Raw genomic sequence first — 72,089 nt, 5'->3', positions numbered from 1 at the left:
AAATTCAAATGAGCCACAAATTGTAGGATTAATACTATGCAGGACCAGTGTGCAATGATTCCATTGCAGATGCTGATTCAGGTTATAATAGATATAGTTAAACATAATGAGATCAAAACTTTACACATCAGAAAACTAACAAAATAAATAAAGCTATATCATTTATTGGTCAATTAAATTAGGAAAAATCACAGTACATTTACTGAGTAGAAGATAAAAGAAACTAATACTTTTGCTTTTTGTTAACCCTACCTATAGAGCGATGTTATAGAATGACACCTAATTTCACAAAATGTGTAAGAAGAAAACACCAAATACGTGCAAGTATATAACCAAACCCAGAGGCTGTTCAAAAATTTAACAAGTAGAAATGACCAGTTCTCTTTAAATTGCACCTGTTAAGCCCTGTCTTATTTCAGGCATGCAGATACTGATCTCATACATGGTTTAGTTCATTCGTACACCCCTGTAGCCTTGTCATAAGAGTAGCTACTTGATCTGGATGGCTCTCTGCCCCCTTAGCGCACCATGGAGATCATCCAGCACTGCGTGCCAAGGGAGAGCAAGGGAAACAGTCTATCCCCTGAGGATTAATATAAGATATTCGTATATTTGTAAGTCACTAGAAAAACTGAAAGACAGGCAAACAAAATAGGATGGGGTCCCTTCAGCAAACTCTGCCTGAGTGGTCTCAGGAGGGTTTGCCCTCCTCAGGAGGACAAAGTGGTTCCACCACAGTAATTTGGTGCAAGACACTAGAAGCATCATGCTGCAGAGTGAGTCCCCATTCCTCCTTTTAGTCATTCCTCCTGCTTCAAGTTTCCTCCTTTCTTCTCCTTTTGCCCTGCCTACAGCCCAATGCTAAGTTTATGGTGCTCTTCACAAGCTGAGCCTGGCCCCAGCTGTATTACAACCGCTGCCCCTTGAGACAGGAGCACAGCCGCTCTAGAGAAGTTTCCAAGCAGCCATGATTCATGGATGCACAGCTCACCACTTCACTTCCCATGGCCATGGCTGCCCATGTGGCAGCCGGCACGGTCAGGTGTGTGTGGCTGTGGCCACGCTGCCAGGAGAGCCCGGGCACAGGGTGGCAGTGAGACCTGATCCAGAGCGCACCCTTGGGCTTCACTGGCAGGCAGGCTCTCCAGCTGAGTACCAAATCGCATTTTGGGAGAGTCCCCGAGGCAAACCTCAAGAAAAAGCATAGTAAGCATCATAATGCAGTATAGTTAAAATTGATAGGATTCAGTGTGCCAAGTCTGTTTGACAAAATGGCACTAAGAACAGAATACCAACAGACATACATTAATAAACAATATCTTAGAGATTTTAATCCTTTAAAATATTGTTTAATTCACTTAATATCGTTTTCCCAGTGTGAATCAGGAGTAGATTCCTTGAACTGCCTTCCATATCCTAAATATAAACAATAATAAATAAAAACAGTTTAAAGCCAGTTTAAGAGTGATTCCAAGTAGAAGGTTACAAGCCAGAAATAATGAGGTAAACAGGCTCTAGTTAAAGTTTAAAAGTAGGTATTTTTAAATGCTCTTTTTTTGAGAATTATCAGGCAGCATGGATATCATGAGGTTACTGTAGGGAAAAGAAACAAACCAACAAATCTTTCCACATTGCCAGAAGCAAACAATGCTTAGACTATTGTCAGTACAGTTTCTCCCTCATGGCTTGAACAACACTTGAAAATTATTATTAGATACAATCAAAACAGCCATTGTACACAACAAAAGGCAGGAGAAAACACATTGTTAAGGAAAAGCCAGTTAATGAATTTTATGACAAGGAGGCAAAAGGTAGCCTTCAGAGCATATTTAAGAGGAATATGACTTTTTTCTTTAATATGCACACAGACTTTTGAGATACATTAGCTTAGTGACAGCTATGAGTGAAGGATACATGGAATTCTTAACTCATGTGGGGAGAAAAAAATGTGTAAATGACTTTCACTGAAGGGACTTCCCTGAGCCTTGGGCCCAGAAATGGGCTGATTGTAAAATTAAGACCCACTGTTTGACATTAGTCAAGGTGACTTTTGTTCCTGTTCATCCATGTACAAGCCAGTTTAGTAGCAAAGACAAAGCAGAAGACATGGCATTTTTCACATGTTTTTGTTAGTTTTCAGTCATGCCTACATACACATAAAAAAGCTTTTTACTGTGTGGTTTCAAAATAAATGCATGCTATAGACACATGGCTTGAAAGGATAAAAAAGGAGCTAGAATATCTTGTTTCATCATATTAACCAATAAACTATTTAAGGAAATTATGAATGAGCTCGTTAAAACTGAGATCACACATATTTTTAGTCACTGAGAAGTAAATAATTGCAGTAAATCGTTTCCAAGTTATGTTTTCCTAAAAAATACAATTTCCAGTCTATAATGCAGTTCTTCTATTCCACATACTACACCTACTCTTTTGCTAGTAATACAGAAAAATAGTTTCTGTTGTCAGCAGTTCTATTTACCGTCAGTTAAAATCAGGATTAAAATAGGAAATATTTCCATTTCTTAGTGTCCTTTTGTTTTAATTACACATACGAAAGTTTAAAACTATATTTTCCTGAAACATAATCACTGTATTAGTGATTAGTAAGATTTAATACTTCTACCTTTGCATATTCAAGTTAACAGTGTCTTAATATTATCACAGTCATTGTGATAGACTTTTCCATAAGTTTTTTTTAGAACATTATCTGCCAAGAGAGACTGTATCTGAATGGTTAAGATTTCACTCTAAATAGCAACTGTGGAAATAAAACTATAAGCAAAGATAAAATACCATGGGAGGAAATCTTGATTTCTGATGGACATCCTCTGGTTACATTTTTATGTTTTCTGCTCCAAATTGCAAATGGAGATAAGTCAGTCAAACAAAGTTATATTTGTCCTTGCCCCTAAAGTTAGGATATATTTTTATATATTGGATTTATTTTATATTAATATGACCTGCAAAGACTTTCAGAACAAGATAGTATGTGGTTCACTGTAGCAGGCAGCATCTGTTCTGTCTCACAGAATGGCAGCTATCTCTGTAGACTGCCAAGTCATATAAATTTAATGGTGCAGTCTACAGAAAACAGGATCCTAATGGTTATGTATCTATAGACGTATACTCATGGTGCTAGAAAGGCTCAATCAATATCCTAGTTGGACTTTCTACATATTGAGGGGCTCTTAAGTTTCACACTGTAGCACACAATGCAGGAGTAAATAAAGAGCTAGTCATCTATATTACCTATGGCAATTTGTAACAAGTTTCAGAAACCACACTGGCAGAGCCTGCAGGGCATACAGGGAGGGACTGCCACAGCTTCTAGGACAGAAGAAAAGCATCAACCAGAATGGATGCCTCTCTCTAAACCTGTTGCTTCAAGCTCTACTTTCTTTCACGTGTCTGCTGCTTTCACATTAAAGTCCATGTGTTGTGGGCCTGCAATTGTAAAAAATGACTGAAATACAGACTGACTTCTGTAGCCTAACAAGCTGTAGTGGTTACGGACAGCAGTACTGGGGAGAAAACAGAGTCAGGCACTATAGGAAGAGAGAATAAGATGGCAGGTCTACGTTTCTGATGCTGTATTTTTTTGAGATTCTAATGGCTTTCATTAAGCTTAACCTTATTGGTGTCTGTAAAGGCTGAAATTAACATGTGCCAATCATAGTAAAGAGTAAAGACGAGTGGTGTCAACACAGAAGACTTCAGGGAAAATGCCTGACTTGAAGGTCAAGAGCTATACAGTGTAAATTCTGGTGTTATCACAGAAGATACTCCAGGTTTAGAGTGTAACCAAGAAACCTAGAGTCTTTTGAAGCTGACTTCAGAATGGACCACAGATACACATTCAAAAAATTTGCAGACATGGTTTTATGTGTGTGCCTGAGAGTATAAGCAGGTCTTTCACAAAGATCTCAATGTGCTGCGATTCATTAGAAATGCACAGCCTTCAAGACACTGAGTTGTCTTACCCTTTCTACTAACCTGTATTGCAGAAATACGACTTAGCAGAATGAGACATGGCTATTTGCTTTAAAATGTAGTAGAAGCGTGCTTTGAAATGCTATACTTGATGTGTGACATCAAGTCACAGACTTATGATTTGCAAAACTCAGCCTTCAGTGCTCAGTTTTTCATTGTGAGGCATAACTGGTGCACTCTGGATTTTATGGCTGTCCCTACCAGAGACAAGTATCTGTGTGCTTGAACTCAGAGATGAGCTATTAATTTATAGAGGTCCCTATATTAAATACATATGCTATATACAGTTTTCTGACACTAACAATGCCTTTTTCTTCTTCTGTTGCATTCATTTCCCTTTTTCATTAAACTTGCTTTCCAGATAGTTGGTCAAACTAATGTATTTGCACTTGGCTCATGCATTAATTTCTGCAAACTATATGACATTTTGCATACTGCACACCTTGTCATAAATTAGTACTTACTTCATAGTACGTACTACTGTATTTCTAAATACTCAAAGCAGTGCATCAGCTACTGGTGACTCACAAAATAACATTGACAGAAGGAAGCCATTCACAAATAGGGAAATAATGAAGATTTATTTTCAATCTAATGGGCATTAGGAAAAATATTTTAAAGTTCAGCAAATAGCTTGAATTTTAATATATAAGTTTACTAACACAACTAGAGCTGGCCATGAATTCTAAGATGGATAAGCAAATGTCACTGCGCTACAAGAAAAGTCACAACCTTCTTTATCTTCTTCCTTCCTTCATTCACTTTTATTTTATTAACACAAGAACAAGAGGTTTCTTTAGGTCTTGAAGTATTCTTATTTATTTCTCTTTGCTGAAGTTCAGTTCTGTAGCGATATAGTGAAAAACTAACTAGCTGGGGGTTCATACAGTCTCTGTCATTCCTTACGGTTGGTTGCTGCAATATGAAACAAAATGAGCAGCTCTTAATATATGCAGTGAGGAAGGTTAGATAGACTTCCTCAGCTCCTCAAATAAGAGACACAGTGCAACACTCCCAGGATACAAATTACCCCAGCATCACTGATCATCTGTGTGGGGTTGTGGGAAATCACTGTTTGCCCTCATCAGGAAAATAAATTTTCTAGAATCACATTGTGTTCCAATGGGAAAAATAAATAAATCAATAAAAGCCATTTTCCTATCACTCTGACTAATTTGACACCCTTTCATCATCAAGCAAATGTAAAATTACATTCATCCAGATAGTCTTTTGTCTAGGCACACAGTGCTAAAAGGCAAGAGTAGCAAGCAAAGATGTAAAGCCTTCAGCACACCAACAAAATGCCTTTTCTTCTCATCATAGTTGCAATGTGATCTGAAATATTATCAATGTTTGAATTTCTACTCTCCTGTCTGACATCCTGTGTGTTACACCACTGAAGTTTGCTGTTACTGTTTCCCATTTATTTGAATTCCTGTTGTTGAATGAACATAGCTCTTGCAGAAATCTGCAGTTGTGAGCCCAGAGGTACTCAGGTGGTTTCAAAGCAAATTATAAATATTTGTGAGGAGTGGTGCTCAATGCTTTAATTGTGGACTTTTCCTAGTAACAGTAAAAGTAACAAAACAGTAACAAAAATCCACTCAGTGCATCAGGTAGTAAAAGCTCTGCAATTTCACGTTTAAGTTGGGTGATATTCACATCCATTGTATAAGTTCACTTTTTTTTTTCCTTTTTTTTTTTTTTTTTTAACAACTCCAGGAATACATCCACATGCAACAGAAGTGCATTTAGACAGATGTAGCACGTGATGATACCAGTAAGCTTAGCATTTGTGCAGTTACAGTTCAGTTCAAAAAAAGTGTGAGTCAGTCCTTCCTGAGGGTAGAAGACTTGCTGCAAAGTTGGAGAATGCTACTTATATGGTCTTGTTAGTAACAGAATCAATTTTACAAGATGTTCCCTTCTATGTTCCCTTCTGGAACAGGTACAGGATGGGCCTTTGCTGGCTCTTCCCTAGATATCACTGGATCTGTTACAGTTGGATTAACCTTAAGATAGCAACCAACCTTGCAACTATAGAATCTTTGTATAAGTAGACCTTGTAACCATAGAATTCTTGTACTTAGTAACCAAGCCTTATTCTTAAAGTTGACATAGATTTATGATATATTCTTTTAAAGCAGGTAACTGTAACCGAGCCTTATTCTTAAAGTTGACATAGATTTATGATATATTCTTTTAAAGCTGGTACCTTAGAAATAACTGATAAACATGCGAATGTTACTTAACATCTCTTAGATAGACAGTTTGTGTTAGAATAGGTGTGGAATATGCTAATGGTTGTCAAGGGCTGTGATGAATATGTACGTGACTAACTTGTACAAATAAGGTATAGTCTGAATCAGCTGTTCGAAGCCAGCTTTGGGTGCGAACCCCTGGTTTCCCAGCGCTGAAATAAAGCACCGCATATAACTACGCCTGTGGTTATGTGTCCTTGATTGCTAACAGTCTGACTTCTTTGATGTCTGTTCTATGTTTTCCTACATTCTCTCTGATATATTGATCTGACATACTGCCTAGGCGTGAGATAAATTTGGCATGCCCTTGCTTCTCATCAGTACTGATGCTCTCGGTTTTCTTATGCTTGCTTTCCTGAAGGAATGGCTGTCCTCGGGAAAGATCTATTTCCTCCTTTTCTTTATTTCAACTTTGGAATAAAATCAAAACCTTGTTTTATACTGTGGGTTCTCCCATATAAATTTCTATCTATCTCAGAAGTCAATTACATCAGTTAATAACAAAGAATCTGTTAACATCATGTGATGTACGTGTGGGGTAATATATGAATGTCAAATCTTCATGCTGCAGGCCACAAGGGAAATTCTGCTTATGAAATATGTTTTGGGAACTGAAAAGGCCAGAGTATTTCTAGGCTGGAGTTTACTAGCCACTGAAGTACCCTTACCCCTGAAAATCAGGCAACACATCAGCTCAAATCAGAGTTGTGACTCAAATACATATGCCTTCAGGTTTAACATTTAAAGAAAACGAAAACTTAGACAATAGACTTTTCTTTCCCTGTGTCTTTCAAATGTCTGGAACAGCAAAAATCTATTGCAAAGACACCAAAAAGCCATTAATTACACTGAATGAACAGATACATGCTTTCATCATATCATGTGGGGAAAAAAAAAAAGACATTAACTTCTCGTTATTGTCCAAGATGTTACTTGCTAAGAAAGCCTACATTTTAAAGGGCCAGAATAGAAGATTGGGACTTGAAGCTGCGCTGAATTTCTGTTACATTGATAACATAAAAGTCCCCTTCCCACTCTTCTTACTGGAAGTCCCGTGAGTCTGGCAAATCCCCCCTCATGTGAATTTCCTTTCACTTTATACTACTGAATTTCATCTAACTCATGTTGTTTCTATTCTCAAGAGAAATCATTGCTGCTGAGTGGTGTTCCAGCCCTTTTCTATATTGAAAGAACTTCCCAGAATTGCCATGAGTAATTTTTATTAGCAGACACATCCTTTTTGTATTACAGATATTAATGAAAGAAGAAATGAGATCATGATGCAGTGGGCAAGGAGTATGGCAGGGAGATCAAAACCACTCTATAGCCCACAAACTAAAATGTATTCTTTGTTTTCAGCAGCAACAGCAAGGTTGAACATGAGGGCAAACACATGATTGCTAATGGAACTGAGGATCTCAAAAGTAGAATAACAGCTTCTGGAGAAGAAGCAAACCCTCAGTGATCTCAATAAAGTGCAACAGATACACATCCCAGAAGTGCAAGAAACCAAATAGATTGAGCTACAAGCTGAGTAGCAAGGATTTTTAGCAAATTTTCATTTTGGCAAATATCACATGACTGTGAACAGAAGGATCTTTATGGAAGGGGTAAAACTTAATGCACGCTATTGCTGTTCCACTACTCTGACCACAATAAAGCACTTGAACAGATATTCGAAGCAAGGAAAAGGTGGGGAAATGAGGTCTGTATTTTCTTTAATAGGAAATAATTGTCAAGACAGTGTATTAATATGACAGGACAAAACATCTGTCACAGAATAGCATGGAAAATGTTGGAATATATTTTAGGCATCTTGCAGAAGCTCTCTTGTACTTCTGCGGATGCCCAGGCCACCCAAATCAAACAGCTTCCACTGAGATGTAATAAAGTATAAGAAGGAAGTGCCCCAAAGACAATGCAACCTCAAATTGTATTTCCTACAAAATAGATTGCCCGGTAGTAGAGAAGAATAAATATAATCAGGATAGCAGAGCCATTTTGTAGCCTCTGTCACTTCATATGAGGAGGTTTTATCCCATCCACACTTGCCGAAGTGAATGGGAAATCTCACCCTCTGACTCTAAAAGAGCTTATATTACATCTGAAACTTATCCAATAAATAATTTCTATGTACTTTATAAGAACAACATTGTTAATTCAGCATCTGTATGTGAAATTCACACTTTTTCTGTGTGCTGTTACAGTGGAAGACAAAATATATGATGTAGTATGGATTTTGTTGTTTGTTACCATTAAACCTTGACCAAGTGAAATATTATCTGGGTTTGACAGTAAAGGTACATCAGCTGTGAACTAGAGATGAGCATTAAATATCACAATTTCTGTAACTTTCTAGCCCTCAATCAGCACTCTACAGCATCTGCCTTTAATATCTACAGCTACTGTATAGCTACCGCAGTATCTTGCCCTTGCTGAAATACATCTAGTTGCTCAGTGGAAATAAATCTGCACACCAAGGAGGCCTTGCTAGGCATATCCTGGGGACTTAATGCCTCAACTACAAAAATTACACTGATACTGTCCTTTAAAAATGATTGTCAGAAGATGCTGCAGAAGATCATCGTACTATTAATACAAAGTGCAAAAGCGTAATTTTTTAATCCTAATTGATAACAGAGCAAGTGATAAATTTTTGGGGTTTTAGCACTTGTTTGAGAATAGGGAACTGATATTTTACTTACGTGTGAAGGGAAAAAACAAGCAAAAGCCAGCAGGATTTTTTTTTTTTTTTTAAGATGTGTAAGTGTTTTGAAATGAATCTTCTTAATGTCATTCATTCTAAATTACATATATTTGGCTTAGCTATTTCTCTGCACTTCGCAGATGATGATTTTTACAAAAGGGATTTATCATTTTCTTACTAGTAGTATTTGAGTTTGTTTCTTTTCAGTTCAAGCTCAGGTTTAAAATAAAAGATACGGGTAAACCAAGTCACTTAGGCATACAGCGTGGTGCATTTCTTTGCCTTGCAACTGTAGGCAGCTGGGTCAAAGGCTCCTAATGAAACTCATCCAGATTGTTAATCTTCAGCAGTGTGGCCTGTAAAGCAAAGAGTGCAGAAAATCACACATAGTACAATCCCAATGCACTATTTGCAGAGGTGTTGGCAAGTAGAGATTTGGCAGAGGCTGAATGAAAGAAAAAAACCAAAAAAGCACTGACTGAAGGAATATGGGAGCTATCCTTGCATTTCTGAGCCAGAGAAGATGAGCAGTTGGAAACAGCTTCACCAGCGACACAGAGTCTGCGCTTATGGTGGGTAATAGGATTGAAAGATTAGTAATTTTGTCAATCTGCTCTGGGGAAACAGTGGTATGGGAGGTAGGTCTTCTGGCTCGTGTGCAGGGATTGAAGTGGGATCTATACAGTTTCAGCTGAATTACTCAAGAACAACACATTTCAAGAAAATTCATTACCATGGCCACTTCATTTATCTTGTTAAAAATTGCTGAAAGTAATGATTATAACACACAGGTTATGTTACACACCTCATAATGACCGTAACGTATTCGTTATATTAGGCACCTGGAAAAGAATTGTATGCCACTTATATTTCCTCTCTCAATAAATTTCTTAAAGTCTTGGTCTTGGCTGTTGGATGCAGGGAGAGGCAGGAACTACCAAAATACCAAACACTTGTTTAGCAGTTGTTGGCAAATTTCCATTCTGATCTTTTCCACTACCACTTAAACTATGCCTTCTGTGAATCAACAAAGAAGACAGGGAATTGTGTGGCTCTTGATATTCATCCTGGAAATGTACCCATAAAAAGGACTTTAGGCATTGAAAAAAATCCCTGGTATTACTGTATCAATTACTTCAACACATTTTCAGTGGTTTTAGACAGTTTATATTATACAGCTACCTTACCGGCCACATGATCCAAACACTTGTTTAATTCCTAACATTTTTTTTTTTTTGCTAGCCTGATGGGTGTTACTCAACCTATACCAACCAGTTTGAAAGTACTGATTTCACAAGCATGAACCTAAGCAGTTGCTTGAGTGTGGCTTACTTGGAGTCTCTGCTCCCATGCTTTGGGATTATTTATTTTATTTTATTTTACATTTGTGTCTGACCAAATGAGAAGAAAGGAACAAAGACAGGGCAGCATTGCTTGTTAGCTGAAAAAACCTTGCATTTTCCTTCTTGCAACTTTAAGAAGGCATCTTGAGCCCTTACAGCTTTGCTACATCCTAGGCTTCTACCACTCAGCAAGTAAGGCAGTGCTGTGGAGGGTAGTAAGAGGACACCTGCTGAGTGCACTGCTCCTGTCTCTAGAGTTGAATCCGGACTCCTAGAGCTAACGATGATTGGAATAATGCAGCAGTGGCTGATAACACGTTTAGGCCTAAGAGGCTGAAAAAAAAAAGGAAAAAAACCTCATTAATTTTGTGTGGGTAAAACTGAAATCAGCTGAGCTGTGACAGAAGCACAGAGAAGGGTTTGTCCGCAGAGGAACAGAGCTCAACAAAGGCAGAGGAAAAAGCAGGGAAAACTGTGGCTTGGGAACTGAAGTGGTGGAGCTGCAAGAGCACACAAAAAGCAGGATGAATATGAAAGATAATGGCCCCAGAGACCTGAAGTACTTGGCACTGAGTGTTGTCTTTGTAGGATAAGTCCTCTCCTACTCAGTCTGCCTCTGAAGGGCCCTCCTGTCAGGCTAAACAGAGAAGAAAGCCACAGGTGCATGAACCCTTTGCTGCTCTGCTGCAGTGATCTCCTGAAAGGTTCAGCCAAACCACACCAGCTTCGAGGGGTTTTGTGCTGAGAGCCATCCACAGCCACTAAACACAGAAACATGTGCCCGAAACTTTTCCTGCTAAGTTCTTTTGCAATGCCACTGTTTTGTAGACATTTAGAAAAGCTTATATTTAAGAGAGAGTGACTAGATTGTTTGAATGGTAAAGCTTTCTTCTGAGAGGGAGAAACCTTCACAGTTCCTGATTTCTCTGTGTGTATGACGGGGAGAGGTTTTTATTATCCTAAGTGCTCCTCTGAGGCAGGTGTATTTGGTTTTATGGAATTATACTAATTAGTCATATATTCTTCCAATACCAGCTACATTATTGCTGCAAAACTTAAACTGTAGTAGTGCTCAGGATGCATGCAAATAATATGAGAACAGAAAGGGAAAACAGTATTTTTCCTATACGTTACTCTCTATTTTAATAGAAAAAAACAATCAGTGCTACCATGTACAAGCCTAATATTTCCTAGGTAAAGCAGCACTCTTGTATCTACCTATTTTTGCTCAGTAAATGAACGTTGCCTGGGTAAGAGCCACACAACAGCTGTTCAGCAGTGCTGCAACACTGCCACCATGTGCTCTGTACTGGGATCTGCGTTTACGGTGGCAATACAATTGGTCTCATTTTCCTGTTATTTTAGACAAATAAGAAATAAAATAAAAAGAAAATAAGAGGAGGGGAGAGGAGAGGCAGGGAAAAAAAAAAGAGAAGAAGAAATTAGAAAAAATAAAAGGAAAAAAGAAAAAAGAGAATAAGAGAAGGGGGGGGGAGGGGAGGGGAGTGGGGGGAAGGGAAGGGAAGGGAAGGGAAGGGAAGGGAAGGGAAGGGAAGGGAAGGGAAGGGAAGGGAAGGGAAGGGAAGGGAAGGGAAGGGAAGGGAAGGGAAGGGAAGGGAAGGGAAGGGAAGGGAAGGGAAGGGAAGGGAAGGGAAGGGAAGGGAAATATTTTTACTGGTACACAAGCTGAATGAGTGCATCTGACAGAGCTCCTTGCATACTGATGTTGTATGGCCCAATTCTGTCACAATTCAAAATGCTAGTTATTAAATTTAAGATTTCTAATTAAATTAAATCTCTAAATAATGTAGAAAGCACTAGCTCAGAACACAGCAGTCCTGTGGTACAGCACTCACAACCAAGATTCTGCACCTCTGAAATTCATTTCTAGCACAGATTTGCCTTCACACTGCTGCAAGAAAGCTTCCTCTCCCATCCTGAGTCTTTTGCTAACCATAGTTACTAGCTTCCTTTTATAAACAAATCCCTCACAGTAGGCTCGTCCCTAAGAAGTCAGAAAGAACAGGAGTCTGATTCAGTTCCATGTGGGTAGAGACTCTGAGGTTTAGCTCACATTTATCCAAATTTTTGACCAGAGAAGGCATTTCAGGCTCTTCACCGAAACTGGCTTTTTGTTTACTCCATTTAGCCTCTCTTCTATATAAAAGGCCTTAATAGCTTTTATGTCACATGCTCTGCAATGAACGGACAATTGCGTCAACCCAGCAAGAGCATGCCTCACTAAGTGAGCAATATCCATTTTCAACAGGGCAAAAGTATCAATGAAGTCCCACTTAATTGTTCCATGATACAATTTAGCACTGCTATAGCATGTATTAAATTAATTAAAAGGCTTTCCTTCCCATCAAATGTAATCAAGGCAATTTGCTTCCAAACATAATCAAGAAACTATGCAAGAAAAGCTTAGCAATATGAGCTATTTTTTCATGTGGAAAGTTAATTGATTTTCTATGAATTTTCCCCTCTGGGATTCAAATGAAGCTTTACAAAAATTGTTGTTCATTTATGTGTAATTAGTCCACTTGAACTTTTAAAAGTTACCTGAAACTAGGCCAGCAAAGTACTTTTTTTTCCCCTTCTTCTAGAAAATTGTATAAGTCGTAATTTAAAACAGACACACACACACAAAACACAAAACAAAACAAAACAAACAAACAAAAACACTAGCTAGAGGTCACAGAAAACTCCAGAGTGCTTAAACCAATTATCATTAACAGATAAATTTTACTGTGATGTAATAATCAGTTTCCTCTTCTACTGAATACATCAACAAACACCTTTCTGAATGTTAATAAGATGGGAGTGGTTTGAAGAAACATACATTATTGTGTGATCAGTATTTGGCACCAAAGTAAAATTATGTCTGGAAAAGGAAGGTTAGAGAAGGTGAAATGAAAAGTAAAATTGAACACTCAGTTAAACCAACAAGCGATAATTGGCCAAGGCATTGGCATTCTCCCTTAGCCATTCCTTTGGGGAGGACAGGGCGAATCAGGGTTACACGGAGGAATGTTTGGAACAGAAAATAAATTTTAAAAATCCATTCTACTCCAAGGAGTCTATCTGTAAGTTGTAGCTCCCTGAACATGTCCCAGAGAACTGGAAGCATTATACATGAGCCCAGCAAAAAGAGACAACAGTGAGAGTGTGTGTGTTTGTTATGCTGATTCTGAAACAGTTACAGTGGGATGGGAGTATAGAGAGGAATTAAAAGTGATCAAAAGACAGACTATTTTTAAGTTGATTGAACTGAGTTTTGTTCCAAATTATTACAACTCCCTGATTTGGGTAGTACAAATGCTTCCCTAAAATATGGGCATAACTCAGTACACATCTATTCAAAGTGACAAGTGGCCACCCAAAGGATTTCAATGGCCTCTTCAGCTCTCAGTAAGGAGAAGGTTCCCTTTTCCTGTTGAAAAATATAGAAACACCATAGCCTGTTCCCTGCATATTGCATTATATTATATTGATTGCTGTATAGCGTGGCAGTTAAGACCAATAAAGGAAAGGAGAAAAATGTAAAAGAAGCATGCCCTGCAAATATGAATGTGTCAGTTGTTTTAGATTCTGGAAAACAAAATAACTTCATGTATTCCATAGTATGATCAAATACAATGTCATTTACTCAGGCAAAGAGATCAAGGCAAGATACCATGAAGTCATGACCCACAGATCTACATGCAGACACAGGTCTTCTCAAAGCCCTGATGTGTTTCTGATCCAACATTCCACTTCAAAATTCTCACCTCTAAATTTAGCTACTCTTTTAAGAGAAGGAAAAAAAGCCTGCTCTCCTATCTTACTGTGAAATTGTAATGCAACTAGACTGTTCAGAAAAGCAGAATATTTAAATAACACATAATTCCTTATTTTTGCAAATGCTGGCAGTGATGCTTCATTTATGGGTTGCCATAGCCTGTGTATAAGTCGAGAGTTTGTAGAGATGCTCTGGAACTAAAACAGTGAGACTGAACCTGCATCACTAAACTGAACCACCTTTTTTTCCATTATGAAAACTGGAGTCCCAAAATTATAAGCATCTTAACAAGTAAGACTTCAGACTTCAACCATTCATTCTCACGTATGTCAGTCTTAGAGGGAAGATATTCAAAACAAACTCCTGGCTGATGCAGTATTTTGTGCCCATAGCATATTCTCCAATATTTTTTTCATATATTTTTAAATTGACCTCAGCAAATCAGCTCCACCAACTTCCTTTGTGGTAGCTGCAGAGTCTAGTATCTCTGGATTTCAGCCAGATGTTTTTCTTAAATTTAATATTACTTAATTTTATGTCGATCTTAATTTCATCACTTCTGTTCAGAGCACTTCAAGCTATGTTTCTTCAGTATCATCTTTGAACGATGACTTTCATCTGTTTGTTCATGGCCAGTGAGTGAAAAGTATCAAAATAATATATATTTCAAAAACGAAATTTGGGTAAGTGTAGTACTACAAGCAGTACCAAATAAACACTCATTTGATCATTTGTGATCAGAGCCTAATCCTGCCAATTAGTATATCCTCTCAGTTGCAAGCACCTTATAAAACACACTCCATAATGAATAATATTACCCTTGGAATAGTATCCAATTTATTTTGGATAGCTTGTTTGCCAGCACATTCATATATGTGGGTTTAGGGTTGGGGTAGGGTGTTATTCAGCCAGCTCTTTTGACAACTAAGATTCTCATACAAATACCACATTCAGAACACAGACAATATTTGGCTGCTTAATCAACCTCCCTTCCCACTAGCTCCCTTCTTCCTGCTCTCAGTAGAAAGATAGCCACTGGGCCATTATTTTTTGGACAGTTTACTCTATTAATGTTCATGAACAGCAAATAAATCTGTGGAATTCAGGAAGTGTTTCACAACCCAAAACAAAGAGCCTTAAATGGATCACAATTTTGTTGTGGGAAATACTATTCAGATAGTGCAAGCTGTCAGTATTTTTGACAGTCTGGATTTTGGAATATGTTAGGTAACAGAATCCTTGATGGGCAGAAGAGCCAATGTGTAAGCATCTGACTTAAACAAAGGCATTTTGGAATTAAATTTTTATTCAGTAAGCAGGTTAACCACTACTTGTATTTTCCTGATTGTTTATTTTTGAAAGCTTTGCAAATGCTAAGCTTGTGCATGAAATGGTAACAGTGCTTTGATGTTTCCTGGCCCAGACACAAGCCTTCCATCTTTTTTACTTTAAAATTTCATCCACCAGGAAAGCAGCTAATTGGGTTAATCTAGTGTCTTGTCAAGTTTAGGAAAGCTAGTTGCAAATCTGACGTAGGAAAGACCAAAAAAAAAAAAGGAAAAGATAATGAAAAAATGCATTTCAACATTGCTCTCTCAAAGAACAAATGTGCAATCTGCAGCAAATTTAAATGTCAGAGTCAACACTTCCAAGTAATCAGTAGAATCTGTCCTCCAGCTAAGCTATTCCACGGAGCATAAGCAACATAATAAATGGTGCTTGCCTCTTTCTAATAATTATGTATATCATATTGTCTATTACTAGGTTTTACATGTATGGACAGAAAAGCAGATGCATTCAAGAAAACTTACTGAACTTAAGGCTTACTTGCACACACCTGCACTCCACAAACAGTGCCACCAGAGTCCTCAACCACAACAGCCACAGAAGAACAAAATCTGTTGTAACCTGATAGAATGCAGCTAAAGCCTTAATTTATGTTGCTAGTACTGCCACAAAATACACTGAAGAATCCCACACAATTTTTAATATCATTTTAATGGCTCAAGAGATAACTGTGTTGTAAATCCACATGAATTACAAAATGATTACACTAATTTTCCAGTTGGGCATTCAAAGGTTTTAAAGATTTGTATTAATTCAACAGAATATTTTAGTATGGTTCACCTCTATAAAAATATCACCTTCCACTTAGTTCTACTATCTTTAGAATCTTTTTATAGAATACCATTATCTTCCTATTATTCCAATTGTTATGTTCCATAGTTTCTTTTTATATGTAGGTCCCTGACTGCTTTGCTTTTGGAGTCCACATGGGTACTGAGTGGTTGCTTGAGAAATGTTTGGTTAGATATTTTTTAAGCAGAGAATCTACTTCCCCAAAGTCTGGGAATATTCAGATCAAAGAGAGTTTCTACAGCCTGGAAATTCAGAGTGAAGTTAGATTTAGGGATTTTGTTCAGATCTGTGTTTGTTTATTATTTTGAAAAGTTTACATGGATACTGAACAAGACACCACAGAATGAAATATATACGTAAAATATGTACATACATAAATTAATAAATACTTACATACATAAATAAATACATACATAAAATTATAGATTGTTGATCAGGGATTTTATTATCTGTCCTTTTTTGAAGTGCTGTAAATGAGACAAATATTTCTGCATTTTCACAAGGCATTAATATATATTTCCATTTTAACTGTGAGGCACTGCAATTTCAAATAAAGTAGCCTGTCTACAAAAATGACAGTACCTTTTAAGACTTGCTTTTCTCCTTTCAGACTTGTCATAAACAAGCACTAAAACTAACTGCAGTCTAACTCCATGGCATTTTACAGCTCACACACTTGCAACATTGGCTTACAGTACCTTGCCATCAAAACATTAGGTGTCACTTTCAACAGCCAGAAATCACAAATTTACTGAACACATGATCTTTTGAGATGTTCTACAACTTAAGACCATTTCAGAGAAAACTGTCTGTCTTGTTTTCCCAAGTATATGGGCAGACATTTAGCACCTGGAGAACTGCATGTGCCCAAGACAGGCAAAGGCAGCCTGGATGGGTGGGTGCATCCTCCCTCCCAGAAGAGCCCACGACACATGTGGCACCTCACACCCACCTGTGCTAACTGACACCTCGCCACAAGAAAGCACACTGTGGTGGGAATGCCCTTTGCTGTCACATGGGCTTGGCTCTGCTGTACAGGGAGCTCACCTCCTGAGGCCAGTAAGAACCCGTGTCACACATTTCCTCACTTACTGGGTGCTTGAACACGCAGAGGCTGAGCTGCAGTCTGTGAAGGAGGGTAGTAAGCTGCCTGTTCAGCACAGGCACAGTCAACAGGTTAGTTATCATTTTTCCACCACATGTCTTCAGGGGTATCACATTCACAACAGTTGGAACACAAATCTGTTGAAAAGAGAATAGCCACACTCAGCTAAACTATTCAGCGGGAGAGAGTGTGCATGGAGCCCTGGTACGAGACTGCTGCTTCAGCTTCTTTGGTCAGCCTAACTGAATTGTCTTGCTGTCTCTTTGCAGGGCTGTAAGAATTCGTACCTGGGTAGGACCAAGGTACTGCTTAGACTCCTGAGTAAAACCGAAGGTAGATGACAACAGGATAAAAATCAGCCTGCCATATCCAAGCAGACACTTTGATACCAAGTGGCTGTTTAGCCACACCATGAGGTATATGAAATTGAAGAATAAGTAGGAATTTGGTCCTATTTTTACATCTGCATTTAGTTTTGCATCACTGAGAGAGTCTGCCTTTTTAAGAAAGTGTATGTTTTTGCAAAGGAAGTCAGATCTTTTTAAAATAATTCCACGATAAAGCAAAGTCCATTTCCAATCTTTGACAAGATGCAGAGGGAGAAAAAACTTTAAAGGAGGTGGGAATCTTTGGTAATTATGGATGTAATCAAGTTTCATGATTTGAACAGGACTTGAAAATGTATGTGATATTTTTGTTAAAGCACAAAACACTACCAAAACTCCATAACTACTTGTGTAAAATTCATAACTGAAAGTTAAAAATATGTCTTTTACATTTCATTTGTATTGTCTTTGCATTTAAGTAGTTTCCTGTAATGATAATGGGTCACATATATAGCTTTATATTCAGTAAAGTTAAATTGGGAATATATTTGGCCTTGTATTTTTTCAGCTAAGACTGTAAATACCAGGGTCCTATCTGGTCTGTATGAATATACATTGTCTCATAGGAGTTCTGCCAGTTCATCACATCAGAAAATCAAGGCCAAAGGGTCTTTTGCATAAGAGCAGGGATTTGTTTCCAAGACAGTTTCCTCAAAACATTCTGAATTATCTGGTGAGTACTCGCCATACTAAAACTATTTTCTGTCAGTGGCACTGTCTGTACACAAGTGTACATAATAATACCTTTATTCATTAATAGAAATATATTTAGAACCATAATAATGCCTGAGTGAGATTTGTCTGCATCTCTTTTTATTGCTTAAATTTATATTGTATTCTTTCACAACCATTATCTCAGCAAATAACGACTCTTGCTTTTACACCCACAAGGAGTAACTCTGAGCATTAGTAATATCCAAGCTCGCACCTCAGCCAGCCAAGGAAACAATCCTTCAGGTTCTTGCCCCAGTGGAAGGACTACTATGTTTCCCATAAAACTCAAGGAGTTTCTCCCCATAACTCAGGATCCATAAAGACTGTGGAAAGAAGCAGTCAATATCCTTCTGCTAACACCCAAGTAAACAACAAATTTAATACATAAAAGCTCACTGGCTGATATACATGCATATCTCTATTGCACTTGAGACATAAATGAAGTCATAAATACAAAGGGATTAGAGAGATGCATCACACAGCCTTCACTTCCAACAAGTTCAACCAACATCAGAGATTTTGCATTTCAAAATCCTTGACAGTACAGTAGGGAGAAAATCCTATTCCCTACTGCAGCAGCCCCTAAGTCAGTTCCAAATAATACCTGAAATTCCCTGTTCTATGCATGAGTTTGCCTTTAGCTCTTTTGGGAAACAGGAAAAATGTTTAGAAAAGACCATAAATAGAAAAGGAGACTGTCCCTTACCAGCCCCTGCTGAAAATATTGAATATTAAAGAGAATACAAGCTACAAGAGGAGAAGATATGTATTATTCAGACTCCAAACAACCTTGCAAACACTGAAACAATCCCAGGTAACCAATTCCATGCACATGTACAAAATTTAACATGCACATAAAGTATGTTCTTAAAAATGACAACCTGGTAATGGAGAAGTGAAAAATATGCTTCCTCTGTGGGCAAGCCAATAAAATGTCATGTTGAGAAAATGTAGCCTGCATTCCCTAATCTCCACTGTGATATTCATCTCTGTTAACAAAGAGCAAAATCTACTCGTGAGTAGTGTAAATGTAAGTGAATTATCCCCATTTCTCTGAGTAAGATGGATGTCACTAAAGAGTTACAATTTTGTTGGGTATGCTGCAGCAAAGTGTTTCTTTATATCACAGTATCACAGTATCACAGTATGTTTGGGATTGGAAGGGACCTCAAAAGATCATCTAGTCCAATCCCCCTGCTGGAGCAGGAACGCCTAGGTGAGGTCGCACAGGAATGTGTCCAGGCGGGCTTTGAATGTCTCCAGGGAAGGAGACTCCACAACCTCCCTGGGTAGCCTGTTCCAGTGCTCTGTTACCCTCACTGAGAAGAAGTTCTTTCTCAAATTTAAGTGGAACCTCTTGTGTTCCAGCTTGATCCCATTGCCCCTTGTCCTATCATTGTTTGCCACTGAGAAGAGCCTGACTCCATCCTCATGGCACTCACCCTTTATATATTTATAAACATTAATAAGGTCACCCCTCAGTCTCCTCTTCTCCAAACTAAAGAGCCCCAGCTCCCTCAGCCTTTCTTCATAAGGGAGATGCTCCACTCCCTTAATCATCTTTGTTGCCCTACGCTGGACCCTCTCCAGCAGTTCCCTGTCCTTCTTGAACTGAGGGGCCCAGAACTGAACACAATATTCCAGATGGGGTCTCACCAGGGCGGAGTAGAGGGGAAGGAGGACCTCTCTCGATCTACTGACCACCCCCCTTGTAATACACCCAAGGATGCCATTAGCCTTCCTGGCCACAAGGGCACAGTGCTGGCTCATGGTCATCCTGTTGTCCACCAGGACCCCCAGGTCCCTTTCCCCTACACTGCTCTCTAATAGGTCATGCCCCAACCTATACTGGAACTTGGGATTGTTCCTGCCCAGATGCAGGACTCTACACTTTCCCTTGTTAAATTCCATCAGATTATCCCCCGCCCAACTCTCCAGCCTGTCCAGGTCCCGCTGGATGGCAGCACAGCCTTCTGGCGTGTCAGCCACTCCTCCCAGCTTAGTGTCATCAGCAAACTTGCTGATAGTACACTCAATTCCCTCGTCTAAATCATTAATGAATATATTGAATAATATTGGCCCCAGTACTGACCCCTGAGGCACTCCACTAGGTACTGGCCTCCAACTGGACTCCGCACCATTGACCACCACTCTCTGGCTTCTCTCTTTAAGCCAGTTTGCAACCCACCTCACTACTCTATTGTCGAGACCACACCTCCTCAATTTAGCTGTGAGGATGCTGTGAGGGACTGTGTCAAAGGCTTTACTGAAGTCAAGGTAGACCACATCCACCGCTCTGCCATCATCCATCCACCTTGTTACATTCTCATAAAAGGCTATGAGGTTGGTCAAGCATGCCTTACCCTTGGTAAAGCCATGCTGACTGCCCCTAATGACCCTCTTATCCCTGATGTGCCTTGAGATGGCACCAAGGATAAGCTGTTCCATTACTTTCCCAGGGACAGAGGTGAGGCTGACCGGTCTATAATTACCCGGGTCCTCCTTCTTGCCCTTTTTAAAGACTGGAGTGACATTTGCTTTCCTCCAATCCTCGGGCACCTCTCCCGTTTCCCATATCAAATGGAACTATATAATGACTTTACTGAATGACACTTATAGAGCAAAATAGGTACTCTGAACATTTGGTAAGGGAATCATTTGCCTATGAGACAAGGAACTGAATGGCTAGATGTATCCCTAATGGACAGGGGAAAACTGATAATGAAATGAATAGAAAATAGAGATTCCAGAGCTGATTTGGTCTGAAGATCATCATGAATCCCTGGATCCGTTTTCTCATTGACTCTACTGGCAACAGGATTTCAACAGGACTGATTCATAGTTTATGTCTCATACTTTTCTAATAAAACACAGAAAAAACCTGCTGAATTCATCATTCCACAAACCCACAAAAGTCCACCTTAATTTATGGTTGATTCTTTGCAGGATATCAAATCCTGTACACAGAGGTCTCTTAGACTGAAGCTTCCTTTATCTTTGCTATACATACATAAGTTAATAGGGTTGTCTCCCTTATTTTTCTGTTGAGGCTTTTAAAAGCTGATGTTGCTATATTTGTACAGCAGTTTGCAATTTCTTCCTCTCAGATTCACTCATGGAGCTCTTCCAGAACTTACTTCTTATCCCTCCCATTTATATACATTATCTGTGTATTCCAGAAGAAAACAAATTAATTAAATAGATCTACTCAGGAATTTTTATCTGAACAATTCACTGGAAAATTCCAGTTGCATCTGAAGCATTTAAATCAAAATATCTTGGGTTCAACAAAACACTTCATTGAATTCAAATGAATCCACATTAAAAAAAAAAAACAAAAAACAAAAAACAGGTCCCAAATGACAGCAGAGTCTGCTATCCAGTAAACTGCATCAAAAACTGCTTTAACTACAGCAAGGCATCCTTTTGATTGCACATGTTAAAAACAAACTTCTGGATGGAAGTTTATTTTTAACATCTGGACATGCTACCAGCAAGGTCCTATACAGACCAGTTTTTCTGTACAACATTTTTGCAGTTTTATATCTCTCTCCTTAAACATCTTGTCTAAGAACACTTTCTTTTCTGGTTTGTTTTGGGTTTTTTTTGTTTTTTTTTTTTTTTTTTTTGGTGAATCTCACTCTTAAATTATATCCCCCTAATTGAGGTAAATACCATTCCTCAAAACTAAAGCTATTCAGATTTCAGTGGTACATTATTATGGTCTACAAAACTACTGATCCAGAAAACTTCCTTTAGAGCATCAAAACACCTTTCTTTGCTTTTATTAATTCCTGACAATGGAACAGGCAATGAGCCACAGTGATTTCATTCGGAGCCTTCAAAAAACCTGTGGTTTGGTCTCTAGTCTATCGGCTCAGGCTCTCTTCCCATATTCATCATGTTAATCCTCCACTTCAGAAATAATGGAGGTAGGTCAAGGACAAAATGTTGCTCAAAAAACTATAGCTAATGCAGTTATACCAGAAAAAAAAAAATAATTCAGCGTTGTGATGTTACAACAAGCCTCATTAGCAAAGCTTCTACACTAAGCTGGAAAAAAATAAAAATTCTAAACACCTCATAGCAAGAGTACATACTACCTTGTGTGAGAGATGCACACTATTCTCTCCCAGCCATACTAGCTGACCTTTAAGCAACACCAGAGTCTACTGTATTTCAGCAATGCTGAGTGTAAGCCATAAGCTGCTATTTGGAATCATCTCCTGTAAAAAAAAAAAAAAAGTAAAATCTGACAGCCTGTCGAGGGTTAAGATTGCGGGGTGACAATCAAACCCTGGCAGATGTATTGTTAACCTCCTCTCCCCCCCACTTCCCCCTTTTGCCCCTCCCTCTCCCCCCTTCCCACTCAGGACAGGCGATCGGGAGGGAAAGAAGGACAGAGAGAAGAGAGTTGGAAAAGTTAAAGATGTTTTACTAATGCTACTTATAAGAATAGAGAAAATAATACAAAATATACAAAACCAATCTTGTAAGTCTCAGCAACTGCAGAGCCAGCACCCAAAGTCCTGGATTAGACTCTGTAGCCAACCGGAGCTGGATTCAGTCTCTCACTAGGCCTCCGTTCACAGGGACGACTAGCAAGGTCCTCTCCTAATGTCAGCCATGAGGAAAAAAGGGAAGGAAAAAGGGCAAAGGGAAAAAGGCAAAAAGGGCCGAGATCCTCGTGATCTCCCACTTTTATATGAAGTATTCACGTGAATGGAATGTTATACACCGTTGGTCAGTCTCTCGATCATCAGTTTTCTCGTTGCCCCTCTCGCGAGATGTCCATCCGTGCTTATCAATAAGTTTGCATTCCATTGCTAGGTTTAACCAAAACATGTGTTGGGTTCTCCAGGAAAATGCAGCTAATATGAAGGCTTTAGCTGACAGGCAAGAATTCACTAAAAGAGAAACTTTTTTTTTAACAAAACCAGGACATTCCACCCCTTATAATATGACATTCACTGAATACTTAAACCCTATCATTACAATCTATCAATACAATCCAATTAATCACTACTACTATATATATATATACATATGTACATATATACACAGGAGTAATTAATCAGTGGACCATCCTTTGAAAAGTTCATTAAGTTCATTTTGTCACAACAGTCTCCCAGGGCAGGAAAAAATGGTACAAGTGCATCTCCTGACCACTGTTTGTGGGTTAAGGACACCAACTTCGAAGAAGGTGTCGGGCGCCACTCGAAGAAGCTAGCTCTAGTTTCATCACCATTGTCTTGATCTGAAAGACACTTATTAAACATTGTTAGTGCGGCAATTCACATCATACAGCTCAGCATTGCATATTTTCACCTGAAATCAAATCCCCTTGTGGTACACACCAAACTTCTCCATCCTTAAGCATCACCCACCAGGTGCTGCCAGGTCCCTGGGCAAAAACAATCCCACGAATAGGTTTGCCTTTGCCTGAGGCAGGAGTAACCCAGACTGCCTTTCCTAAGATATTTTTCATGTGTACTACAGGGACTTTATCTCCTTCTACAGTCCGTAGAATTTCTGATTGGGCAGGCCCGGCTCGATTGGTTGATCCCCTAGTGTTGACCAACCAAGTGGCTTTTGCTAAATGTGAATCCCAGTTTTTAAAGGTTCCACCACCAAGTGCCTTTAGTGTAGTTTTTAACAAACCATTGCACCTTTCAATTTTCCCAGAGGCTGGTGCATGATATGGAATATGATATACCCACTCAATACCATGTTCTTTGGCCCAATTGTCTATAATACTGTTTTTGAAATGAGTACCATTGTCTGATTCAATTCTTTCTGGCGTACCGTGCCGCCAGAGGACTTGCTTCTCAAGGCCCAAGATAGTATTTCAGGCTGTAGCATGAGGTACGGCATATGTTTCCAACCATCCGGTGGTTGCTTCCACCATTGTAAGTACATAACGCTTACCTTGACGTGTTTGTGGAAGTGTAATATAATCAATCTGCCAAGCTTCTCCATACTTATACTTTAACCATCGCCCCCCATACCATACAGGTTTTAACCGTTTTGCTTGTTTGATTTCGGTGCAAGTTTCACATTCATGAATAACCTGTGAAATAGTGTCCATAGTTAAATCCACCCCTCGATCACGAGCCCATTTGTATGTTGCATCTCTACCTTGATGCCCTGAAGCATCATGGGCCCACCGAGCTAGGAAAAGTTCACCTTTATGTTGCCAGTCCAAGTCCACCTCAGCTACTTTAATCTTAGCAGCTTGATCTGCTTGTTGGTTGTTTAGATGTTCCTCGGTGGCTCGACTTTTAGGCACATGAGCATCTACATGACGAACTTTCACAGGCAGGCTCTCTAGCCGAGCAGCAATGTCTTGCCACAGTGTGGCAGCCCAAATGGGTTTACCTCTGCGCTGCCAGTTGCTTTTCTTCCATTGCTGTAGCCACCCCCACAAGGCATTTGCTACCATCCATGAGTCAGTATAGAGATAAAGTATTGGCCACTTCTCTCGTTCAGCAATGTCCAAAGCCAGCTGGATGGCTTTCACTTCTGCAAACTGACTGGATTCACCTTGTCCTTCAGTAGCTTCTGTAACTTGTCGTGTGGGACTCCACACAGCAGCTTTCCACCTTCGATGTTTTCCTACAAGACGACAGGATCCATCTGTGAACAGTGCATACTGCTTATCAGTCTCTGAAAGTGTATTATATGGTGGTGCTTCTTCAGCACGTTTTACTTCTTCCTCATCTGGAGACATCCCAAAGTCTTTGCTTTCTGGCCAGTCTGTAATAACTTCTAATATCCCTGGACGGTTGGGACTTCCAATTCGAGCTCGTTGCGTGATCAGTGCAATCCATTTACTCCATGTAACTTCGGTTGCATGATGTGGAGAGGGAATCGTCCCTTTGAACATCCAGCTCAGCACCGGCAGTCGAGGTGCCAGGAGGAGCTGTGCTTCAGTGCCGATCACTTCTGAAGCAGCTCGAACTCCTTCATATGCTGCTAGTATCTCCTTTTCAGTTGGAGTATAGTTGGCCTCAGATCCTTTGTATCCTCGACTCCAAAAACCTAAGGGTCGACCTCGGGTTTCTCCTGGTGCTTTCTGCCAGAGGCTCCAGGTAAGTCCATTATCTCCGGCTGCGGTGTAGAGCACATTTTTAACATCTAGTCCAGTTCGGACTGGTCCAAGGGCCACCGCATGAGTTATCTCACGCTTAATTTGTTCAAAGGCTTGGCGTTGTTCAGGGCCCCACTCAAATTGGTTCTTTTTACGAGTCACTCGATAGAGAGGGCTCACAATGTGGCTGTAGCCAGGAATATGCATTCTCCAAAAACCTACAACGCCCAAGAAAGTCTGTGTCTCCTTTTTATTAGTAGGTGGAGACATTGCTGCAATTTTATTGATCACATCCATTGGGATCTGACGACGGCCATCTTGCCATTTTATTCCTAAAAACTGGATCTCTCGTGCAGGTCCCTTGACCTTGCTTCGTTTTATGGCAAAACCAGCATCCAAAAGAATATGAATTATTCTCTCACCTTTCTCGGAGACTTCTTTCGCTGTGTCGCCCCATACGATGATGTCATCAATATACTGCAAGTGCTCTGGAGCTTCACCTTGCTCCAGCGTGGTCTGGATCAGTCCATGGCAGATGGTAGGACTGTGTTTCCACCCCTGGGGCAAGCGATTCCATGTATACCGGATGCCCCTCCAGGTGAAAGCAAACTGCGGCCTGCACTCTGCTGCTACAGGAATAGAGAAAAATGCATTAGCAATGTCAATTGTAGCATACCGCTTGGTTGCCTTTGACTCCAGTTCAAATTGCAGTTCTAGCATGTCAGGCACAGCAGCACTCAGTGGTGGTGTAACTTCATTCAGGCCACGATAGTCTACAGTTAGTCTCCACTCGTCACTAGACTTACGCACTGGCCAGATTGGGCTGTTAAAAGGTGAGCGAGTCTTACTGATCACACCCTGGCTTTCCAATTGACGGATCAGCTTCTGGATAGGAATCAAAGAGTCTCGATTGGTGCGATATTGCTGGCGATGCACCGTCATGGTAGCAATTGGCACCTGCTGATCGTCAACCCTCAGCAGTCCTACAACAGAAGGGTCATCTGAAAGACCAGGCAAATCAGACAGCTGTTCAGTTTTCTCAGTGTCCACAGCTGCTATACCAAATGCCCACCTATACCCTTTTGGGTCCTTAAAATACCCTCTCCTGAGGTAGTCTATGCCAAGGATGCACGGAGCATCTGGACCAGTCACAATGGGATGCTTTTGCCAGTTTTTTCCAGTTAGGCTCATTTCAGCCTCTACAACAGTCAGTTCCTGGGATCCCCCAGTCACTCCAACAATATTGATGGATTGCGTTCCTTTATAATTAGAAGGAATTATTGTGCACTGAGCACCAGTGTCCATTAAAGCTTTGTACTCCTGGGGTTGTGTTGTACCAGGCCATAGTATTTTTACAGTCCAATAAACTCTGTTATCCCTTTCCTCCACCTGGTTGGAGGCAGGGCACCTCTAATTCCTGTTTTGCACCGTCTCTGGGTGTGAATTAGAGGTTCCTTCAAGAGCATCAGAATCTCTTCTGCTCCTTTTGTAAACTGGAGCAGCCACCTTCCTAGGAGTTTTTCCTTTTATCTCACGTACTCGTTCTTGAAGTTCTGAGGTCAGCCTTCCATGCCACTTATTCATGTTTTCTCCCTGCTCATGTAGGAAGAACCACAGTGAACCTCTTTTTGTGGGCTGTCTCTGCCCTCTCTCTCGAGATTGGAAACGCCTTCTCCTAACAGCTGTGCAGGTCGTGAATGGTACGAGTCTTCTCTGAGCTCTTTGATTTCTTGCAACAGCTTTTCAAACCGGTCATCAGATTTTTCACACAGTTTCTCCACAGCGGAGACACAAGCCCGTAGAGAACCAGCAAGGCTGTCCTCAAAGTACCGGAGCTGCTCAATCACTTCATTAATTTCTTGTATACCTCTAGCTGACCAGATCATTCCTGCCAATGACTTAGCATATGCAGGTGGTGCACTTTGTACAAATCTGCGCCACATAGATTTTGTACAATTGATTCTATCTGGGTCTGTCCCCTCTTGGCTGTTTGGTCCTAGATAGATGATCTCTCGCACAGCTAATTCTCTCAGGAACTGGATACCTCTCTCCATAGTATTCCATTTCCCTAACGTGGATATACAATCTTCCTTGTAGGGAAATCTGACTTTCATAGCTGCCAGGAGTCGGGTCCAGAGAGTAGCGGCATTAGACTCTCTTGAAATTGCCCTATCAATGGTGGAATCTTTTGACAGAGATCCCAGCTGCCTGGCTTCACCACCTTCTAATTCAATTGTTTCTGCCCCATTGTCCCAGCATCGCAGCAGCCAGGTTAAAATATTCTCGCCTTCACGACGACTAAAGTCTTTTCGCAGATCTCTCAGCTCACCTGGAGAAAAGGACCGAGTGGTGGTCACTTCATCTCCACCCTGTCCTGATGATGCCTCTTGGGTTGATGTTGGCCCTGTGCCATCACCTGCTGCACGGGTAGTCTTTCTAGTGACTTTCTTACAACCAGCAACTGATGCTGATATGGGTTCACCATCATCTGATTCATTTCCAGAGTCTGAATGACTGTCACAGTGATTGCTGTGGTTACAGCAGCAACAGTGCCCAGTGTGTGAAGGGGGGGGGGCTGCCTTGTTAGCCTTGGAGGCTGGAGAGGTAACGTTATCTGCAGCGACCTTGGCAGAGGAGCTCTGCGGAGGAGCTGTAGCTTCAGCCTGTGAAGCTGCGGTTGCAGGGGCAGTGGCTGCAGCAGCAGCTTTGGCTGTTTTGCCTTTTCTCGAGCGGCTAGGAGTGCTTTTTACTAAAGCTTCCGAAGACGCACTGCAAATCTCAGGACTAAAAAGAGACACAAACCTCCTATTGAACCTCATTTCTCTTAACAGTAGCACAAACTGACACACATTCAGCAAACCAGATAACACCATCACAGTTCTATCAAAGCTCCAAGGATATTCAAAGTTCTCTAAAACATTTGCAAACTGTCCTAGCGAAAACACGAAAGTATTGTTAGTCAGCCTTTCTAAAGATTCGCTTGACCAATTAGCAAATATAGAGCCATTCTGCTCTTTAATCTCTCCTGGAGGTTTTTCAAGGTAAAGCAGAAGCGAGTAGAAATTCATTAGCGGCTGCAGTATAATGAAATAAACCAATGCCAAACCACACAGAATCATCATGACCGCTGTCCAGTTTCTTGTTGTTATATAATGAATACTTCGATTCAGAAAGAAACACCAACACAGATATGGGATCAGCGAGCACAATGTAGAAAATAACTGATACAACTTTTGCCATAACATCTTTAAATCAATGTAATTCACTTTGCCTTAATACCACTAAATAATATCCAAAGCAAACAGACGTGCGAGTATCACAACTCTATGAGTTGGCACCGTGCCAAGAAAATTGAAAGGTACGTCAGAGCAGTAGAAAAGCCAAAAATCTCCAAATTTACCCCTTTCTCTCGCCCCACGTTGGGCGCCAATTATCTGTCGAGGGTTAAGATTGCGGGGTGACAATCAAACCCTGGCAGATGTATTGTTAACCTCCTCTCCCCCCCACTTCCCCCTTTTGCCCCTCCCTCTCCCCCCTTCCCACTCAGGACAGGCGATCGGGAGGGAAAGAAGGACAGAGAGAAGAGAGTTGGAAAAGTTAAAGATGTTTTACTAATGCTACTTATAAGAATAGAGAAAATAATACAAAATATACAAAACCAATCTTGTAAGTCTCAGCAACTGCAGAGCCAGCACCCAAAGTCCTGGATTAGACTCTGTAGCCAACCGGAGCTGGATTCAGTCTCTCACTAGGCCTCAGTTCACAGGGACGACCAGCAAGGTCCTCTCCTAATGTCAGCCATGAGGAAAAAAGGGAAGGAAAAAGGGCAAAGGGAAAAAGGCAAAAAGGGCCGAGATCCTCGTGATCTCCCACTTTTATATGAAGTATTCACGTGAATGGAATGTTATACACCGTTGGTCAGTCTCTCGATCATCAGTTTTCTCGTTGCCCCTCTCGCGAGATGTCCATCCGTGCTTATCAATAAGTTTGCATTCCACTGCTAGGTTTAACCAAAACATGTGTTGGGTTCTCCAGGAAAATGCAGCTAATATGAAGGCTTTAGCTGACAGGCAAGAATTCACTAAAAGAGAAACTTTTTTTTTAACAAAACCAGGACACAGCCCTTCAATGCTAGTTCCTTTAAATTATGAGATCACTATTTTTTCCTCTGAGGAAGGCCTTTTGTAGCAGTTCATGTTTTAATTGTTAGGAGTTGCACCACATCAATTTCAATGAACTCAAAAAGGTCATTGGAAAGAGGAATAGATATTTCTCTGCAGAACTGAGATAACCCGAAGGACAGAAAAAACCCAGCATTCCCAGATTTATTCACTCATATAACTCTGTCTATGTAAGTGTTATAATTATAGGGAAAGAGAAAGATTGGTCAGCTGCAAAAAGCTCTCATTTACACTACTGAAAGATCTAGGTAAAAGGCAGCTTTAGGACTCACATTGTGCAAATCAGGAAATGAGTCAGTATCAAATATAACCCAGAGTAGCCACAGTGCTACTCTGAATTTCAACAGCTTGTTTTGGTCCTATGGGGCAATTACTCCAGCATATCTAGCTTGAGCCAATACAGGATTCACCCTGCTCAAGGATTTTTCTACAGAAGTGAATTTATGGCTGTCATTTGACATATTCTTCCAACTGCCTTGTACCACCTGGAAAACAACAAAGTAGCTGAGCATTGGGGCCTTAAAATATTAAAGGACACTGATCTATACAAAAAGCCTGTTGGGTTTAGGGACAAACACAGACATCCTTAGCCAACCTGAATGTCTAAGCAAATCCATGTACAGACATATATAAAGGACGGAAACACCTCCTCTGTGGATGAAGGGCTACTATACAAGCAACTCTGGGCAAGCACCGTCTTCCTATTCTGTGTTTTCATTAGGACTAGGAGGAGGTACAAGAAAAGACAAACTCAGGCTCCAAGACACCTTGAGAACAAACAAAAAAATCTCATTGATGCCACTACTCACCCCATAGATAAAAACACTAAATAGGGGTACTATGAAGGGCTAGGTTTAACCCCTAAAAATGTTATTTCAACCGCACTGCACAGAATGTCTTTGACTCACAGCTCATGCTGACTTGACATCTGTCCCCATTTTCTTCTCTTCAGATAATTCTATAATGGACTTCAGCTCAGCTTCAGAGAACTTAGGGGTCAGTACCACACTGTCATAATCAAATTCTTCATCAAATGAGAATGGTTGAACACCGTCCCATAGTAGCTGCAGTGAGGAAAAACAGATACAAAATTAATATTGCTGCAAGAGATAAGGAAGCTCAAAACATAAACGTCTAATTAATATTTAATTATTTTTTTACTCTAGCACTCTCAGCTGATTAAGCTCTTTTTAAGTAAAAGTATAAATTCGATTATTCAATTTGACCTAATTTAAGCCATTTAATATGCCTCATTTGTACTGTACTGTATCTGAATGAATATCATTAGCTAATTTTGCTCAAGGCAAGGAATCGAAAAACTTCCCTTGCATACATCTGTCACATTCCTGCCAATTGTAGCAGCAGGGCTGTGGAAATATGGACAAGTTATGTATGACTATGTTAGATTTCAAAGACAGATTCCATATCCTTAAAATTTTGGCTAGTATCACATAAAGCTTCAGTGTACATGCATCTGACACTAATGTAACACAGTTTCAGCAAAGGAAATGCCTGAAATTACCAAAATGACACATAATCATTTTTCAGACCCTAATAATTTATTTTCACCATCTCAGAGATATGAAATTGGCTGGTTTGGATTTCTTGCATGATGAACATAAGGGTCTTACTGCATTTGCCAATATTTGATTTGTTGACATAGTGTATAGCATTTATGTATTGCTTCTCGTTGCAATATCTTAGAATAAATGCTCTGCCTATGAAATAAAATAATGAAAACAAAGTTATATGGCAGGCTGCACATTGATAAGGAACTGCAGGGGGCCATGACACAAAAGGTTATGGTGAGCAGTTACATTGAATATTTCTAGTGCTAAACAGGAGACATATCCTTACAACCCAAACTGTACAGGAATGCTACCTATCCTTTCAGACATTAATATAAAATGTCTAGAAATTTCAACAATGACAAATAGCACAACTCCTCAAGGGTTCTGTATTTCAAAGATTTAAGTACTTCAGAACCAAATCAGCAAAATATTTCAGCACCTGCTTATTTTTTTCAAACTCCTCATGAATCCTCAATTAAGACAATGACTACTGACGCATTTGATGTTAAGAATACACTTATTTGTTTTGCTGAAAGGGAAGAACAACACTCAGCATCCTATGGTCACTACACAGCTTAGAAGGCACAGGATCCCACACAAATTCTGGCAGCATTTTGTAAGAAGCTGTACTGACACAGTTAATGCCATTTAATAAGTCAGAGAAGTGGTAGCTGGACTCCTCTACTGTGTCCAGGCACTTGACAGGCATGGCAGTGAGTATCTTGCAAGTATCTACGTCCTTTATTAATAAACTGTAATACTGGCTGATTGATGAGGAAATATTTTTTTTCTGGTTTTGCATAATTTTATTTTATTATTCACCTGTATTGTTTCATATTCTAGGGAATGGTTTACACTGGCTTCAATAGATGATGGAATATATAAATCATTCTAGATGCAGACCTGTAGACCATAAGCATTTATAAACAAGAAAAAAACAAACTTTGTAGACAGAGTTGGTCTAGAAAATGGTATTCATGCTGCATGCAAAGATTATTTTGCTTATGTCCACAGACTATCCCAGATAAGCCATCATTAACTTTTATAAGAGCACATTCAATAAATGTTTACATAAAATAAAGCCTACACACAAACTCTACTTCCCATTAAGGCTCGTGTCAATTCCTTGACCTCCTCGCCATAGTCATGTCCAGTTTCAGCTTTTCCACAGGCAAAGACTCCTAAAATTCCATGTCAGTAAGGGCACCAGCAACTGGGTAACAACCGATACTAGTATCCAGGGTGCAATACTTGTCTTTCCGTCGCAGAAATACGGAACACTCTTCTAAAATATGGTGCAAGGTGCAATTATTTTTCAGTTTGTTTGGTTGTAACAGTATTTGTTACCACATCTACAGGTAACTGAGCTAAGAAGAGTTTAAATTACAGTAAGCCTTCATAGGGATTCTAGAAAAACTAATCTATTCTTCCTTTGCCAACATAGTTACAGAAAGCATACACACATTCACTACGCCTTTGTGTCGACCTTCATGTCATCCCAGGAACATTTTATGCATGTGCAGGGAAATACTGGAAAAACTTCTGTTTAAAAATCTCAACCCCAAAATGCTAAGTGGAATTAGATGCCAAAGTAGAACATACCAAATTTCACTGTTTTTTTTCTTACACACTCATTGCACATTTGAAAACTGTATTCACATTGTAAATTTATCAGTGTGTTCCATCTCTCAAGTGAGTACTCAAAGCACTGGGGATCTTTTTTTTCTTCTTCTCCCAATAAGCCATTCACAGCAACCTTCCACACAGAGAAGCAATCTGAAACTTTTATACTGCAAACTGCAATTTTTATCTATTTCCAAAGGAAGAGATTTTGCAATAGAACCTGATCAAGTTATTATCTTGCCATATTTGCATAAGGAGCTGAGAGAAATATGTGAATTTCAGGTGTCTAATTTAACATCTAATTGAAATCTTTTTGAAAGCTCTCTGGGAATAGAATTTTGCTCTATTAGAAAACTGCCAGTTTGCTTAAGATTGCTCCTGTGACTTACTCTCTGAAGATAAAAAAATAATTTTAATTTACAGTTCATGCATGTCCAAATTAATGGGGAAAATAATGTAATGTTCATATTAATAACTGAAGGTTTTGCTAGAGGCTGTTTTACAAAGCAATGTTGTAAATAAAATACCTTAAAGTTCAGTCTATTAATAATTGGCAACTCAGTTCTTTTTATTAATCTGTGTGGAGCTACAATTAATTGAACAGCTTGTCTCTGTCCTTCTAAAACCTTTATTTCTGTGTAATTATGGCACTGATTTTCCTGTTCAAATTATGTAAAGGATGTACACACACTCACCCATGATTTTGTTGTATACTTAAGCAAAAAATTACTAGTTCAATAACAATTAAAGAAAAAAAAAAACAAAACACAAAAACACAGTGGGGAAAGGTACACATGCTATTAACTCATGTAAGTTTAATATATACTGGGGTACTTGGGAGAAAAAAAAAAAAGTTTGCATTGAATTTGGGGCACTGGATTGGGAGTTAGTAAATCTTGACCAGTTTTCCACTTCTGCTTCCTAATTCTGCACAAGTAACTCTATCTCTGTGTCTTAACTGGCCTCTGAGAAAAAGCAACTTTTGCATTTCCTTTCATTTAGTCAGTCCTGTCTTTAAGTTCTTCCTTGTTCTTGTTGTATTTACACACAGCACTTAGCAGAAACAAACCTCAGTTGAGACCTATTAGTAAAACCTTAAACCAAAGGAACTCAATGGAAGCTGTATTTTAGGTTATAAATGCCACCATTCCACAGATAAAGATAAAATGATAGGCATGGAAAATACTTTTCTGAATGCTCAAACTAAAGACAAACAATAGAGAATAGAAGGGTAGAATTCATCTTCCCTAATACCAGACATATAAAAATTAGACTTCTAGATTAAGGTAGTCAATTAGCCAAAAAAGACCCAGCCTGAGAGTCAGATGGAGATATATTACAAATATAGGCAAACGGCTACAGCAAGTGGGATGAATTACTTTCTGAAGGTGCTTAACTCCACCTTCTGATGACAGGACTAAATTAGACCAAGTTTAAAGCTGAAGCTAGGTGAGATGAACGCCACTTTGCATGCATGCCTATATTGAGTGGATGGAAAACATGCATTCAGTTGTGCTCACATGTATGCAGGGGGGGAATAAGAACAACCAAAGACCCCAGGAAGCAGACATTAAGATATACTGTTAATTAAAATAAAAAACAAAACGTATTTTGTGAAAGACAGTATTAGGCAGAAAAAAAGGACAGAATAAATATCTGGGTAGAAAAGGTGAATGTTCTGTGATAATGTACTTGAACCATGGAGTGAATGCTGTTTCAATTCACAGTGGCCTGTGGGAGGTCACATATGCTGCTTTGTCAATACTGAAATCCAGGAATATATTTATGTCTAAAACCCAGGAAGAAGGACGAAGCGACACTGGTGGACAACACAAATAATTGGCTCTTTTATTCACTGAGCCTCTTCCCAACAGCTTTTGACAGAGAAACTCTTTTGAGGAGACAACTTTTCTTTAACAATTAGCCAAGTTGTACACTGGCTCTTAGCAGACCTTCTTCTTTTAAACTTTCCTTAGCAATATGTTCAGAGATACACACCTTCCCCTAAAGTTCTTCACAAATATGTCCATAGCATAGACATTTGACATCCTACATTGCACTATGAAGCTTGTTTATATTTCATGGGATGTTTTGATGGACAGAGAACAGACTCATTTCAAAGTAGGGATGTCTCCAGGAGGGAAGACTTTGACCTGTTTAAGAAGCTGCTTGGCAGAGTCCCTTGGGAGGTAGTCCTAAAGGGCGAAGCAGTCCAGGAAGGCTGATTGCTCTTCAAGAAGGAAATCTTAGAGGTGCAGGAGCAGGCTGCCCCATGTGCCAAAAGATGAGCCAGCAGGGAAGACGAGTAGCCTGCCTGAACAGAGAGCTGGAATGCAGGGATAAAAGAAGAGTTTACGTCCTCTGAAAGAAGGGGCAGGCAGCTTAAGAGGACTACAAGGATGCCATGAAGTTATACAGGGAGATAATTAGAAGGGCCAAAGCCCAGCTAGAACTTACTCTAGCTATTGCCATAAAAGACAATAAAAGATGTTTGTACAAATACATGAGCAAGAAAAGCAGGGTTAAGGAAAATCTCCATCCTTTAGTGGATGTGAGATGTGGATGTGACAAAGGATGAGGAAAAGGTTGAGGTATTTAATGCCTTCTTTGACTCAGTCTTTAATAGTAAGATCAGTTGTTCTCAAGGTACCCAGCACCTGAGCTGGAAGACAGGGACAAGGAGCAGCATGAAGACCCAATAATCCAAGGGGAAATGGTGACTGACATGCTACACATAAATAAGTCTATGAGGCCAAGGGTTCTGGGGGAGCTGGTGGAGGTGCTTCACCAAGCCACTTTCAATTATTTATCAGGAGTCCTGATAAAGCAGGGAGGTCCCAGTTGACTGGAGATTAGTAAATGTGATGCCCATCTACAACGAGGGCCAGAAAGACGACCCAAGGATCTACAGGCCTGTCAGTCTGACCTCAGTGCTGGGGAAGATTATGTAACAGATCATCCTGAGTGCCATCACAAACAGTTCAACCAGGCAATCAAACCCAGTCAGCATGGGTTTATGAAAGGCAGGTCCTGCTTGACTAACCTGATCTCCATCTGTCACAAGGGGACCCGGTTAGTGAATGAAGGTTGTGGCTGTTGTCCACCTAGACTTTAGTAAAGCCATTGACACCATTTCCCACAGCATTCCCCTAGGATGCTTATGGTTTGGACAGGTGTACTCTTTGCTGAGTACAAAACTAGCTGGATGGCTCAGCCCAAAGAGTTGTGGTGAATGGAGTTAAATCCAGTTGGTTTCTTGTCATGAGTGGTGTTCCCCAGGGATCAGTATTGATGTCAGTTCCATTTAATCTGTTTATCAATTATGTGTATGAAGGGATTGAGTGTACCCTCATTAAGTTTGCAGATGACACCAAGATGTGTGGGAGTGTTATGCTGCTGGAGGGTAGGATCTGACCGGCTGGAACATTGGGCTGAGGCCAATTGCATGAGGTTCAACAAGGACAAGGGTCAGGTCCTGCACTTGGTTCATAGGAAGCCCATGCAACACTACAGGCTTGGAAAAGAGTGGCTCGAAAGCTGCCTGGAGGAAAAGGACCTGGAGGTGTTGGTCAACAGCCTGCTGAATATGAGCCAGCAGTGTGCCCAGGTGGCCACAAAAGCCAATAGCATCCTTGCTTGTATCAGAAATAGTATAGCCAGCAGGACTAGGAGAGATTGTCCCACTGTACTCAGCACTGGTGAGGCCACACCTTGAATACTGTGTTCAGTTTTGGGCCACCCACTACAAGAAAGACATTGAGGTGCTGGAGAGAGTTCAAAGAAGAGCAACAAAACTGGTGAAAGGTCTGGAGCACAAGTCTCATGAGGAGCGCCTGAGCGAATTGGGGTTGTTTATCCTGGAGAAAAGGAGGCTGAGGGGAGACCTGAAATTAGGTTACAGTAAGGTGGGTGTTGGTCTTTTTTCCCAAGTAACAAGTGATAAGATGAGAAGAAATGGCCTCAAGGTGCATCAGGCGAGGTTTAGATTGGATATTAGGAAATATTTTTTTCACTGAAAGGGTTGTCAGGCGTTGGAACAGGTTCCCCAGGGAAGTGATGGAATCGCCATCCCTGGAGGTATTTGAAAGACATGTATCTGGCACTTAGAGACATGGTTTAGTGGTGAACTTGGCACTGCTAGGTTTATGGTCGGACTTAATGATATAAAGGTCTTTTCCAAGCTACATGATTTTATTATTCTATTTCAGGGAAAATCTATTTCTAACCAAATCCCGCCATAAGCAATGCAAGACTTTATTTTCAAGGCAATGACAATTTGAAGCACTAAAGGATTTTAAAATGGACCTGTTCAGTCTTGACAGTTCTAAAAATCAGGTCACAGTTATATTATATAAATGAAGTCTCAACTATGCATATAGTTCAGGGGGATGACGGTCTTTATCTTGAGCAGCCTGGCACCAGCCAAATGGTTGTGAAAATCATGTCTTTGTCCTTAAAAAATGCAGCAACCCTTAACCAATGTAATAATACTCAGTTTCTCTTTCATAATCCAACTTCTCCTCAAATGGAAATGAATTTTGCATGCAGTGGGATCTTTATCTATTTTTCATGACTTATAGTTTAAAGAGTCATATGCAATCCTTTACAAACACTGCAGGCTGCTACAACCTCCCTTCTTCTTTGGTTTTATACAAAAGTTATGAAATGAGAAAACTACAAAACCTCATTCTAGTTTTGTGTGTGTGTACCAATTGATATATCTCAAGGCAAAAACCTTGAGTTATGTCAATTCTTAGGGAAAAGAGTATTTGCATTCAGAAAATGATGGGTGTTTAAGCTTGAAAGGTTATTGTAGAACATTTACTTTTTCTCTAAGCAGGCTTGTTCCTTATAGTAAAGAGTTTATTGCAAAGAACTAAACACAATTAAGCTCAGGAAAGGATGCACCATATGCACTGCCATAACATCAATGCTTCCCTGGTCACACGTCATTTATAAACTTGATTTGAGCTTCATGGGACATCAATAAGCATATAAAACTACACAAACTGGCCCATTTTAGCTAGAGGCTAACTTCAGCTTCTATTATAATGATTAGGCAGGGGAAAAGAGTTGTGAAGAATCCTCTGCAATAGAATCACCTCCAAAAGTTAATGTTCACACCGACTATTTTGATAGGAAGCTTAATGACTTAAAATGAGCCTGTGAGCAATCCACACCTTCTGTCCCAGTTTGAAAACACCCGAAATTTTTAGGGAAAATGGCAATTCTAAAGTAAAGCTTGTATTTTTTGTGTCTGGCTAAAAGACTCAGACTCCATAATACAAACTGCTCCACAACAGACCTAGACAACACAGATCTTCAGCAGCAACTTGCTACTACTAATTTCCAAGAGGACAAATCCCAATTCTTACCACAATATATTCTAAAACTTTCTTTTTTAACTTCACATGAAAGGGATCATTCACTCCCTCCTTGTTGCAAAAGATGGTTTCTATATTCAGCCAAATGAGAACTGCAGGATGTTGTAAGATCGTGAGATTGCTGGATAATTAACTGGTCTGTTACTCTTTACTTATAAGGTTTGTTAAAAGGTCAAGAAGTACAAGAGTTTACTTGAATATTCTCTGAGTTACACCAATTAAATATTAGAAAGCCCACATACAGTTTGAAATGTTGAAGCACACATTTTTTAAATGTAGGATTACACAGTAGCAGTGTGCAAGATAAAATAGTACCTTTCTGTTAGAATGTTTATCTCAATTCTTAATGCATTTAAGAATTCATTAACAATTTAAAAATTAGTAATCTGATTTGTTAACTCATAACAGTTCCACATACTCCATCTACATCTCTCTGTTCTTGTGGAAATAACACTAGAGGCCAAAAGATTAAAAAAAAAAACAACAAAACCACAATTCTGACCTCTTACCTCTTGGGCTTTGCTGTCCAAGGGCTGTGGAACTAACGAGGTTCTGAACTTCACTTGAATAGGCTTATCAAAAAAGGGTGTACAGGTAGTCACTGTCTGTTCCACCTCTCCTGGGAGAACTAATGACCCTGCTGAATAAAAAATAGCGAACTTTGCCCTTCCATTCAATGCACAAATTAGAAAAATCCTGCGTAAAATCTTGTAGTGCTCAGACATAGGCAGAAGCTTGTTAGTCAAATTGTGCTGTACTTACTCTTGCATGATATGTAATATAGGTAGCTATCTTTAAAACAGATCTACGCAGTCCTGAGCTAAAATCTAGATAACAAACTGTACTACTATGAGAGCCTTGAAGTGTGCCCCCCATCCTTTGCAAAACAAAGGACTCATTATTGGTGTATGTTATACCTTAAACAGTTGGTTTTTGCAACTTTTGCCAGGAAAAGTTAAATGGCTGCGAAGGCAGACACACTATCTTTTCACCTTAAGGTTCCGCAGAACAAAGGCATAAATTTTTGAGATAAAGAGAATTAACAGGGTTTCATTCCTGGGAAACTGGGATGATCAAGATGGGTCATCTAGCAGACAATCAGCTGCTAGGAAAAACCACAAACCACCAGCTACCCCTAATGGACAAAACAACTCACTTCTGGTCAGTACTACAACCATTCCTCAAATTTTTTGGCCACCAACTCATTCCTGGAACAATCTTCTTAATTAGCATGAAGAGCAAGCAGAGGGAGAAGACAAACTGCCCTCTCCTATCTCACATGCAAATGGATTGGGTTATAAAAGTTCCTCATTTGGGACACTTTAGTCTGTGTTTTGTCAGTGTGTTTTGTGTATGTGTGTGTGCGCTGCACGGCATTAACAAAGTTTTGCAACCACCACCAAGCCAGTTACAGAGAACAATACAGTGGTGAGATATTACCTTTTCTTCTCATATCTTAACCTATCTCTCTCTTTTTCCTCTCTCTCTCTTTCTAAGTTTATTCTGGGCACGTAAGAGTAATATCTTGTGAGTTTTGCTGTTAAAGTCTTGCTAAGTTTCTATGATACAGTTACAAACTTTTGCCAAGCCACTATTCACAGTAATCCCACTGAGTGGTGTCTAGTAAATTCGTGATTTAATTGAACCTCTTGGGTGATTGTAGTCACTTTGTGTAACTGCGCAGAGGATTCAAAAGTTAAACTTTGCACTCACTCCAGTTGAGTTGGGACGGGACAACTATACTAAGGAAAAATCTAACTCGGTTGAGAATAGACTGGTAGCTCTTCTTTGTGGAGGAGACTGAATTAAAAATCTGGATGTAGATGGTCCTAAACTCAGAGAACACCTAGGATTAGATCCATCTCTTTCATAAGAAAGAAGTAAGGTCCTGAGCAGGAATGTCTGCAGCAGGAGTTATAAGATACCAGACTGAATCCTGGTCTTGCCATTGATTAGCTGGGCAGTCTCATTCAATTCTCTTTTGCTAGAGTTTCACTACCTGTAAATTTGACATAAAGAATCTTTGCAAAGTGTCTTTACATGAACTCTCTCAAAACATTAAATAAAAATATCTGGTAGAAGTACAAATATTGCCCAGTACAGTAGCAGAAGACTCTTTTGTCTGAGCATATTTCATGGATGTTTGTCCCTCTCTGAGCTTTCCAAAAAGAGATACTTGAGAGGACTTCCATATATCTGGGACACAGGACCACGTAAGCTTTCCACACAGGCAGGATTTGGTCCACAGTTCACAAATGCACAGAATTTATGGATCACTTTTCCTTAGCATACTTAAGCAAAACGTTCATACTCAAACAGTGGGTTTGCTTTCTATCACAGCCTCAGAAGGACATGCCTTAGGTTTAGAAATATGTTTTAATATGAATCAAACTCAGCTGTGCTACATCTCAGATGTATTCATCTTGTCTCAGTAACATTTTTATGAACGAACTTAAGGGAACCATATGTCTTGCAATTTAGTCAAAGGATTACACAAATCTACCTACTATGTTTTTCTGGCTGATACACAAGTTTCTTTACAGCTTCATTCTACATTTTAGTAGTTTCATTTCTTCTTGAAATCTCAGAATATATTTTCAAAGCATTGTTTAAATGTTAGTGAATAGAACCAAGGGGTACATAGACGCAGGGTGAAAAGGAAGAAGCAGCAACTTCTCTCTACCTGCACACTTTTACCACAGTAGTGGAATTACAGGCCTCTCATTCTCCTGTAAATCTACATTTGAAAATAATGACTTCCCAGCTAAGCCTAAGCAAAAAATCCATAATCAAATTATTCATTTAGTTTTCTTCTGGAAATTGTGTGATATTACAAAGTCAGCAGGACTTTAGACTTGTAAAGTAGAATGTTCTTTTAAAAAGAGATTAATTCATTCCCTTGGATAACTGATTCCTGGATTTTGGAGTTTTGATTCATGATTCACGTATAAGTGGTTTCCAGTTTTCATCCCTATTCTGTTGGTTGCTTATACGTATCTCTAGTCATCTGTGCGCTTTCCGTACTTGTTCTCAGCATAGCATCTACTCTCACTCTGCATCACTTAAGTGAGAAAGCTTTCCGAGAAGTCCACAGGTATATATACTAAGTCTTGAAATGCTCTGCAACTGGTTTTTATGTGAACTTCCAGAACTTGGTCAAAATCATTTGTAGGACAGAAGGAAGATCTGAATATTCATTTAAAGGCAATGACTTCTTCTGTTATTGTTTCAAACTTGCACCCTAAATATATATCCTCACTGAAGGTAGGAAGGCCTGGACATCAGGAGGTCTGTATAACCTCCCAATAGAAGCACTGATTATTTCTGTACTATCAGCTCCCCCCTTGCCAATAGACCAATCTGTGGAGAGAAGACGAGGAGGAAGCACTATTCTGTAACAATCTGGCAATGGCTCAGAAAGACAACAAAAATTAGAACAGAAGGAAATTTATTCTTGCTTTTAGCAAGAAACACTTGTTATATTCAGAACATCAATTCCACTATTTTAAGGTTCATCACTAATGCAAACAAAATTTCAAATTCCCTTCAATGATTCCATAAGAACGTGGTAATCAACCTTTCTTTGCCAGTAGACATGCCAGAAATGAGCTTTGTCTCTCTATCCTGGCTGCGTGACAGCATATGAAAGTCTAATTGGTAAATGCTGCTTTCCTTGATAATGTTTAATCAAGAAACTCCTTCAGAGAGAAAAACTGGGGAGTTTTGACAGTCCTTCTTCTCAGTGGGAGCTCCCAAAGGAACTGCAGGCTATTCTAAGATCTAGCCAGTACCTCACAGCTGGTTCAGGCTGATGCTACAGCACTAGAGGAAGATGATCCTAATTACACTGCTAATTATATTCTCTGTGGAGGTGATTAATTAGCAACAGGAAAGCCTTGGATACTGCCAATGGCACCATAGATAAACTGAGCAGGTAATGATATCAAAAATCTGAGAAGAGATTTTGAAATGTACCTCTTCTCATACCATGAGGTATCAACTTCCTGGATGGAAGTGAGCTGGCAGTGAGCTTTGATGATTTTACTCAAGTCCAGCATACTTTAATGCAGGCATATTTGGAAACTGATCGATTCTCCTCTCTTTAGTTTTTGCTCATTGTGTACCACTGACATTAATTAAGAGTATAGAAAAAAGAATCTATTGTCACAAACCTGATTTGAACTTTCAAGACTGAAGAAGTTCTTGTCTTGTCTGATTCTTTAGCTTTACTGTAGCCAAATGATGCCCACCTACAGGTTTTACCACTTTCAGACACTACATTTCACAAAAATGCTGTTAATGAGGAGCTGAGGAAAGAGGTAGTGATAACGAAAGAAGCTTAAAAGCTAAATTTTGCTCTCTCCTCTGATTCTCAGGCTTTAGGCTTTTAGCCCCAAAGAGTTCCCTAGTGTGAAATCATCTCGAGGCAGTGTTAAATGGATTGCAGAGACTGGAGAAGAAAAAAGAAAGAGATTCACCAGCTGGGGTGAGCCCAATACTTGGAAAAATCCACATAATATAATAATGAATCCCTTTCTCAAACTGATTGTTCTGTATGTTAATATAGGCTCAAAAAATAAATAGAAAGGCACAGATAATGGAAAATAACATATATTGATATAATTTGCCTAAATAATTGTTTAAATAATCAAATAGTTATGCTTGGCCTCAGCTTCAAAGTAACTGAGTCAGCTGGGTTCTCCTCAACCTCTGTGGGGTTACAGAGAACTGGCACTTTGAAAAGGCAAGTTTACAGTACTTCAGGGCTCCAAAACAGATTAGGATGAGAATCTGATATCATTGCCTATGCTGTCTCACCCATACATTTAATTAGTACTATTTTAATTTCCTCTTGCATTTAAAAATAGCACACTCAAGGTCTCTAGACATGCTTTTCACATATTTTGTACTTTATACAAATATTACTTATTATTACCTAGCTATCCTGCAAGCCCTGCAGGAAGTGATTTGTCACCAGTCCTGGAAAGGAATTTTGCTACCAACACAAAGGTACTTGGCATTCTCCTTCCATCCCTGGAGAAAGCCTCATCATCTTCATTGTTGCCTTAAGCTACTTACAGCTACAGATTAAATTCAGTGAGAAAGAGCAATTGAACAGTCTGTGATACACATGCTGTCTCTACACGATGCATTAAAGTTATGGTTTAGGGCAACAATTTCACTCTGTCAATCACAGTTTACTATGCCAAAATCCCACAATGCGAAGTATTGCCTTGTTTTCAGGCTTTCAGCCCAGTGTTGTCTAATGAAAACAGTTACAATGAATTCGTATGATAGCCAAATCTATGGGCTGCCCTTTCTTTTTTTTTTTTTTTTTAAGAAGCAGGTGTATTTATTCAAACCTTAAAAGACATTGCACTTAGGACAATAAGCTGAGGAAAAACAAAAAAAAAGAGGGAAAAAAAAACCACTAGAATGATTCTTCCAGGACACCTCACAAAAAGCACTGTTTTTGATGGATGTTTTAATACGTATTTTCTATCATGCTTTTCACACTGTCAACTCTGAGACACTTAATGTACAGTTGCTAACTCAGCTAACTGATCTGCCCTTTAAAGCTAAAAAAGTACAGAGAAACTCAACCGTTGCCAATAATAAGTAGAGATAAAAGCTTGTTGTAATTATATTCGTAAGGTATGATATTTTTCACTTAAAACTATCATTTGTTCTGACATACAGGTGGCAGCATTTAGAAAGACCAGTAACAGAATATTTTTCAAGTTTGTGTCACACTTTGCTTATAAACTAACTGGAATTCTTCAGAATTAGTCCTTTATTAAAGTGGTCATAAGGTATATTATTTTATATTAGTTTGTTATTACAAGCAATAGAAGCAACACCATTTTATATTTTAATTTGCATTTTGTTGCTCTGGTTTCTACAGCAGTAAGGTTATACCTTTCTTATTATGAAGCCTATCAAGTGGATTTTGACATGTAAGACAACTATCAAACTGTAAGTCCTTTTTATTGCACTTAGCAGTCAAAGGGAAATTTTTCATCTTGGGTCAACAACCACATCCACTGAAGAAGCCCTGGGCAAGATCCAGGCTGTGGCTTTTCCAGATATAAATTTGCAAGCTATTCACTTTCCTTACAGAGTTTAGAAGGAATAAAATATCTTCTGGCTATCCAATGTCTCGATGGTATAAAATACAATCTCAATGCTAAATGTTGTTAGTGAGCACTGCTGATTGATTAGGCATTGATCTGATTTCTTTCTGCACTGAGGCAGTCTGTGCAGGGAGTTTGTGCAGGGAGTTCTGTCTCATGGGAAGAACTGAGGAAAACAGAGATTGAAAGCCAAATCAAACGTCACGTAAAAAGCACACAGATAATCTACAGTAGTGGGGGTGTAATGTTATGTTTATTGTTCTTAAAATCACCAATAAAAGCACTAACTGAAAGGTTTCCCAATGTGGCTTGCATAAGGTGCTATTCAGACAGTAAAAGCAGATGACTGTTTTTGTAACTTTCATCTTATTCAAATGCAGTCTGTTTTACTAGCTTTTTCTAAACATATGTGATTAACATTTACTCTCGAATACACATGAATACACAGAAATAAGTGAAAAGCCCCCAGAGAGGCAAGGTCTGGCATAGTCCAGAAAGCGGCAAGCAAGCTCCAGCAGAGCTCTCCTTTCCTCACTGCCCTCCTTGGTATTTCAGTCTTGGGCTTATTTTTCATCATCTAATTTGTGGCTTGTTTTGAACCAGAGCTATACAACAATACTTATATGAAATAGATATAGACAATTCTCATTTCATTCTGATACAAGTGAAATGTGGCTTTAGGCTTCTATCAGTGAGCCTAAGGTTTGTGTTTGGTTGTTTGGTTGTTTTTAATAGATATTATCATAATTTAAGACAAACACAGAACAACGTCCTACAAAGGGAAAAATGGGCACATATGAACACTGCACTCAAAAAAATCTTTGAAGTCTGTACCTGATACAAGACTGCTATCTCACTCCCTCCTTCCTGAAATGCCCAGGCTGGGGAAAGAATATTTGCTGTAAACCTGACATATGTTGGTTTATTATTTTCTTGTGAGTAAAAGCCAAGATCCAAATATTGATCAGCTGAAAGTCTCTAAGCCATCTGACTATGAATAGGAATTCTGTGCTTGCAGAAAGGAAAGACTAATCTGAGATTAGACAGACTACTCAAATGCCAATAACCAAGGAATTGAGGACCGAAGTCCTGCTCTGTAATAGCTTATTTCAGTGACCTTAGGTAAATCCCTTAATCTGTGTGGCTTGGTTTCTTTGTTCAGTAGCAGGTATACATGAGGAAAATACATTTAATCACTAAAAGATCATCAACTCTAGTGGTAATAAAGACCACACAAGCACCTGTGATAGACAAATAATTATAAACACTACGTTTCTAGTTACTTCTTAGAGCTGGGAGAGCTAAAATTATTATAGATGTATGAAACAGTTCAACACAACTCAAAATGCTCATAATGGGAATTTGTAAAGAATTTCACTGTGAATTCAAAAGTAGTCTCATCTATTTTAAGCCCAGGATCAAATCATTTTAATGGATAGGCACAACATTTTAATTAAATATTTCCACTTTACAGAACTCTCAGCACCCACATTACTTTGTGGAGAAACTTTTGTGATTAAAATAATTTCAGTACAAAATAGAAGCACAGAAGAATGTAGAAACATTGCTAAAAATAAGTGTTCTGTAATTCTGGAAAATCTTGGGAAAAAAAACTACTTATCAGGACACAGTATGATAAATATTTCTTATAATTTATTATCTCATTACCTCAGCATGAGGAAATGAGTACTTTAATTTGGGGAACTTGGGCAATTTGTGGAATTTTCTAGTAACAGAAAAACTGAGGAAGAACAACTTTTTTAGAGGTGCTCTACACAATGTCTATACAATTGCATCCAAAGACAAACAATGATACAAAGCGGTGGGAAACCTACCACTGTATGTCTCTTCATCTGTGTCTGTATCTTCCAAACCTAAGCACTTGTTCACCTGCTACAAAATACCCCAAATTAGAAAACAGATTACGATGTATGAATTCCATTTCTTACTGTGGAATCCAGAGCTAAGCAAAAAAGTATTACATTCTCTCCTTCATCTTCTCAAGTTTCCCCTGCATTTTTCCAAGCAAGCATATGAATTTTCTTTGAAATGGGTAACCCAAAGGAAATACTTTTAAGTATAGGGAAAGACTTGCTATCAGAATTGCAGCGTATCAACTGCAGTGATAGGTAAGAAGCTCAAGCTTTACAACAACTTTTCCAGGAACTTAGTGGGAAAATGGAGAAGTAAAATATTTCCACAGGAAAAAGACACATGGTAAGCTACTCCGCAGTTTTGCAAGCTCACCACATATGGTACAGAGACAATACATGCTGTAGGCAAAGCAGAGCTTGATCCTTCTGTTTTGATACTAGTAGTAAACTGAAGAGGAAACAAAAAAAGCTAAGAATTCTGAAATGTTTAGTATTCCATCTGGGACATCGCTCTACTGTTGTATCAGACTGATGTCCCTTCAAAACAGCTTAAACTATCTAAAACTTACACAAACAAAAGACATTTCTTATTTCAAGTAGCACTCTGACTAGATGCATAGAGTGAGAGTGAAAGGCCTTTCCCAGCCTATGTGAAAATAGTGTTACCATGGAGGATTTACTATATGCACTGGGTAGTCTTCTGTGTTTCCATGCAGTAATTAGAGATGCTCCTAGATATTTTTTGCAACCTGATTTCACAGCATTCTCATCAACACTTACATAACATTTACACTTTAAAAGTACATACTTATTAACATTATCATTGACCTCATTAATGTTTACAAATATATAAAGGGTGAGTGTCACAAGGATGGAGCCAGGCTCTTCTCGGTGACAACCTATGGTAAGACAAGGGGTAATGGGTGCGAACTGAAACACAGAAGATTCCACTTAAATTTGAGAAGAAACTTCTTCTCAGTGAGGGTGACAGAACACTGGAACAGGCTGCCCAGGGGGGTTGTGGAGTCTCCTACTCTGGAGACATTCAAAACCCCCTTGGACACCTTCCTGTGTAGTCTCATCTGGGTGTTCCTGCTCCAGCAGGAGGATTGGACTAGATGAGCTTTTGAGGTCCCTTCCAATCTCAAACATTCCATGATTCTGTGAAAAACATTTTGGATGGCAATGCTCTCATCCTTCTTTCCCACAGATTTGGAAACAAATACATCAACAAATTGCAAGTACTTTGTAAATTAATAAAGCAAAAATCTGTCATGTTCTACTCATAATGCCCACTTCAAAGAAAATCATAATGGGGATTTGTAAAAATCAAAGAAAAACTCACCTTCACTCTTTCAGACAGACTGAGATTATTTCCATCAGAGCCACGAGCTTTCCAGCTCTCACTCATCGCTGCCTGTAGATAGACAGGCAGAAATATTTCTATGCACGAAACAGAACCAAAATCACAGTCAAGGCTTCTACTGATTTACACATACAAATCCTATACTGTATATTTAATTTTTTGAAAAAATTGAATGCAATGCTCCTGAAAATAGAGTGCATGCAGGTAATCCTCTGAAATCTTACACGGGTCCAGACTGAATCAATGGGAACAACAGTGCAAATAATCGTAACATGCCTAAAAAACAGCATTCAGGACAGAAGCACTGTTTTCAATACCAGTTTTTTTTTTCTCTCCTTCCTTCCTTAGGGCAGACTTAAAGGTTACAGTGGCCAACTTACTGCATTACAGCCTCCTCTTGCCATAATGCTAGTAATTTTTCTGATGCATTCTACTACTACTGTATTTGTTTCTTAAACTGCTAATGTGACAAAAATGTGCAGCCATGCCTCAAACTTTTTTTCTGTAGCAACAAAGACAAGCATTAAGATGCTCCATTTAATAAAGGATAATGGAAGTTGCCCATTGCTTTATGGGGCAGAAAGCGAATTCAAAGAGTCTAGAGTAAGACATCCAGAGGCAGTCTATCCCAATAAGGGAACCATATTCTTCATGAGAAAAATGGCAAAAAGAGTCTTGTAATTATTATTACACAATCAACTGACAGAATCCATTTGTTTTTCTAGAACCTCACTTGATTCCACCTCAAAGGGATGTGCTAGTAGGAAGGAAAATGACAGCTTGTGCTTTTTGACTGAGGCCTGGTAGGCCCATAATTTGAAGGTGCTTAAATGTGTTGCTCTGGGTACTGCACAAAATTACTTGCTACTTCTTTTTTAATAGTTTAATGAAGGGGATTTTTGAGTACAGGCTAGATCACATCTTAGTTATTTGTTACTGAGGCAGGAGGGCAGAAGTTCTTAACAAGTGGTCTCAGATTTCCATCTTGCTCTCTCCATATGATGTCTGTTGTTTTCCTGTCCCTACAACATCAAATCCTTAATCTCATATGTTTCAGATGATTAAAAATGCCTCTGGCCTGCCTACTGTTTACTTTAGGTATCTGAAGCAATCTAGCTTCAGTAACACAGAATTCAGTACTTTCTAAAATTCTCAAGAAACAAAATATATCTGTGCATGCCGGTGTCAGAGACTGATAAGGATAATGGCTCAAACATTGCGGCAAAACCAGTTCATCCAGCCACAGGATATGGTACATTCAGTATAAGGTGAATTGTGATTTATGTATCAACAAGCTAACAAGCCACAGACAAGGCTGGTTGGCTGACAGAGGAGGTGGGGGATGTGCCAGAGGGCACATAGCTCTGCCTTCTGATATACCCACCATGGCACAAAGGGAAAAGCTGAGACCCTTCAAGATGACCCAAGACTTGGCAATCATTCACAATCACCTCCCCCCTCAGACTTTTCTATCTTTTGCAATAACACCTCCACAAAAGACCAAAAATTATGCAAGCAGGCAACCCAGAGGGCTATAAAGGCCCACCTTGTGCAAGCACCACTCTGCACACCAGCCTCATCACAAGAATGAACAAGACACTGGAAGATGTCACACATGGCTGGATCCGAGACTACGAACTCTATCACACATACAGCAGAGCCATAGGGATGGTGAAATTCTTCTCTCTCCTTTCTTTCCTATACTTCTACTCTTTTGCTTCCCTTTTTATAAGTAATATAGTAACATAAGATTGACAGCCCCACATATGCCGCAAACTTTTCAGGTTTACCAGTTGAACCTACAATAACATAAATCCTTCTGCCATCAAATCACATGCCAATTGGGCCAAGCTGCAAAATAAAAGCCTTTTGTTTACAGACCTTAAGTACTGTATGTACTGTTTTCCAACCAAGGGGACCCACGAACCTGAGTCACTTCTCTCCCCACTCATACCTCTGGGTGAGACGTGACAGCTGGCATCCATACTCTCAAGGCTTTTTCCCTTTTGCTAACCTCTATTGTTAACTGCAGTCTTCAGTGAAAGCATTACAAAGGTCTCTGCAGGTCGCCTTATTTATTAGTCAGATTATGGCAGCTCTTCAGTAGAGCAAATGCCACTGCCAAGTGTGATTGCTGCAGGTGTCTCTGTAAACATTATATATTTAGGTACTATTTTAAATATTTGCCTTAGCTGAGATAAATATCACTAGCCTCTAACATTTGGACAGTGTATCTCCCCATATTTTCATCTGTTTGAATGTGGTACTTGTCCACATGAACAAATGTTAACTCATTACCTCTTTCTTATTTGACATCTGTGGTGGCAGAGACACCCGTATCTCTTTGCTTCTTTCAGGTGAACCATCATGTTTATTTCCATTTGATAATTCAGAAGCAGAAAACAAGTGAATTCTATATAATTAAAAGCATCTGGCATCTCCATACAAATTACTCCTTTCTCAACAAGTAATATCATAAAAAGATTACAGCAGGTAGAAACAAATTAATAAAATGCTAGAGAGCCCAAGAGCTTCAAAATAGCTCGACTTTGGATATTATAATTAAGGCACTAAGGCAACTTCAAAGAGGCCTGATTTTCTTTTTAAAGGCGAATACCAACTTAATTGAAATCAGGCATTTCTATGTGATTTTATACTGGACACAGAAAAGCACACAATTCTGTAGAGAGTTCAGCATTAAACTGGCAGTGAGGTCACTTGACTGCTCTTTCTGGTTGTCCTGATGAGCCACTATACAGCTCTGATCTCCGAAATTCTTTGCTTTGTGTCATTTCCACATCTGAAAAAGAGGGCTAAAAGTGTTTCCTCATCTCGCTGCAATGACATGAAACTTAGCCAACAGCTGCATTTAGCACACTTCAATGCCTTTCAAGGCAAGGTGATGAGGTTAACAAGAGTTCATTTTGTGTTACTGCTTCTTCTAGTACTACAGAATTCAACCATAGCCAATGTGCCACTTAATAGGATGGACTCTGTATCAAACTATCAACAGCAAAATTACTAAATATTTCCTTTTTCTACATTTTAGAAAATCTGAGTTATGCAACAGAATGAAAATACTTTTTTTTTCATCTGAAACAATCTTGGAAATTTTTTACTAATAAAAGCATCACAGAAAAGAACACAGAATTGCTATTAGGAAAGCGCTATTGTTCCAGAGCTGTCAAAGCTTCTGGGAGTCCAAGTGCCTCTGTCCTTACCTGGTGCTGCCAGTGAGCTACTGTGAAAATGAACACTAGTCATTTCCCCTCTTTATGCCTAATTTTTTTCTGTCTGTACAGTGAAGTACTTTGCATAGAAAATATGACTGAGATCTAAGTACAACAAATATCCATAAAACAGATCAGCTATTGTTCAGAAATAATCTATTATGTTTGCATCCCTATGTGTTTTTTTCCTAGCTTTAGGGACTCTGTATGATATTTGATTTTACACTACATGGAATTAAGGTTACACAGACATAGCTACCGAATTTATGATCAATAGAAAATGGCAACATTTTTCTCTCAACCAGTTCTTTCCAATGATCCAGCACAACACATCAATAAAAAGCTCTGAATTTACACTGTTTCGCTATTTCATGCCCTGTTTAAGATCCCTGTGGATGACAGATTAATTTAATTAGTTTTATTGAACTGCCTAGTTGCTTTTATTGGCAAAACCACTCATGAAGAAGGCTGGAAATTTCTCTTGGGGTTAGCATTGTCCTACTGGCCCATTTTAAAAACGGAAGTGAATTTATTGTCATTTCTTACAATTTTCTGCTATGCTTTCTGCTGTTAAGACTCACATTTGTAAAGTGCATCCACTGACACTTACGTAGGAAGTTTAAAGTTATTGTTTTTCCTAAATGTGGTTAACAAAAAAAGGAAGCAGACAGCTACCATCAAATGGACTTTGAACTAAATAGATCACTCAGCTTTCATTGGGGAATTAAATTAATTTGATTGCAACACAGAATAAGGCTCTTGCATGCCACCTGGAAGTAGAGAAGTGGTCTTCCACTTTCCAACTTCTGCCACTTGACAGGTTGCTCGGCTCACAAGCATCAAAAGGACTGCACTGAGGCTACAAATTATATATCCAAGGTTCAGTATGCTTAGAGATGGGTCTGATCAATGCCCTCAGACTTCAACGCACTGCCAAGCAAAATTAAAAGTAGGAATGGACTCAATTTAATTCCAGTGGTCAAATACCCAGGACCATGGAAAAACTATTAATCTAAACTTGGGTTTGGATAAGAAATTTATTCATGGCAGCATTTTCATATCCAGCTGGCTGATCATGGATAACATATTTTCACAAGTGGAAGAGGAGTAATTTGAAATCTAGATGAAAAATGTGAAGCTTGGACCATTTTTTTTTTTCCTATATTTTTTTAGAAGGTCAAAGGAGATATTTTATGATCCAGTGAATTTCCAAATCTTCTGCTGAGTTTAGAAAAATGAGCAGATGTTGCTTCTAATTTTGGACATCATAATTCTCTCCACCAGATTTCAAACACTCTTCCTTAGATTTGAAAGAGCCTCTTGCCTTGTGTGGTACTTTTTTTAAAAAAGTGGGGATTTGGTCTATTTCCATGAGATTTCGTCCACACTCGTTCTAGGAAGTGTTTAGTTCTGAAGAGAACAAAGATTGACAACATCTACAGAAAACTGTGTCATCAGTTCCTTTGTAAATCAAAATTTTATGAGGCTTCTTCAACTGCACAATCAAGAAAACACACTTAAGGGATTTTTTTGGACTTAAAAACATAGTGGAGTTGTACAACCTCAAAGCAAATGCCAGTTAGCTGTTTTATTATCAGATTGTTTCTATACTCAGTGCTAAAATGAACTAACAAAACTAAATATGTAACTTGGTATAAGCATAAGGGGGTTCAGTGGTTCTAAGAGCAGCACAAATTAATGTATTAAAGTAAATTAATAATAAAATGATTCCAATTACCAATATCTTTGCTTTGGATTTGCACAAGAGGTGGTAATTTTTTTCTTCCAGATGCTGAAAACTTCTGCAAAGCCTTACAGCAAGCATGAAAGATTTCATCTTTCTGGACCTGTGCTCTAATTACTAAATTATATTCCCACGGGTTCACCAGCTCTTTCACCTATTTATTAATTTAAGACAAAAAACCATACGTTGGATGCTGTATGTAAGAAAACTAAGAGACTTACTAGGATCTTAAGCTAGCCCTCAAGTGTCCATCCACTACAGAATCAAAGAAAAGGGTTAAAATTTTTTCCAACCACGGAAGGAGTGCTCCCATAGTTTTTTAAATATTATGCATTTGAGATATATAGGCCATGTTCTGTTGGAGTATGTAAGTTTAAAATGCTGAGCTCAGAGTTTTAAAATTACATTTAAGTATGTTTATCTGTGTTCCATTAGATCTACTAGAAGAGTGGTAAAAGGCTTGCTATAGGATTTACTTGTCAATTAGTCTATGAATCCTCACTCTGTCACAATATCAAGCACACTTCAAAAAACAGAATCATTGTTGCTTCAGGAATACTAAAAGCAGGAAGATTAAATTCCTATTTCAAAGATATAATTTATGGTCCAACTAAGTTATAAAGTATCTGCTACTTAAATCATACACATAGCATCTCAGAATCATAGAATTGTTTTGGTTGGGAGAGACCTTTAAGATCATTGAGTCCAACCACTAATCTAGCACTGTCGAGTCTACTTCTAAACTGCATATCACATGAATTACACAGAATTTAGAAGGACCTTATTTTTACTCCAAATCTTGTTCTACTTGAGCTAAGATAAAATCTTTTCAAATAACACAAGGAAGAATAAGATCTCTATTCTTACTCTATAGAGTAGTCAAAGGTAGTATCTCACAATCAGATAAGAAGACAACATTCTAAAAACATTATTTTCTTGCTTAGGATACTAGCAAACCTTAAAAAGCCAATGAAAGTCAGGAATGCAAAAATTCATTAATACTGTTTCCCATATTTACAGGAATGGAACCATTCTGTCAGCAGAAGACCCTAATGTGCTCACAGGGGTTTACTCCAGGCTACATTTATAACCTCAAAGGGTTCTTTTTAGATAGGTCAGAACAGTCAAAGATGCTTAGGTTTTTGGACTTGAGGTACACTCTTTTCAATTTCACTGAGTGTAAATTTAAATAATGAAGAAAAATTAAACATTCATTAGGAAATCAGATTCTTTTGAGATGCTTTCAAGAATAATGTAGAAACTCCAGGAGAAAATAGCTTACCAATCTCAACTAGAGAACTAGAACAAATTCATGCACCAGTGAAAATCACCTTATATGAATATGGTACCCTGTGAAATAAGTACAATCCAACTATTAACAGTTTTTTGTGTGTCTTCTGTTTCCAGTGTTGCAACAGTCAAAAATAAATCTATCACATAGTGATGTTTTTCAAGGAATTCTTTTTAAAGTGCTCCTATATATTCACCCACACAACTGAATGAGCTTGGTTATTCGTGTATACCAATAGCTATCTCCATATCTAACTAAGCAAATTCTGACATGAAGGCTCATTGTACAAAGATTTAATGTGCGGATCAACACGATTATCAGGCCAAATTCAGAAAGGTAATCTAAAAACAGTCAGAATATCAGCAGCAAGCGAGGAGCACAGCAGCAGCTACAGAGCAATGGCAGGAGATCTAAACGTGGTGAATCGACATGCACAGCAGTGGCTACAGTAATTGCCAAAGCTGGGCATGGATTGAGGACACAAGAAGGAGATCCCAAGAGAATCACCGTGAAAGCAGCTGATCTCACGAGAGGGGCTGACATGGCAGGGGCATTGCCAGAACAACTGGGGGAGATTTAAATGCCCTCCTAGGGAGTGTAGGTGACCAGTAAGACAGTGAACAGGTCCAGCTAACAGGGGTGAAGCAGTTAGTGCAGCAGTGTGCACAGGCAGTTTACACAGGCAGGGCAGGGAAGCTCAGCAAGCTCAAGTGATTTACTTCACTTGGTTGTTGCTGGAGCACAATTCTTAAGAGGAGTGGTTGAGGGAACTGGGGCTGTTCATCTGGAGAAAAGGAGGCTGAGGGGAGACCTCATCACTCTCTACAACTACCTGAAAGGAGGCTGTAGCATGGAGGGGGTTGGTCTCTTCTCCCAAGTAGCAAGTGATAGGACAAGAGGAACTGGCCTCAGGTTGCACCAGGGAAGGTACAGATTGGATATTAGGAAAAAATTTTTGACTGAGAGGATGGTGAAGCAATGGAATGGGTTGCCCAGGGAAAAGGCAGAGTCACCATCCCTGAAGGTGTTTAAAAGGTGTTTAGACAAGGTTATTAGGGACACAGTTTAGTGCTAGAGTTGGGTTATGGTTGGACTTGATGATCCTGAGGGTCTCTTCTAACCAAAATTATTCAATTTGATTTTATTCTAGAATTTACTTGACCCCACAGTAAATATCTAAACTCATACATAAATGTGAAAATTTCTGCAGCTGCAGCGATGAGGAACGACGCATACAGACACACAGACACAAAGTTCTTGTTCGCAGCGAGAGCAGAGCCAGGCTGAGCTGACTTTCATTAACAGTTCTCAATTTATAGGTTTACAGATATGGACCTGGACTAAGAGGTTAGACAGGATGTTTTTTCAAAAAATGTTAACCCAAACACACCACACTCGTGACTGTTTTCAGTCACGTTCCCATGCATATTTCGTGGGCGGCATTCTGACCCACTCATTCACACGCCCAGGCCCAACATTCACACATCATACATATGGGGGTGGTTTTCCGACCCTAGGTACCATTCTCACTGGCCTGGGCTATCACTCCTTACATTCATAAAAAACATACTTCTGTATAACCTGTCCCAAGGCCCTTTAGCTGGAGCCACACATCCTGCTGTTCCCACATGCAGCCTATTTGCAGACAGTCTTTATTAAGCTATCAAATGACTATTTTCCAAATGCAAAAATAATAAACTAGTGATTTGATATTTTATAAAATATCTTGCACTGTTCTGATGCTAAAATGCCTTGTGCTTTGAGTGGAATTTTTGCAGGTCATTAGTTCATAATGCAAACCAACATCTTTGGGTATTTTTAAAGGAAAATGAAGGTAGGAGGAAAGAAGGCTGAGCTGTTTTGTTTACACTAGCATAGGAAACTGCATTTCTAAGCATTTCATTCAGCTAAAGCTCTGCTTCTTATACAGTTTTAGTGGCAGATGCCACAGTGACAATGAAAGTGACTGAAATACACACTGAGCCTTTTTGCAAGTAGCATCATGATATGCAGTATGCTTCTAAGATAGGAGCTATCCCTAGTGTATCAATCATACATAAAGACCAAGAACCTAATTTTCAATCCTCCTATCTCATCCTTCAGTGTCTTCTTTCTCTTCCATCTTTTATTGGGAGGAGACGGAAGGTTGCCACAAAATTACTTCTATGGCAGCTTCGACTCCCCACTGTTTTTTTCTACTCAGTGCCTGTGACTGACACTTAGTTCTGCCTCAAGCACAAGGACAGGACAGACTTCTGAATGCCAATCAACGGAGCATGCCACATGCTGTAATTGAAAAATACAGTTCTTTTGCAATAAGATGAGGACATCATTTTTAGTGCAAAGCTGTGGTGAAGAGAATTGTGAGTAATAAGCAGCTCACAGTTATTTTTATAGTACCTGACTTAACATGGTCAAAAGCAATGAACCTGAGCTACAGAATTTGGATCCAGATCTGAAGTGCCTGTAATTCAGCAGTGGTCAGATCAAGGTTAAGCCCCACCTTTTATTTATCTGCAGAGTATGAGACTGTTTCAGTGTAATTGTCCTAACCTGATGTCCTGATGTGCCTTCGTCCTTGGAATCTGTTAGCTTGGCACACATAACGGCATAACACAAAGAGCCAGTATTAGTAAATCTGTGGAAGTATCCAAATTGCACACCTATAATTTTAGGCCACCTCATACTATTAAGCACTTTCCTTAGGCTCTTCTTCTTTTATGGGAACTTCTCTAGCAAAACAATGCAGAACATACTTAGGAAAAGCCCATCGTTCCAAATAGTGCACACTCCCCCACATGCCTAAGGCAAGCAAAACATGGTTAAACACCTGACCTACCTTAGCAGTCTGTGAACCAAGCTAAGGCAAGTTGTCCTCAGGGATCCTACTGCTTACAGGAGAAACAAAAGTATCAAAAGGATTTGCCTAAGGCCACAAAGCAAGTAAGTAGCAGAACACCACTAAAATACTACTGCTCTTCTTTTTACCTTCCCTTCTGGTTGTAATTTCTAATGGGAGATTTGGGGAGTTACATACCTTTCAAAAGATAAGTGAATGTATTTAGAAACTCTTCATATGACTGCTCATGGCTATCACTAAATTGATCAAGGATGCTGTTGTTTGACAGTTGTTCTCCCATGATCCACAACTTGACAGTCGAACAGGCAGATCTGCCGTAGTAGGTTGCTTCTGTAATAGAAAGAAAAGAGCTCTATGTACCTGTAGGCAGAAAACAAATTAACCAACAAGTCCCTAATTCACACAGATGAGCACCAGAATGTAAATTTTTTCTTCTCTTCTTGTGAAGTTCTGATATTGTCAATGGGACTCCACACAACATTCCCCCCAAAATTCAAGTGAACATAGTCATTTTAAGTGCAGAGGGAGAGACTGTAATCACCTCTGCCTGAAATGTATGTCCTCAGGTAATACGGCCCAGCCTCCCTCAGTGGTGTTCACTGCCCTTTAGTCTTAGGACCCCTGTGTCTTTGCAGAAACAGTAACACCACTTGTGTGCTTGATTTAAGAATTGGGACACTTGTACATTCAAAACTTGGACTGAATCCATCATTCTGCAGGTGCGCTGTTCACTGTGTCATCAAAACCACTAAACCCAGATTTTGGAGAGCATGTTAAATCATGATGAGATGTGTGTTTACGCTGAGCCAATACATAGGATGGAGAGGGTATGATGGAGTTGGGCAGCCATGTAGAAGGTGAGCACCACCCCTGAGAAGGGAACAAACGCGGAGAGCTGAGAGAACCCCACCAAGGCTTTTCTGGACCTGAAAGCTCCACTCTTCAGTCACATAGCAACAGCCTTCCAGCCCATCTTCATCACTTCACCAGACTCTAGGGGAAGTAATGGCCCTGAAGCAGCTCTCAGTGAAGTATGCTTAAGTTAACCCTGACCCTCACTTATAAAAGCTGTGTAAATACATTTTAACAGCTGTGTGATGCCAAATAGTTAACAGTATTACTAGTTTTTTGTACACATAGGACCAGACTGCTATAAGCAGAAAAACAAAGATGAGGACGTAGACACATGTAACAGCCACATTGTCCCACACGGTGGCAACTTCACTAAAAAATAACTAGTTTACATACATAAACGTGATAAAGATACAAGAATACATTATACATTAAGTGCCTGATTTTCATGTGTTCCCATGTTTCTTCTCTTGATTTACCACAGCATGAAAAAGCACCTTTTTGGAATGAAAACTTAATTCTTCAGCAAAACTTCCAATCACCTACACTAAGGAAAGGCTGCAAATCTAATTTTTAACTTAAATAAGATGGAACAAAAATTGTTTAGAGCCCAGCAAGAAAACAGCACATGATTTCTAATGCCAAGGTATATATTTGTTGGATTGCCAGCTTGTAAAGAAGACTAATGTTCCAAAGATATGTATGTGTTTACACACAAGCCCACATGACCTAAAGTTGAAGTTTTCTAATGTTTTACAAAAAAACAAACCAGTATTAATCTGCGGACGGACCAAGCAGAATATAATTCACCAGACTCCCAGAGTGGTTTATGCAAATTACAGTAGTTTCAGAGGCACGCAATGCCTTCTACTCCTCATTATTGTTCAGTCATTACAGTTGTTATTTGAGGTAAACTTCATTATATGAAAGTCTGCAGTGATTTGTAAGGCTAGTGCAAAGGAAAAAAAATGCATATATTTAATCAAGAAAATGGTAATAACCATTTTGGTTTTCTTTGGCATCTGGCATCTAGGATCTCAAAGTCCTTTAGAAAAACTAATGAAATAAACTTCACAATAGTCCCATGAGGAAGAGCAAGCAAATATTATACCAAATAACAGATTAAAAAACGGAGTCAGCAAGAGCTTAAATGACATAAACAAATCAGAGGAGGGCTGGCAATAAAGCTTAGATTTTTTTACTCTAAAATGCTCTAGAAAGCTAGAAAATTGATAAGCAATTTGGGTAAACAATTGTATCTTTACCCAAGCTGAATGGCAACTTTCTCAGTGAATGCCATGTTCTACAGCCACCAGGTCATCTGTCTAAGATTAAGTATCCAGACCAGGTGTCAGCAAAATGGTATAGCTCAATTCTCACTCTGCTCTGCAGCCTCTGCTCCCTACAGAACCTGGGAAACTTCAGATTTTAATATCCTCTACCTCTTAAGCTGTAGACAAGCAATAGACTTCAGATAAACACCAGCTTTTGACTCATCACAGTTAGCTAGGAAATGCAGTGGTGAATTCAACTTAACAAAGTTTTAGCCAAACTCTGATCGTAAAATCCTGAACATCACCCTCATGAAAAAGCAAGCACTGGATGCTATTAGAATATAACATTTAATACCTGAAATCTCCCTATGTATGGAGAGTAGGAAGTTATCCTTAAAGGTTTTAAACATGTATGTCACTGAGCCTATATATTTTCATCTAGCATGCACTTCAATATGTATGCATTGGGAGAAGCATCATCAAAACAGTATCACTCTAAAAAAAAAAAAGGCAGAAAAAATTCCCTGGATATTCCAAGCATGGGAAAAGACTACTTTCTCAAGACTAACAGATTTTTTAACCAGGAAGTAGGCCAAATTTTTACCCAAGTCAAAGCAGTAAATCCAGAGTAGCTCTCCTATAGTAAATATAGTTATTACAGGCATCACTATATGAGACCCCCACCAACTATTCTGATCGGGTGAGACCCCACCTGCAGTACTGCATCCAGCTCTGCGGTTCCCAACATAAGAAGGACACAGATCCATTGGAGTGAGTCCAGAGGAGTCCACCAAGATGATCAGAGGGCTGAAGCACCCCTCCTATGAAGGCAGGTTGAGAGAGTTTGGGTTGTTCAGCCTGAAGAGAAGACTGCAGAGACCTTATAGCAGCTTTGCAGTACCTAAAGTCGGGGTACAAGAAAGCTGGAGAGGGACTTTTTACATGGGCATGTAGTGATAGGACAACGGGTAATGTCTTTAAACTGAAAGAGGCTAGATTTCAACTAGAGATAAGGCAGAAACCCTTCATTATGAGGGTGCTGAGACACTGGAACAGGCTGCCCAGAGAAGCTGTGGATGTCCCATCCCTGGAAGTGTTGAAGGCCAAGCTGGCTGGGCATTTGAGCAACCTGATCTAGTGGAAGGTGACCCAGCTGATGGAGGGGGGTTGGAACCAGATGATCTTTGAGGTCCCTTCCAAATCAAACCATTCTATGATTCTATGACTCTATGAAAAAAAGAAAACAATGTACAACAATGGATTGGAATCACCCACAATTTATGAACTGGATACAGTCATACCTCTAGAATGAAAGGGCTGCATTGTTCTGCCAGAGAGTAACTACTACTGAAATAAAAATCTTATCTTCTTTTTCCCAAAAGTCATCAAACTAACTTGGAGGTTTCAAAGAAAGCATGGCAAGGATATCTGGCCCCTTCTCCATGCTGGCCCTGGATAATTAGAGCCAAATACCACTATGTGATGCATTCAAGCAGCAACTATACTTTCTTATTTTTGCATTTCACTCCTGCTCATTCATCCAAATTGTGCAAAATCAATTTTATTTCTTAAAATGTAGTCTTCTTCCCAGCAGTTTAAGCCAAACCAGAAATCTCTGTACTGAATCACAAAGGCAGTGCAAGTGAGTATCAGCATGTTATTAGGTGTATTAAATAGAAAATGTGGTGGAATATAGGCTTCCTGTTTTATGGTGCATTTTTAAATGCTTTATTGTGTTTCTTTTAAATATAACACAGGCAAAGAAAGAAAAATCAAGATTCTGAATTTTAAATGGAAACAACAATAAGCTAATCCTTTCTACAAATTCACTAAAACCTCACATAATTTTATTTTTCTGAAAAAAAAAAAAAATACTTCCCTAGTGTTTCTGGAATAAGTTAAAGTCAGGTTTCCACACTATGAATTTGCTCTCCTAAAAGTCATTCTCAATAAAAACAGGGATATTCAGAGGTTCATGGAAAACGTCACTAGATACAGCTGTTGTCAAGATTTTATAACTACTGTCTACACAAATCAGATTGAACACAAATACATTATTTTTACATATCATACTCTGTTACTGCTGGACAATGCTTTATCTTTTTTTGCTATAGAGCTAGCACAGTAACCACACATGTCACACCACACCATAGGTCTCAGGGTGTTGTCCAGTCTCTTCTTGAATGCTGTCAGGCTTGGAGCCATGACGACCTTCCTGGGGAGCCTGTTCCAGTGCTCCACTGCCCTCTGGGTGAAGAATCTTTTCCTAATGTCCAACCTAAACCTCTCCTGGCACATCTTCCTGCCATTCCCTTGGGTCCTATCACTGGTCGCCACAGAGAAGAGAACAATGCCTGCCCCTCCTCCTTCCCTTATGAGGAAGCTGTAGACAGCAATGAGGTCTCCCTTCAGTCTCCTCTTCTCCAGGCTGAACAAATCAAGTGACTTTAGCTGCTCCTCATACAGCTTCCCCTCTAAACCCTTCAACAAATTTGTGGCCCCCTTCTGGGCACTCCAGTAGTTTTATATCCTTTTTCTAGTGTGGTGTCCAAAACTGCACACAGTACTCCCTGTGAGGTCGTTCCAGAGCAGAATAGGGCAGGACAATCATCTCCCTCATCAGTGTTCATGGTGCAGAGGCATGCAAATCTGGAACTCAAGCCTGACCTTAATAAATGTTTGTGGCTAGCTATGGACTGTCCACTATCCCAGTTTGGCACTTCAAAAGTTGGCCAAGTGAAAGAAGTGATTCTGGGAGTTCCTGGCCCGAGAAAGACATAAAACATTTTCAGTGGGGCAGCACAGGAACGTTACCCACCTCCCAGAACAGACAACTGTTTCCTTCTTGTCTAGACATCTGCAAAACTACAGTTGCAAAAGAAAGCCCTCCCTGCTCTACTGTCCTGCTCTACTTTTCTCCCTCCTCCTCCACACTACCCACCACCTGCAGGGAGGCAGAGCTCCTGGAGTAAACCTGATGGCAGCAAGCTCTGGCCCCAAGCAGGTGTGGGTCAACTGAACTATGGGAACAAACTAAAAGAACAAGTTCCAATTACAAAGGACAAAAACTTTCAGATGAGGTTTCTTGCAGCATCTCTCAATTCAATGTAATCTGCAACAACTAATTCTATTTAAATCAACTGGATGTTTGCCACTGCCTTCAACAGGAGGCCTTAAGGGCATCAGCAATTTGTGAGAATGGGAGCTGCATTTGGTTGCGTAAGTGCATTACTGAGCCTCAGAGACAACCTTTGCAATGGTCAAAAACATGTGCCTCTTGTGCCTAGCTTCTATGGGCTTTTAAGGGAAACATATATATATATGTATATAAGGGCTCTAATTGCAAGCAAGCACATTGATCCCGTTTGATTTCAGAGCTATTATGGCAGTCCTACACATGAGTAGGGTTTTTTTTAAGAAATTTCCAATGGTTTCAACACCACTGCTCCCTCTAAAGAGCACCTGAAGGCCTATGACAGGAGTAGCCACTGCACACTGGAATGCAATCATCCTGGATTTGATAGTCAAAGCACTTCTGGGTTCAATCAACTGTTTTAGATGAGGACTCCAAATAAAGCCCTGTCCCTCACATGTTAAATACTGTTTACTGATGTTTTTAGATGAGACAGAAAATTGAAGACTGTAGAATGCTGGACTCCCTGTGTCATTTTTTCACAGGTTTCAGCCCATGGGTTTTAGCTAAATATCCAGAATATTTGCATTCTGGCTGGCTGACCCTACAGAAATGAATAAGGCAGGCCTACCTTTCCCTGCTGAGCTAGAATGCATTACTGCAACTCACAAGGAGCCAGCTACATTCCAGCTCAGAGATTACTGTGTTTTACTGGCAGAAAACGTACTGAAAAGCCTGGAAATACCTCAGTGCAATTTGGAATGATTTGGGATGAAGAAGACATAAACCACATATTAAGTAATGAGGTGTAGAAGAAAATCAAGTGTGAAACAAAGCATTTCCATAACAGTGAGCAACCTGCTGAAAACATACTGCCTATGTCAATGTTATTAAAATAAGAATTATGAAGGAAAGTCTATTTATTCATTTTTGCATGGGTTGTCTGCCGAATAAATTCAGGATGCAAATCCTAGATATTCTTGCTATGACCTGCACAGTTCTGAACATGATTTTCCCACCTCGTAGACACATTATTTTGAAGCTACTTGCTGCACCTCCTCCAAAGCAGTTTGTCCCTGACAGTTACAGCAGACCAGCTTGGACAGGCCATGTTCTTATCCAAAGCTGACATGCTGTTGCCAACAAACTTTAATTTCTCCATCTTCTCAGCCACAGTAATTGGAAAAACAATTTCTAAAGATAAAGCAAGTCAACTGGCAGAAGGAGAATAAAATGAATGTAAAACATTAAATAAGACACAATTCACGGTTGAATTTTTTTCACTTAAATATTTGTGCCTCTTTTGCCAGTAGATCTTTGATCACAGACTGAAACAAGAATCAGCCTGTGTCAAGCACTCAGATAAGAAGCTGTCAAACACTGTCTAAGCGCTACTGAAAATAGAAATAAATGTGATCTGAATGCCCTTAAATTTGGGTGAAGTCAAGTTCTTCAGCATTCAACTCTGTGATACAGTCTACTTTCATCTTTCTTTCAGAAGTAATAGGCCCATATGGATGCTACAGGGCACAGCTCCTTAGAGCTGCTGTATTTCACATGAGAAACATCACCACATCCTATCTGCATTACAGTTATTCAAGGTCTCAAGACAACTTTCACAAACATTCAGTATGTTTGCTTTGCTATACTAATAAAATTTCATTTCAAGCTCTTTCTACTTCTATTCTCACAGCAGTTTGAAATGGAAGACGAGGTATTTCTAAAATACTGTGCAGCAGATGTAATTCAGGAGTGGGTAAAGTAGCTCCAGGAAAACAAAAGAAGGTAGCTATAAAGAATGAATTGTTTTCCAGGTTTTTCTGTTTATTTGATGTGCTATGTTGTCGAAGTGGCTTATACTCTTATGTCCCAGCACTGCTAGTTGTTGAAAGAATATATGTTCCCAGAGGACTTTCCAGAGTTGATTTTTTTTTTTTTGTTTTGAGAAAAGCACTGTGAAACTGATGAAAAAAGCTACAAAGTTTTTTAGTCTTTTAAGGTCTAACCAGAAGGCCACTGAAGTAGTAAAAAAGACATCCATAATGACTTCAGTGGACCTTAAATTGGACTTTTAGTCAGCCCTCACTCACTGAGTTGCGTGCATTTGTCATTTCCTCTGCTCTGTTTCAATGTCACAACCTACTTGCAGGGGAGCATTCCTGGGGAGAGCAACAGTACGCGTATCAGCAGGAGTTGTTTTCTTTTACTAGCAATTGAAATTATTTGTCTTTCAACTCAAAAATTACTTTAGATTACATTTTTATATTCCAATAGCACTAAAAAAATCCAAAAAAATAATGAGCTGGACAGGTTTAGCAATGTGAAAAATAAACTATAAAGGAGCATACATTGCAGACATTTAGAATCTAACTAACATCTACTGTTATTCTGGTCTGGTTCTACTACAAAGAGTTAAACCTTCTGGAGGCTGGTGGGTTTCTTGTTGTGCCATCTGAAGAAAGGAAAAAGAAAAACAAAGCAAAACAAAACAAAACACAAAAAACAACCGTCACAGTCAGTTAGCCACAGCAGACTGAGTTCTCAGGAGCACATCTGCAAATTAAGCAGATAGGTTCCCCTCCATCAGGCTGTCTCTCCATGCTACAAGCACCCTGCACTGTCAGAGAAGATTCCTCAAAGTGCTCACATTTGAATCCCACTTACCTAGAAAGATTTCAGAGGAGACGCAAAAAGGCCCTATCAGCCAGGTATGTCTAACTTATTGTTTTGCCCAAAGCAAACTTGGTTGATACACTTAGCGAATGTTTTGAGAAATACTGTAGAAAGATTTCCTTCCTTAAGCCTATTTACAGAGAACTTCAAAGCTCTGTGGGTGTCTGGATATGATTTTGATTGTGAAGAATTTTGGCACAGCCAGCACTTGCTTTTCAGGGGTATGCTTTTTCATTTTGCAAAGGGAGAGACTGCAGATCAGATAGAGAAAAAAATCCAATATACAATATTTCAGAATAAATGTAATTCTAACATAGATATCTGTGTTCATGCCAAGTTAACAATAACTGCAAACTAATGACAGAATTTAATGATCAGCAATGAGCATTTATCAACTAAGATTACATGCTGTTCTGCAATCCATTCTCTCAGTGTCTAATCAGTGCTGTTTGCTACAGTTCGTAGGATCAAATAATTCATTATTTGGTAGTGTTTACATTACTGTGAAATTATTATGAATATGGTATTTTTTAATGTAGAAAAATATTAATATGAAATGTCACACTAAACAACAATACTAATTACTCCTTGTTCTCCTATTTAAAATGTATTTGCTGCCTAACTGGGTGACAGGCACAGCACATAGGTGAACAATTACTACAGAGGGTCAAAGAGAACAATAAGTTGTAAACACAGTTTGGGAGTGACTTAGTGCCTAAACACAGTAATCTAGTGACATTTTACAAACCCTAGAGTTACTAGGACCTAGGACACAGGACCTATGGGAGACATGCTGCCTTCTATAGCAGAAGCTAGAAGACAAGAACAATATACAAAGGCATATGAAATGTTGCTTGATATTCAGGCACCTGAATCCTACTCCTTGTTTCTAAAATACATTCATCCTATGTTTCTCAGTGAACACTTAATACAGTTTCTGAAATAATACTCCACATACAAAATTGTAACTATGTCCCAATCTATTTCCATAATATGCACATTTCAAATTACATTAGATAGTGCTTTTAAAAAGAACCTTCTCTCTTCATTTGATCTTTCTGTAAATAAATCTCTCAACAAATCTATCTAAATCTGAATTCCTTGTCATCTCTTCTTGCCATACAAACACTTGTTATCTGAAAAAAAGGCTCGAAATCATAAGTTTCAGAGAAGAATATTAGTTTTTTTTCTGTTAGCTTGGTTCTAGCTCAGATCTCTACAGTTCACTTCTGAAATACAGGGGTTATAAAAGTGATGCTGAGATTCTCACTTATTTGTATAATCCTTGGAGCCAAATATGATGAAGCATGACTAAAGCCACCACAACTGGTAATTGTTTATGTAATTCCACCCTTCTCTATTTATCTATCTTTACTTTTCATAGTGTCTTTTCCCCTCATCTTGTGCTGCACCACAGTAAAGGCATTTACTGTTTCCCTCCACACTGGCACTAACGCTAATCTGACTTCACAGTGACATGGTTTTGAGCATAAAGCCGCAAAAAAACTTCAAACTTTTTGGTTATAAGGTTAGATTTCAGCCTTTTAGACTCCCTGAAGCTGCTCAGGGTCAGATGAGCATTGGCCCAAAGGAATCAGTGATGTTGGAAGAATAGTGGTGGAGGTCAGCATAGTTGAAGATCAGCCACAATGTATTAACACACCATAATTAGCACGGAACAACCTCAAAAGCCAGAGTAATTCCAACAAGTGCCTAAGGAGCTACTTCTGTCAGAGAATCTAGGATAAATATTCCGTTACTTAATTAACTGCTTGCTTAAGTAAAGTTCAAGAAATATTAAGGGATGACAAGAAGTAAATGTGTTTAAGTGTGTTTAAATGTGTTTAACCAGTAAGTTCTGTGTGTCTATCAGTCTCACGGACTCATTTTCACTGGTCTTTTCTCCAATGTGTATCTACAACAGTCTCTCCAGATAGAGTACTCTTCAGAACTGAGTACTGCTTGATATTTGGGAAATAGTTTGTGACATTGTGGACACTAATAGTTGTCATATTTGGAGATTCCTGAGGTATATGTAAGAATATAAGATGAATACTAACATTTCAGTTAAACTGTTTGCCATTTTTAATAATCTTGTTAAGGCTTCAAATATAAACAAGTAATCAAATGTAAAACACTAACGCTACAATCTGGAACACTAACTTAAGAGGTGTGCTTATGGTATCTTCAGTATGGAAGACACATTACTTTTCTAAAGATCCTGTAAGAAGACGCTAAGTAACCACACAATATGAAAGAAGAGACAAAGGAGATCTAATGCTGTAAACCAAACTTAGTTCAAGCTCCTCTAATGACAGCATTTTTGAATAGCTATAAGAAACAAGCAGCAGAGATTCCTGTATAGTGTATCACCTGAAGGTAAAATGACGTTGCAAATCTTTCTCATGCAGATAATAAGAACAAAAACTGTTGCGTATACTGACATGCTCAGAACAGGGTTCACTCATTTATTATACAGTGCAGTGCTTCTGAAAAGGCATCTAAATACAGAAAAAAATAGCACATTCTGGGCAGAGGCATTAGGACTGGCTATACAGTGAACAGAACTTGACCATGACCTTTGCCTGAATCCACAGCATGCAAAAAGACAGATAGTCCATGGATTATTTTTAAAATAGACTCAGCAGTGGCTATGCCTACTCTGCCCATATGCTCTGGCCTAAGCACATTATGACCAGGCTCACCTACCTTTGAAAGCTTTTAATGGCAAATCCATATTTTAGCAAAGCAGTTTGCATACCAGAAAGTGGAGCAGGCAGACAGTACAAGAACGTGGTACGGCAGTTCCTATGGTGCATGAGAACACCAGCTGAGAGCAATTTCATGTAGCCAGTGTCACCAGTTCCCAGGATTTTACAGTGACTCTCACTGTACATTATCTTGTTCCAGAGTCCGCAGGTTTTGATGTCATATAATTAGAAGATACCAATCCTTCCTTAAAAAAGAAACCCTATGTGTCTTGTTTTTGTTGTTATAGGAAATGCAAAGCAAGAGCAAGGAAAATATGACTCCAAAAGATTTAAAAGCAAGGAATTTTATTTTTTTAATGTAGAGGTTTCATTTTTTTTCAAATATTGTATCTGAAAGCTAGTCACACCTTTACATTTTGGGGATTTGGCAAAGCCTGGGACACTGAACTTGGATATTTACTAAAAGGCACAGCTCTGCAGTCATCAAAGGGCAGTGCCAGGGAACCAAACAGTTGTTTCCCTCTCTGGTGTCTATGCTCTCCAAAGCTCTTTTCAGTGTAATTATCCAGGCTGACTGCATAAACTCTTAGATTTTTGAACAAACAGGTAAAAAAGTAGAAGATATCTGTTCAAACCTACTCACAAAAGCATCAGCAAACAGGAAACATCAATGACAGATAATTTGATCACACTATGAAAACAGCTGGCAGCAAGACTCCCAAATCACACAATAAACCCAAGCAGCGAACTCTGCAGCACAAGTGTGTGAGATTCACCCCAGCACTAACAGCTCCTACCTCTGCTGCTTCAGCCATACATACATGGCTAGAAATACAGCTGGCATCGACTGCTCCTAAATGTCTTCAACAAATTTGATGTTTTCCCTGTAAGCCTGCAAAACGTTCAACTGAACTTTGCATTCAGCTACTTCAGCTCACTGACTACGGAGCACGACGGCGTGTTCCCGGCCAGAAGCCGGGCTCGGGGGCCTAGATGGGAGGGGAACTGCCCACCCTTCCCACAAGTAGGGTGCCGTTCTCGGGGAGCAAGCGAGCCCCTCACACAGGCGCCTCCAAAGACGGAGCGAGGCGCAAGCAGGTGGCTGTCCCCCGGCAGGCCCCCAGGGGCCGTGGGATCCGCCCTCCTTCTCCGCAGATCCCGCCATGCGTGCTGGGGCGGACTACGGTCCCCGGGCGGCTCCAGCGCACCAGGCCGGCAACCCCGGACGGCCCAGCCGCCTCGGGGCGAGAAACGGGCAGGAAACATCCCGCCTTGTGTCAACCCTGGCGCTGATCCCTCCGCTCCCGGGCGCCTGGGAGCCGAATCCCATCACCAGGAGACTCGCCTACTGGCAGCCCCGGCCCCATAACTGCACTCACCCGCAGCCTGCCCGCTAATCCTTCCACTCCCGCCTCCTCACGCCGGAGCGACGTCCAGGAAACTCCTCACCGCGCCGGGCCAGGCCGGGCCGACGCACCCAGCGCGAACTAGAGGCCCCAGCAGGCGGCGGGGCCGCCGTTTCCATGGGAGCTGCCGGGCCCGGAGCCGGGACGTCGCCCCAGCGCAGACTCAAATGTTCAGGTTTTAATGGCTAAGAGGCAAAAATTCGTACAAAATTCCGCGGAACTGGTACACAGCTCTTGCTTGATTCATGTCTTGAGCTGCAGAAAAGTATCTCTTTTTGGGTCTTAAAGTGTGAAATGAAATACAACTTTAATGCGATTTGTTCAGGTTCTGTTAGCAACTCTCATAAGGTCTAAAGCATGTTTCATCTGTTTCGTTTGTGTTTCTTTCTCAGATATTGACCACAGGATGGCCCAGTCAGCAGATGAAATGTCATTGCAGGTGGTATCAGCTGTCAGTAATTCAGCCTTGCTTCAGCCAGGCTTCTCTCTCCTGAATTTTCATGGGGATGTTTTCTTTTTTGGACAGAAAGGATGGCCAAAGAGATCCTGTCCCACTGGTGTTTTCCTCCTTGATATAAAACAGAATGAGCTCAAACTGAAACCTGCCTTCTTCTCTAAAGATTCCTGTTACCTCCCCCCTTTGCGCTATCCTGCTCTTTGCACACTCAGAAGCAATGCAGAGCCTGATGAGTACCAGTATATCATTCACGGTGGGAAAACACCTAACAATGACCTTTCTGATAAGCTTTATGTTATGAGTCTGGTAAGCAAAAATAGCAAGAAAACCACGTTCCAATGCATTGAGAAAGACCTGGGTGGAGATGTCCCTGAAGCTAGATATGGACATACAATTAATGTAGTTCATAGCCGGGGAAAAAGCATAAGCGTTATATTTGGAGGGAGATCATATACTCCTCTGGTACAAAGAACCACTGAAAAATGGAACAGTGTAGTTGACTGTTTGCCATCTGTGTTTCTCATTGATTTTGAGTTTGGATGCTGTACATCATACATACTTCCAGAGCTTCAAGACGGATTTGCTTTCCACGTTTCACTTGCCAGAAATGATACAGTCTACATTTTGGGAGGCCATTCACTTCAAAATAACACGAGATTGCCTAGCTTGTACAAGCTAAAAGTTGATCTCCCACTGGGCAGCCCAGCTGTTACCTGCACCATCTTGCCAGGGGGGATATCTGTGTCAAGTGCTATAGTGACTCAAACCAGTGATGCTGAATTTGTCCTTGTTGGCGGGTACCAGTCTGACAACCAGAAACGGTTGGTGTGTAACACCATAGTTCTGGAAGATAATAAGATAGAGATTGTTGAAAGGGTCAACCCAGACTGGACACCAGATATTAAACATTGCAGGATGTGGTTTGGCTGTGATATGGGCAAAGGGTGTGTATTGCTGGGCATTCCAGGGGCCAACAAACAGTTTATCTCAGATGCAAACTACTTCTACATTTTGAGATGCAAAGGAGCAGAAAAGGACAAGGAGGAAGAACTGACAGCACAAATTTGCAGTCAGACATCAACTGAAGACCCTGGAGACTCCACTCCATTTGAAGATTCAGAAGAGTTTTGCTTTAGTGCTGAGGCCAATAACTTTGATGTTGATGATACTGACACTTACAATGAAGATGATGAAGAAGATGAATCAGAAACAGGCTACTGGATCACCTGCTCTGCCAGTTGCAATATTGACATCAACACCTGGGTCCCTTTCTATTCAACAGAACTCAACAAGCCTGCAATGATCCTGTGTTCCAGCAGGGCTGGCCACTGGGTCCACGCACAATGTATGGATCTCTCAGAAAGCATGCTCCTACATCTCTCGGAGTCAAATGTCAAGTACTTCTGCAATGAACATGTTGACCTGAATAAAGGGCTACAAACTCCCAAAAAAGTGGTGCACCTGAAAAAGCAACCTATGAAACCATTGCGCAGAAAGTCAATGATGAAGTTAACAACGCCCGTGAAAAAGTCATTTCTTCGGAGATTGTTTGAATAGATTTATGCTGATGATTTGTATTCACCTGGGAATAGGTGAATTCACATTCAAAGACAGCTAGTAATGGTTGAAGCAGAATGGGATATTGAAGCTCAAACAGATATTTCTAGTCAATTGATTTCAATTATGTCAATATTTCAGTTACATTTCAAAGTTCATGAATTTATTTTGTCTCTTACGTGTAGTTTTGTAACATCCAGATAGGAACACCATCATAGGGGGCATTGTGCAGACACATAGCCAGATACTGGTAACTTTGTGCTGTATTTTATGCCATAACTTACTCCTCAGTTATCCCCAGAGAGATTAATGGAACTGCCAGTAGTATAAGACATTGTCCCATGTACTCAGTGGTGTTAGCATGTGTCCATAAAGAGCAGGATATTACCCTTTTTAATTTTTTAACTTAGTGAGTAGTTCTAGAAATATTTGGCCAAATTTATAACTGTGTTACTCCAATTTTATGTTGCCATAACGAAATAAAATTAGACTAATTACTCTGGTTTTAAACTGAAGCGGTGGCTAAAGTCCCTTATGTGAGAAATAATGAAATATTCAGACACTGAAGGTCAGTTTTCTTCGTGGACTTCCATTATAGAAAGTTTACATATAGAGCATTTAATTCTGGATAATTAATTTTTGATTTTGAGAGGTACTGAATGATTATATGTCAATTTTGGCTACAGTTGTGGAGTATCATAGCAAAAATCAAATTGTTTTTTTAAACCACTGTGCTCAACAACTTGTTTGTATATGTAAAAATCTAGTAAGCTAATAAAGTTTGTGATAAAAATTACTGCATTTTTTTTCACATACTCACAGGGTGAATAAAACACTATAAATCCCAAATCCTGCGAAAGGACAGCATGTGTGCTTGGGAGGTCCATCTGAAGTCTGATAAGAGGTCTAGCTTCACAGCCACCCCATGCTGTGAGCTCCCATTGACTTCAGAAGTTGTTCCTTCTGAAGAACAGGACTTCTATCATTTACTCCAGGTCCTCCACTATGCATTTCTTTCTCTGGTCTCCCAGGGTGACTGTGTAGAGTGTGAAAACTTAGAAGTGAAAGCTGTAGCTCAGAGTGACTCGTTGAGAGAGTGGAGCACTTCGAGAGTGGAAACAAATGCAACTGGCTGCTCAAAGGAAAAGGAGAATATTAGACTCAGGTTGAAAAGGACATTGTCAAGGTTGAATAGCCCAAGAGCTTACTGTCTTTTTCGTGGATTCTTTTATTGACTATTTGTAAA

General features: G+C 39.5%; 3 protein-coding genes across 5 annotated transcripts; 1 reads left to right on the top strand and 2 right to left on the bottom strand.

Annotated features, from left to right (window-relative positions):
- Positions 1–22,803: 22,803 nt before the first annotated feature.
- Positions 22,804–26,827, bottom strand: LOC139828095 (uncharacterized). Its single transcript, XM_071809098.1, has 2 exons — positions 25,945–26,827; positions 22,804–25,542 (listed from the first exon to the last, which is right to left on the bottom strand). The coding sequence occupies exons 1-2, from the start codon at positions 26,825–26,827 to the stop codon at positions 24,281–24,283; spliced, it is 2,145 nt and encodes a 714-aa protein (XP_071665199.1). The 3' UTR covers positions 22,804–24,280.
- A 2,240-nt stretch (positions 26,828–29,067) lies between these two features.
- On the bottom strand, positions 29,068–68,939 carry IFTAP (intraflagellar transport associated protein). Its single transcript, XM_071808612.1, has 10 exons — positions 68,803–68,939; positions 56,958–57,110; positions 56,760–56,811; positions 49,954–50,068; positions 47,635–47,706; positions 47,354–47,450; positions 46,565–46,569; positions 46,251–46,308; positions 38,791–38,921; positions 29,068–30,767 (listed from the first exon to the last, which is right to left on the bottom strand). Exons 2-10 carry the CDS (start codon positions 57,058–57,060, stop codon positions 30,615–30,617), a joined length of 786 nt encoding a protein of 261 aa, XP_071664713.1. The 5' UTR covers positions 57,061–57,110; positions 68,803–68,939; the 3' UTR covers positions 29,068–30,614.
- Positions 68,433–71,636, top strand: RAG2 (recombination activating 2). 3 transcript variants are annotated; one of them, XM_071809100.1, is made up of 3 exons: positions 68,920–69,004; positions 69,222–69,268; positions 69,356–71,636. In XM_071809100.1, exons 1-3 carry the CDS (start codon positions 68,947–68,949, stop codon positions 70,841–70,843), a joined length of 1,593 nt encoding a protein of 530 aa, XP_071665201.1. In that variant the 5' UTR covers positions 68,920–68,946; the 3' UTR covers positions 70,844–71,636. The 3 variants fall into 3 exon arrangements, with proteins under 3 accessions (XP_065696294.2, XP_071665200.1, XP_071665201.1); XM_065840222.2 differs by having other exon boundaries at positions 68,433–69,268; XM_071809099.1 differs by having other exon boundaries at positions 68,919–69,004; positions 69,222–71,636.
- The last annotated feature ends 453 nt before the right edge of the window (positions 71,637–72,089 follow it).

The sequence above is a fragment of the Patagioenas fasciata genome, chromosome 5, assembly GCF_037038585.1.
Source record: "Patagioenas fasciata isolate bPatFas1 chromosome 5, bPatFas1.hap1, whole genome shotgun sequence".
In the NCBI taxonomy this organism is placed as follows: Eukaryota; Metazoa; Chordata; class Aves; order Columbiformes; family Columbidae; genus Patagioenas; species Patagioenas fasciata.
This window is presented reverse-complemented; position numbering and strand designations above follow the sequence as displayed.

What these genes read in the sequence shown, in the direction of transcription:
- IFTAP (XM_071808612.1), bottom strand. Translation starts at nt 57,060, where the DNA reads ATGGGAGAACAACTGTCAAACAACAGCATCCTTGATCAATTTAGTGAT. An exon ending in TTGGTTCACAGACTGCTAAG is followed by an intron (nt 50,069 to 56,759) that starts GTAGGTCAGGTG and finishes TTAATTATATAG; the next exon opens with AATTCACTTGTTTTCTGCTT. An exon ending in TGGACAGCAAAGCCCAAGAG is followed by an intron (nt 30,768 to 38,790) that starts GTAAGAGGTCAG and finishes TCCTCACTGCAG; the next exon opens with CTACTATGGGACGGTGTTCA.
- RAG2 (XM_071809099.1), top strand. Translation starts at nt 68,947, where the DNA reads ATGGGAGCTGCCGGGCCCGGAGCCGGGACGTCGCCCCAGCGCAGACTC. An exon ending in GCGCAGACTCAAATGTTCAG is followed by an intron (nt 69,005 to 69,221) that starts GTTTTAATGGCT and finishes TTTCTTTCTCAG; the next exon opens with ATATTGACCACAGGATGGCC.
- LOC139828095 (XM_071809098.1), bottom strand. Translation starts at nt 26,827, where the DNA reads ATGGACACTGGTGCTCAGTGCACAATAATTCCTTCTAATTATAAAGGA. An exon ending in GAAAGAAGTCTCCGAGAAAG is followed by an intron (nt 25,543 to 25,944) that starts GTGAGAGAATAA and finishes TCTACACCGCAG; the next exon opens with CCGGAGATAATGGACTTACC.